This window comes from Anarhichas minor, unplaced genomic scaffold (genome assembly GCF_050575085.1).
Source record: "Anarhichas minor isolate MPS153535 unplaced genomic scaffold, ASM5057508v1 ptg000042l, whole genome shotgun sequence".
NCBI classification, from domain to species: Eukaryota; Metazoa; Chordata; class Actinopteri; order Perciformes; family Anarhichadidae; genus Anarhichas; species Anarhichas minor.
In genome coordinates this window covers 1,797,171-1,869,259 of record NW_027466488.1, presented here as the reverse complement: position 1 = coordinate 1,869,259, position 72,089 = coordinate 1,797,171, and the positions used below count along the sequence as shown (strand labels likewise).

At 40.3% G+C, this 72,089-nt stretch overlaps 3 protein-coding genes across 6 annotated transcripts in view; all 3 read left to right on the top strand.

The window, feature by feature from the left end:
- The window catches only part of tmem9b (TMEM9 domain family, member B), a 5,068-nt gene extending 2,313 nt beyond the window's left edge, over positions 1 to 2,755 (top strand). Inside the window, exon 5 of the mRNA XM_076109773.1 lies at positions 1,385 to 2,755. Coding sequence (XP_075965888.1) covers positions 1,385 to 1,540 — 156 coding nt within the window. The 3' untranslated portion in view covers positions 1,541 to 2,755. The remainder of the gene's footprint in view (positions 1 to 1,384) is intronic.
- A 13,708-nt stretch (positions 2,756 to 16,463) lies between these two features.
- Positions 16,464 to 46,183, top strand: dennd2b (DENN domain containing 2B). Of its 4 annotated transcripts, XM_076110270.1 has the most exons (20): positions 16,464 to 16,537; positions 21,570 to 22,838; positions 24,027 to 24,157; positions 28,046 to 28,167; positions 28,371 to 28,436; positions 29,462 to 29,680; positions 30,062 to 30,158; positions 30,333 to 30,377; positions 30,671 to 30,855; positions 31,755 to 31,864; positions 32,139 to 32,208; positions 33,908 to 33,985; positions 35,192 to 35,332; positions 35,445 to 35,593; positions 41,517 to 41,694; positions 43,102 to 43,143; positions 43,800 to 43,911; positions 44,283 to 44,522; positions 44,788 to 44,874; positions 45,569 to 46,183. In XM_076110270.1, the coding sequence occupies exons 1-20, from the start codon at positions 16,464 to 16,466 to the stop codon at positions 45,601 to 45,603; spliced, it is 3,450 nt and encodes a 1,149-aa protein (XP_075966385.1). In that variant the 3' UTR covers positions 45,604 to 46,183. The 4 variants fall into 4 exon arrangements, with proteins under 4 accessions (XP_075966385.1, XP_075966386.1, XP_075966387.1 ...); XM_076110271.1 differs by lacking the exon at positions 28,371 to 28,436; XM_076110272.1 differs by lacking the exons at positions 16,464 to 16,537; positions 28,371 to 28,436 and adding an exon at positions 27,260 to 27,268 and having other exon boundaries at positions 22,177 to 22,838.
- A 5,123-nt stretch (positions 46,184 to 51,306) lies between these two features.
- trim66 (tripartite motif containing 66) lies at positions 51,307 to 63,512 on the top strand. The gene is made up of 17 exons (XM_076110326.1): positions 51,307 to 51,315; positions 52,150 to 52,363; positions 54,150 to 54,279; positions 54,607 to 54,723; positions 54,904 to 55,018; positions 55,276 to 55,422; positions 56,100 to 56,217; positions 56,580 to 57,409; positions 59,007 to 59,213; positions 59,597 to 59,726; positions 59,810 to 59,891; positions 59,980 to 60,166; positions 60,929 to 61,842; positions 61,953 to 62,076; positions 62,190 to 62,264; positions 62,968 to 63,120; positions 63,276 to 63,512. The coding sequence occupies exons 1-17, from the start codon at positions 51,307 to 51,309 to the stop codon at positions 63,510 to 63,512; spliced, it is 3,789 nt and encodes a 1,262-aa protein (XP_075966441.1).
- Positions 63,513 to 72,089: the final 8,577 nt, after the last annotated feature.

The following is a 72,089-nucleotide window of genomic DNA, read 5'->3' as shown; positions in this document are numbered from 1 at the left end:
TCTTACAGTGGCAGGTCATGTTTAGGCATATATCAGAAACAAACAGATTTTCCACTCTGTTTCTAGAACTTGTCCAGACAGTAAAGACTGCTCTCCGAATTTTCTTGCAGTCTCAGGCAGCATGAAACGGGTTTCCTGGTAAACATTGAAATATAATGAGTGTAAAATATGCCGGTTCCCATTACCGCGTATAAGCGAGTAGAAAAGAAAACGAATCACTGGCTAGCTTTAGGTAAACTGAGGGTTTAGTGTAATCTCACTTTTGCACTGAGTTCAAAAACATAATCATAATTTTAGCCTCATGTTTCTCTCTGTAATCTAGTTGCTGGTATAGTTATCATTTACACTATTAACTATTTCAGGAAACCATTAAATATAAATGCTGAAAGTGCATTTAAAGAGCAGTAAATCAATGTGGCCTCCAGTACGACTCAGTTTTTATATTTTATATTTTAGATATGACAAAGGAAAACAGTGAAAGCCTTTGCCTGAGTGGAGGGAGGGAGGGGGGGGGGGGGGGGGGGCACTGCAGCTGACTTTGCAGCTGACTTGCTGAGTACATCGCTGTGGTTTCACCAAGAGTAAGAGTTTCATGAGAGGTTTCTCCTAACAAAGCTTTTGCTGTGAAAATGTGATTAAGCAATAGTAAGCACGGAAATGTTTTCCATGGTTAGTGTGAACATTTCGATAGATGCTGGTACACTGTCTAACTTCTGTTAAATTAAAAGTAGAGGTTACTAAGCTGTTTGTCAGGAAATAATGGAAGACATGCTATTAGCGTTTACTGTATTTGTTGCACTGCAACAGAATAGGAAAATTGCTGTTAAAACTGCCAGAGAAAGCTTTAAATGACTGAAGTACTCCAAATATCGAATTCACCCAAAGTTTAGACTATTTGTCGCTTGTCACTGGACCAAAACAAAGGAGAGAGATTAGAAAGCAAAACCAGTATGAGGGGCAAGTACTGCTGCTCCGTTAATTATAGAGGAAATGGTGGGCTTGTAATGTTTAGTCAGTCTTTGATACAGAGAGGCTGCCCAACTGATAATCTTGGTTTATTTTCCTCAACACATTTGTCAGTTGTGGCTGTGATCCTCCCAATCTAGTTCCTCCCTTTACTTTTATTATGTGCTCTTCTGAGAGTAGCAATAGTGACTTTATTTTATAGCACTCAAAACAAGTTACAAAATACTTTACAGAGAGAATAAAGAACACATGAGGACATGTAAGTCTAATTTGTTTTAAAAAGGAATTTAACGACGTAGTTTGTGCATTTCCTATTTCCCTAGTCTTACAAGATGAACCTATAAATGACCCACTGACCTATGTCACACCTTTTTAGGCTAATCATGTAGGTTTTTCTTTTTCCATTCTGTGTTTTCAGGACCAGCAGCCTTTTGCCAACGCTCACAATGTTCTGTCCCGTTCGCACTCTCGACCCAACGTGCTGAACAAAGTGGAGCATGCCCAGCAGCGCTGGAGGAGGCAGGTCCAGGAACAGAGGAAGTCTGTGTTCGACCGTCACGTTGTTCTCAGTTAAACTGCCCTGCGAGTGAGAGTTACTGGTCGAGCAAAAAACAAAAAAAAACAAAAAAAAATCACTGTGACAGAGCCCTCAATTTATATCACTTCCTTTCTCTCATTTGTGGTTTGTATCTCCTCCAGTGTGACACTTCCCAGGTGAACACGGTGAGGAGATGTGGATCTGTAGAGCAGAGGTCCCTGTTAAATGTACGATCAAAGCTGGGAACTCTTATTTAGTCTGCAGGCAGCACAAGAGATCACAGTGAATTCATTTCTGCACAATCTTGAATGAACAGTCTTAAATAGCATTTTTCCAAAAGGAGAATTTACTCTCTGCCTGCGGTCTGGTTTGAAGAAGCGCCAAGTCACCAGAAAATCTGCAGTGAAGAATTTGATGGGCGAGACTTAATAAATGTGAGATCAAAATAAATCTTTCAAGTGAATATTTTGTAACGTTCTCTAACTCTTTCTAGCCACAGTGTCAGGTGGAGTCCCGGCAGTCCAAAGCTGGCAAATCTTTCACATTTACAAGCATTTACTGGCTTTCAGAGTAAAACATCCAGACGTTGGTGAACTGGATAACTAGAGCAGCCTCCTGGCTGCAGTCATGATCTGAACATGTAGCTGGTGGGTACTTTCCACACCCAAAAAAACTAATATAACTTGAAACTATTGCTCTCACCACAGGAGAAAGGAAAAAGTGTACAATATAAATCTTTCAGCCTTCTTCAAAAACGCATGTTTTATAACAAATCTTTTATAAATGTGTTTTGAATCCTTCATTCCTACCATGATGTTTCATGTCTGATAACTGGTGTGAAATCCATCATTTAAAGCTTCACATTTAATTTGGTATCGCAAAGTAGTGTCACTGAACCTCGTTGCAGGAATCGATGCAATCTCTTGGTGATGTCATAGTAATCGTAGCTGTGCTATTGATCCTCGTCTGTTGAAGACCCTCCTGAAGTCAGTGCTCTCTTCAACTGCCTAAACAAATCGAATGAGTAGTCTTTATTTTGGCACTTCTATGTGCTCGGTCTAACATCAGTTCCACTGTGAAGGTCCTTGGTGTCTATCAGGCAGCATTAGTGTGGCAGTGGTTTAATTCTGAGTGCAAGGGAGTTGATTGTGTGTGTGTGTAGTTGGGCTGTGCACGGACTTATGGAAGTGTTCTTAACTATTGTATATGTTATACCTTTAACTTTGAAATAAATTGATGTAATATTTGTGATTCTTGCATTTGTTGAGATGTCTTTGTGCTTTACATTAGCTGCAGGCCTGACCAGCTAAACAATCTGCTTACCAGTTTCCACTACGCACGTCTGCATTGACATGAACACAATTTCTATAGTTTGATGAAATCAACATCGCTCACCACAACCAGGAGGAATATGCAGACGCACCTTGCAATAAATGACATAAATAAACACACTTTCTCCCATTTTGCCCAGTGTTATTTAAATCTACTTGTCTTGGGTTTGTCATAAATTTGTGATCATTTAAACGCAAAATTGCTTTAGGATGTGCACCAACTAAAATATTTAGGGCATTAAAACTGGATTTTGACACATGGTTTCTGTTCACTGTCTTGGCAACTTTTTTTACATTCAACTTGACACTGCCAATGGAAAACATAATCAGTATAATTCCCCTTAAAAAACTACAAGCATGTTGACATGATTCGACCTTCATTCACTCAAAAACGTCTAGAAATGGGCAGTTAAACTCTTCATTAACATCTGTTGAACTAAACTAAGGCAACTTTAATTTGCCTGCGAATGTTAGATAACCCTCAGCCTCTGCGATGTTATTAAGCAAAGTGATTTCCATACAGATGCGTCATCATTTCCTGTGCAGTCCACTTTTCCTTTTTTTCTTTCACATTTCATCCAGTTATACGGAGGAGACTATTTTCCGCAGAAAAAAAAAAAAGAAAAAAAAGAAATCAGTTTTCAGGCAGTTCAGACAGAAAGCGACTCGCACTCTCTGTTAAAGAAATGGATCATTGAGCAAACACTGCAACAGCACACACACAGACAGGTAAGCTGTTTGTTTCGCCTCATTAAATGTATGGAAATCCACCGACATTCTTTTGCCTTTTTAAGTAACTTACAGTATTTGTAGCATCTTCAGAGAGTTGTGTTGATGAGAAAAGAAACTTTCTTTGTATCTTGTAGTCTGTTGTATTGTTGACCTGATTAACATGACTGACATGAAGTTGTTCATACACGCTGACTTTGATCGATGTTGTTGCATTGTCTAATCCACTGTTTGACGTTTAGGGGGAAAAAGTAGTTCTTCTCAGCTTTCGTGCTGCATTTGCAGGTGTTGACCTACAGGGGGCGCCTCAGCCTTTGCATTTGATCCATCAAGATAACTAATGTCTGTTACACTCCTCATACAGTGTTGACACACTCACCTCACCTGTGTTTACCTTTTCCTTCATGTCCCAACAAGTTTGAGTTTAATTGAGACACTTTGCCAAACCCGCCTGACGCACACACGCACAAACTCCAGTGTGTGAAACATCACACCATTACGCTACATTTGCCTTCAAGGTTTCCGAGTCAGTAGTCAGACTGATGCTTTAGCTGCTGTGCGGGGAAAAGTTAACATGCCATGAGATAAAGGACTGTCCTTGTGCTAAACAATGGTGCACAGTGTGTTAGGAAAACTGCAGCTCTGCACTTATTCAAAGCATTTTAGACACAGTAACATGGTGTTACTTGTCATTGAGCGAACCATGAAACTTCTGCTTTTCAGACAAAATGTTCCATTTCAAGTTATTAATCCATGAATCGAAGAGATACCCGGTTTGTAACCGATTTTTGTTGATTAAAATCAAACTTTTCTAATCGAGTGTTTTTGTATCACTCAGGTTATGGTGCATACTGTATCCGAAAGATAGAGTTCCCAGTACCTACTAATAGCAGCACAAGTTGCCAACACATACACACAAGGTAGTAAGCGTCATTTTGTATCCTCTCCATTTGTTGTAGAAATGGTGACTCTATAATTAAGTAAAACAGGTTGGAAGTGTGCCTAAGGCGGCGAATATGAATAATCTAACAGTTTACATTCCTTGTTATTCTCCCTTGGGAAATAGAAAATGTTACGTGTTTGGCATTTAAGTATTAGAAAAAGTAGTTGTTAGATCATATTATTTTCAGCTGCTGTGCAGAAGACACTTGCAGCTTATCGAGGAGAGGGTATCTTTACTTGACAAGTCTTCTCTGACAGTGCTGTCAGAAGTGTTGACTAGACACGTCAGCCTCAACTTAATCCTGGAGTTTAAGAGCTGCCTCGGGTCTGTTTGTGAAACCCAATATGGTGTTTAATGCACCAAATATATCTTCAAATGGGTTCAATATTTCCTTAGCTCCTCTCGACCCCTCGAACCATGTGGACATGCAGAAGCTGGAAGAAAGAATCTGAGGTGTAGGTGGCAAAATCCCCATAGAGCTGTGAAATAATCCCCCTTGACTGTTTTAGGATTTGGGATTCACGGTGGATCCTTAACAAACACACATAAGGTTTAGGGATTTTATTTGAGAAAATAAACACTCATTCCCTTGTGGATGTGGCTTTAGCAGGTGTATAGTCGTGAGAGTGGGAAGACAGACCTAAGATTTACTGCATCAGAGCTCTGGTCACTCCTAAAACTTTCTGTTTATTACGTTTTTGGAGCCTGGCGTCTTACAGAGCGTCCTGTCAAAGACGTAACGACTTATGTGTGCAGATGAGCGCCATGCTATGTTTTGAACTTTGTTTGATGCTCCCATGTCATGCAAGAAGAGGATGTGGCTTTTAATGAGAAATGCAGATGGCGCCGCGATCAATGGAAACAATGAATTCCATGAGAGTACAAAGTTCTGGTAAAACATCCCACAAAAAGGAATCACTGCCTCTGTCTTTTGTGCTCAGACAGTGAGGATTTGCAGTGTTTTCAGGAAGGACATTCTTTTACGAGACCTTGAAAAGGTTTTAAGTGGGTCTCTGAGAAAAGCTGCACAGTGGCAGCGCTTGTAGGCCTCTTGCTGACTTAATGGGACGAACTGTGATGACGGATGTCTGAGTTTTGTGACTTCCTCTGTTCCCAAGTCCCAAGTCTGTGGGATGATAAGACACCCCAAGAGACTGAAAGGAGAGGTTTTATGGATGGGTCATGCTGCCACATTTGGTGTAAAGATGTTGCATGCAGCAGCATTAAAAAGTAAACTATGAATGGAATAGGATTTCATGTTTGAAAGCATGATGAATATATTGTGAGTGGGCACTTTCACAGTTAAATATATCGTAAAGCAGTTGAAAAAAAACAACAAAACGTTTTGGTGCCGAGCTCTAGAGTTCAAATTGTCCTCGACAAAACAATCTCCAATCAAGGTCCACTTACCTGCTTGTTCTGGAGCTTTTAACTGAATCACACAGTCCTCGTCAGCAGCGGGAACTGTAGATGTTCGAACTTTCTGTTATTTAAAAAAAAATTATCCCTGTCATGTAGTTCCTACAGAGCAGATATGTTTTGTTTTGTTTGTTCTGTGAGTATTTTGATCAGCTTTGATCAACACATTGGATTTCTTAAAGAAATGCATATGTTTATGTCATGCTTACTGTAAAGCACTGCTAAATGTATGTTCTCGAAAGGTGCTATGAAGGCCTACAGTAGATAAACATCCCAATGAACATGCACAGTATACAGTCTGAGATGTTTTACGTGGGATTACATTACAAAGCTGCTCTGTGTTATTCAGCGAATGCTCCAGAACCACAGCACAGAGAGAGTTAAGTGGTGTAATTTGGGTTGGAGTTAACTCAGACCTGGGGGGGGGATATTATATTATGGATGAATATTTTCATTTTTGTGGTCACCTCAAGTTTAGACCTGTGGTTCAGCTCTAAAGCACACCCAGCCACTTTAGATTTGTTTAGAATATGTTGAGCGATATGCAAAAGTGGAATGTAATATACGCACATTTGCTAAAGTACTTTACGTAAAGAGTAACTTAACACCAGGCTGCATCTGCTGACAGATTTGGGGTTGTGTTGCAACTGTAACCACACCCACAAGTGATGTCATGGGGTCCTGGAGTACACCTCTGCATCACTGCTGCAAGTAAAGATTTTCAGTGGGTGTAACTCTTTAAGTGGTATTTTGATGTATTTGATCTTAACTTAATTAACTAAATGAATTAAAATACAAGCACATTTTCAATAATATTCGTGTTATGTCACTTATATAAGATTCCAAATGCAGGACTTTTACTGGTAATGTAGTATTTTTACCTTGTGGTATCACTATTTTGACGTAAGGATCCCAATATTTCTTCCACCACTAAATATCTGCCTAATGTCTTTGATTCAAAACCTGGTCACTGTCGCTGCTCTCTAGCTGTGGAGAAATGTAAGTACAGTAAGGACATTTATTTAATAAGCACTGTACTTAAGTACAATTATGAGGTACTTGCACTTTACTTGAATATTTCCATTTTGTGCTACTTTATACTGCTACTTCAATACATTTCTGAAGAATGGACCCTTCTGCATAATGAGTACTTTTACTTCTGGTAGACTTCTAAGTGCATTTGAATGGGAATACTTATGTATTTTTTTCTAAAATATCTGAATGCTTCTTCCGCAACTGGTCCCTGGGCTGCTTGGTTACACAGTCATCTCTGACAAATGAAAGACATCTTTGTGTGGCGGTTGAAATATATTCCTATGGGCCAAGTAGTGTGGGGGATTTCAGCATGACAATGTGGTGCAATGCTGGCAACATGGGTTCCATCCCATCAGCAGCCAGCAGCCCCTTCAGCTCGTGAATATTCATCCACACTCCTTGGCCCCACCGTGACAATAAACAAGGGAGAGGGGCTGAATGGCTGTCTGAGGAGGGCACGAGGGCAGGGGGCCAAATCCAGAGAAAAGTGGGGGGCAAACAACCCGGCTCCATGGTAACAAGTCCTGCCTTCCACCCTGCAGCAGGCTGTGAGAGGGGAGGCACGAGCTTTTACCCGTTTTGTCGGTTTTGGTTGGAAAGACATAAATCGGAGTTTATTGAGAAGGGCAGGTTTCCGGCAAAAAAAAGTTTCTTAACGCGCAGACGGATGTATGCGTAAAGGGGAATTATCTCAAAATGTCAGCAGCCATGGATATGAGGAGAAACTCGGAGGTAACGTCAAACGTCTGCTTTTTTTTTTTAGCTGTTATTGACGAGGGTTAAACTTTTAGCTCGCGGTAGGAAAACGGTACAAACTACCAAAAACAAGGGTCCGAAAGAAAAACGTAAAATGTGTTGGGAAAAAAAGTTGCAAGGTGCGTTTAAATGTAGTCCTAATCTCCATGTGACCTTATTTGGTCATCTAACAGCTACATGTTTAAGCGATGAAGTGCAGTAAGCAGGCTATAACACCAGACTGTCTTTTTTTATTTTTTTACCCTTTGAATGAAGAAAAAGGTCCCAGCGGACACAGGCAGTGACTCTGTGGATTGTAATTAGACAAAGTTATCTCCTTAACATCCGAAAAACTCAAACCAGCTGATAAACAGAAACTGCACAGGACTCCAGATCAGATCACTGGACTCACTGTGTCCTTTTCCTGTTGTAGTTTGGATTTAGAGGGGACAGTCTTTTGTGTGTTCAGGGAGATAAAACACATGAAACAACATATGTGACCTCTAAATGCGTGCTGTGTGTTTTGTCCGACAGTGTGTTTATGGTCATAGTCTATACAGATTTCTCTACAAGGTTGTATATATGCAGTTTTCTTTGTAAATGCTGTATGTGCTGTAGACCTACACAGTACAGACGCATGCAGGCTACTGTGTATGACATCCTACATGTCATGAACAAAACAGTAAAGGTTTAATATAATAATCTTAAGACACAATTCATATCAGTATTGTAGTTTTTCCCCACAACATACTCCTGCCTTGTTGAGTTAGTTAGTTGGGGAGCTATCATTTTGACCAAAGCTTATTTTTTATTTAAATTTTAAATTTATAGGCGATTACAATACAATTTGGTTAGGGTTAGGGTTAAGCAAAAATGCACTTTGGTGCAGATATGGATCCGGGAATCTTTAAAATAATCTTGTTATCTCTTTAAAGAAAACAAAAAACATTTTCTCCACTTTCTTATGGCGACCTGCACTTACTTGGATAAAGATCCTGATGCAGATTTAAAGATTCTAAACACATCCAACTGTTAAAGTATTAACACATTGTCACGTTTAGAGCAGCTAAGGCATGCTCTCACTGAGTGGTTTGTTTAAATATGGGAAGCTTTGCTGCGTCTATCATGAATGTGAGTTTTCTTAACAGATTACAACTTAAATCCTGATGATCTTATCTTATACACTATAATACAAACCCTGGAGACATTACTGGCTTTGTTTAGCTGTCTTTATTCCCCTTAAACTCTTTCTATTGTGCAGATCAAACAATGACCTTCGCCTCTCACTGGACGGGACTGTCAACACAAAGCTATTGAGGAAATTCTTCTCTGTTCTCCTTTCAGATAAACAGTAGTGAGTCTGGCCTATCACCAGACGCTTATAAATGCACTGTTGTTCACTCAGCATCGCAACGAAAGGGATTTTACTCTCTCCTGGTGCTATCTATCCATCCAAATAGTTTTGGTGTGACTGGTGTGATTTGCTAAGGATTTTAAAAACGTAACAACAATGTCTCCGAGCTGCCAGTTTCAGGAATCCTGTTGTATTTTGTTGGTGTAACAGTGATTCACAAAAGTAGACAGAAATTCACAAATCTTTCCTCTTTTCATCACTTTATAAGTTTAACTGGACGTTCAGTGTTTTTTAATCTTTTATTAAAGTGATTCTTGGAGAATTCTTGCTGTTCATCAGTACTTTACTTTACACTCATACACTTAATACATGACTGATTGTTGCTCAGTGTTAAGAGTCTGATACGGTTTGCCATAGATCAGCGCTGTTTTGTTCAGGGTCACTGAAGGGAGCCAAAGTTAGCTGTTTAGAGTGGAGAGAATATTTCTATATCATTTCTTCTAGTCAAATTTCTCAGTTGAGTGTTGTTCAGGTCACAAGACCATCTCTCTGAACTTACCCCCAAGCTCAACTGAAGTTATCATCCACTGAGAAAAAAATGCTTCTTTAGATGAGAAAATCTACTTCCACTTTCCATTGCCCCTCATGACACATCCACCCTGATGGTCATTTATATTTGTAGCTTAAGTGCCTGGCTATAGGACGTGTAACTTGTATTACAGCACAGTTGGAAGTCAGACGCAGAGTCTATCAAACCTGTGACAGGTTGTCCATTTTCGTAATACAGAAATGACAGAAAAGCGATGTCTGTTGTGTTGCTGTTTTGTTCTTTTTTCTTTCTTTCTTGAAAGACATGTTTGTCCCTGTTTGCTGATTAGAATATGAGTGGCTGTCTCGTAGTTTTCCTTGTTGTCTGCCTGTGCTAGTTACTGTTGAACACTTCATCCATCTCTGATTCATCATCATTTACAGCCTCTGCCTTTGCTTTGATACTTGTTGCTTGAGATAATACTTTACACTTTCACTGGGTTTGCTCAATGCAGGTGGCTTTATTGTCTCTTATTTAGGTTTTCAGTTTTGTCATAACTCGCCTGCAGCCACAGTGCAATCTAACACATTATAACCAGTTCTCTTTCTGCACTATACACCCAGGGAGGTGCAATGAATCAGTGGGATCCGCATGATCCAAATGTCGACTTTAAGACGTAATGAGATGCCTTCATTGATTCAGGATGCTAATGTTAATCTAACATCGCCGGCTCCGATACAAGCAGTTCACGACTAGCTTTGATGTCTGAATGCAAACAGCGGCGGCTGTGTTTGTGGACCTTTTAGCTAAAGAAACACACCCGCCTCCTCTTAATAATGTAGACAGCCTGTAGCCTATAAGCTATAATAAAGTGCTTTTCTCTTGTAACATAATCGTCAGATTCCCAGATCATGTAATCGAAGGTATTTCATTATGTAACGTTGTCATCATGTACACTACTGTTTCCTTTATGAGATCATTTCTAGTTATCTTAATTAATTCACTTACTACTTTAGGCAAAAGTAGTAATGCAAATATGACCTTTGGAAGCCAGAGAACCATCTAAAGTAAGTCTCCAATCATTTGTTTTTTTTAGCGTTTTGAATTTGTGCTTTAGCAAGTCTGAATTACATAATCGGTCATTAGGTAAAGATCACCTTTATGGTCAAAAGAAACCAATGACGACTGCTGGGAAGATTTTATGACTTGCTTAGTTTGAAAGTGTATAAAGAGAGGTTCAGCAAATATAATGATCGAGCAGATTTATGAATAAGTGATGACATTGCAGGTCTTTGTCCCACTTCTTTATTTTCTTGCACCGTCAGTTATTTACAACAGTTGTTTATGGAAAAACACACTGGTTCGGCTTTTGGCTGATTTCTTTCAAAAAATGCTTGTGGATTGCAAATTAAAAGTGAAACATCCCATTTAAGGACAAAAATCAAGTCTTATCTTAATATTTAACATCTTGAAGCTGATTGACATATTTGCTCATAGTAGAGAAAATGAGCAACAACACAGGTGATGTACACATTATTATTGTTTTTGTTGGCTTGGCTGAACTCTGACTTTAAAACAGAAGCAAACAAGAATACACCTTATCTACTTCATGTCCTTAGAAAAGTCAAAGACTGTGTGTCAGAGGTCAGCTCTGTGACACAAACTCTAGCACCCCCGCTGCAGCTCAGATAGATTTAAGCCTGTTTTCCACATGCCTGCCTCTGCAGCTGTGCATGCTCATATCTAGGTTACACAGAAGGGTTTTTCCTCTTTTCCACAAAGAGAAAATATGCCATGGTCACTCAGGGGGAAAAAAAGAAGCTGAAGTGGCTTAAAAACAAGATAAAAAAAGATTCCAAGAATTGGTTCCACCTGGTCAATTGAGCTATACAGTGGCAGCATGGCGAGCTATGTGGTAGAGTATGGGGGTAATTATATAGGTACAGCTATGTGCACCAACCTTGGTGGTTTTCTTTTACATAGAGACATATTGAGGCTGCCAGAGCCTTACACTGCTATCCAGAGTCAGCTGGTTCTGTAAAGAATATACATCCTGAGTGTGATACATCAATCTTTTAGTTTCAGCTGAGAGGTTCTGTCTTTCCATTGTGTTTGTCCTGCAGTACAAGGTTGTTTGTTTGTGTGTACTTTTGTCATGTACAGCTCACAGTGTCTCGTGAATGCTTTCATGCAGACTGAATTATTGAGTATCGAAAGCTTCTTTCCTTTCGACCAGAACTCCCACAATGCTTTGTTCGACATACCAGCTCAAGTCTCTTTTTGTCTGTAGTGGACAAAACTGGTCTTTCTGCAGATATTGAAACAATGGCATGTATCATTGTGTGGGCTCAAGCCTGCCAGTGAGTTGTGACGTCTGGAAAGAGTTGAAAATTTATAGCAATTTTCGCTCTTCTTTTCTCCGTTGCTTCTTGGCTGACTGTAAGCTCGGTCGTGGGTTTTTAAAAACCTTGAAGTCAGGTTGCTGATCAGCAGAAAACGAGGACCAGGTCAGCCAGAAAAGCAGAGAGGCAGAAGAAGACAATATTACACTTGTGTCTGCTACTGCATATTTCAGGATAAACAAAGGTCTCAAACTGAACCCAGTCAGAGGTTAGTGAAAGTTATGACGTCATAAAATTGTGCTGTGCTCTCATAGTCTGAACATCAAGTGCCAGGTGCTGAGAGAGCACATATTTGAGTGTAGTCTTTGTTGAATGAAAAACAAGCTCTTGGCATCAGGTCCAGGTGTTTCTGCCCCTCTCCTCTGCTTTCTTTCACCCTCTGAAAACATTATTTAATATTTCGAATGCAGCCGCAGGTCTGATGGATGGGGAAAATATTAGTACATTCCTGCTTTTAGTTAAGAGAAAAGTGTATCAGATGATCTGTCATATTTGACAGGGCCAATGACGTGCAGAATCTCTTTTGAAAGATATTTTACCTGCTAATCTAATCTGTCTCTTTAACACACACACACACACACACACACACACACACACACACACACGCACACACACACACACACACACACACACACACACACACAGCTGATAAGAGACTTACTTTTTAACCACATCTCCCTCTCAAGGACATATTAAACACAAAGGGCTCTTTCATTGCAGCCCAGATAGTCTAATGGAGACCCATTCATTTCATGAATATGCTCTTGTTGCTGAGAAAGATATGCGTCATAGGTATGCCTCTCATGTAATGAATTAGTACTTCTGGTATATGAACATGACAAAACCAGGAAAAATCCAGCCATTAGGTCATTAAGATGATGGCATTGAATGTCTTAGAGGAAGTTAGCCTTTTGGGATTTGTTATGTCATAGCCAAAGACAGACAAACTCATGGATGTCTCATCTCTCTGGTTTGAGTTTGAAGTAATGGCAGTGACTGCTACATGAGGATACAGGGAAAGAAAGAACTTGTAACTTCTCCCCTAAATCTGCTCCAATGAAGATTTTTATATTAACAGTGGTGTAATGTAAACGGCGTTGCTCATTGTGATGTAGTCACCGAGAATTACCCATTATCATTTCAGTTCCCCTCAGATCTATGGAGAGTTTTGGTGTCTTTCAGATTATTGTTTAGGTTTTTACGGACCACAACTTTATTGTTTTGTTTCAGTCCCACCGTTCTCATCAGTGTTGTCTCCAGCTGTGGCATCTAGCTTTTTTTCAGCAAGAAAAGCACTAAAAACTCATTGTGCACTATACCTGCACAAAACAGCAGACAGACACAGTTAGTGACAAGCTGGTGAACATAGTTGAGCATTCAGCAGCAAAAGAGCCAGATATTTCCCTCAGGAGTTGGTGGAGACCGAATTTATATTTGGAATCAAAATCATCAGTTGGTCACAAACATTTTACCACCATTTAATGTCAAGGTTGTCATTAAGACACTCACGGGATTGGAGGAGTCGGCATGAAGCGGTTGACTTCTCACTATTGACCGTTGGCTCTGGCTTCTCAAGTGAAAATTTGTCTTGAATCTGGTTGAATGCACTTAAAAGGTACTCTAGAGCTTTCTTAGAAGTGGTTGTTTACAGCCTGTGATTTTGTGTAGGGAGATGGTATCAGACCTCAGGAAGTCAGTTGGCTAACGCCTTGGTGTTTACACTGCGAAGTCCGTCTTGGGCCTCTGTGAGCCATTTCTGTGATTGTAGCTTTCTCAGTCCCCCCCCCCCCCCCCCCAAAAAAATACAAGGATGAATTCTTACAAATAAACATTGCTTAATATAACTAAAGTGTGTGGAGCTGACACAATTTAAAATAATTTAGTTTCTTTAGCTCCTGGCAGCTGATTGCAGTTTTTCCTCTACTCTTTGCATGTTCCTTTAAGGTTTTACAAATTGAAGCTTCATGTTTTCAATCAAAGAGAGAATATTGAATTTCACTTCCAAAACATCCAACATTTTTCCAGCAGGTTGTAATCAGAAATAATATTTTACACAACTGCCAGTGTGTCTGAACTTTATGTAAGCAGATTCTTTTCATTTGGTTTAATTTAGAGTAATATGAAATATTGTATTTCTCAAGTTCTAAGTTATTTCGGTCTCAATTTCCTTTCCAAAATGATTTGTTTTGTTTTATTATGCAATCATGGATACATCATTTAGCCATTTTTTCCATTTGCCAATCCAGAGAGTCTGTTTTCACAGGACAATCCGCAATGCAACATTGCGTATTCTTTCTCCCAAATGTGTCAAAAGCTCTTTGATTAATAGAAACTATTTGAAAACTTGAGTCACTTGACACACTGGTTAATGTATGTCTGTACACATTTACGTTTAATTACGGAAGTACTGTCTGCATCACAGAATATAGAGGGGTCCTAGTGTTCATGTCCTATTTTGTTTTCTGTCAAAATACACTTTGAGTGTAGTGTTTTTCATGGAGAGTAGTAAGCAGGACAGGACAACATAATTCTTTGATGAAAATAATGATGCATGCCCCGTCCTCTTAGCACAATCCACAGTTACAGGAAATAGCTGACAGCAGGAATGCTCCCTCTCTCTCCTCATCTGTCTCTATACGACTCAACTCCACTACTGGTTGGCTGGCTTCTTCATACAACAACTTCCTGTAAACAAGCCATGCTGCCAAACACCCTCCCATCCTCCACCTCTAATCTCTAGGGATCTCCATTTGACCTTCTTATGCACCAGAACATTTGCTTTGAGCCTTTTTGAAAAGGTCATTGCTGCATTTCCGAAAGTGATTTTCAGGGGCAATAGTCAACAATTTGAACTAACTGCTGGTCTAATTTGAGATTAAGTCCAGGAAATGTTTATTTTAAGGAAGATGTCTTAACTGTTTTTCCTGCTGTTCTTGGACCTTTGATAGTGTTAAATAGAGCATGTTAAATGAAACTGATCCACAGTCCACAAGTAAAAACGACATGCATGTGTGAGAGCATATTGTTGAGCACTATCAACATATTTCCATTCACCTCCATTATATTGAGGTAGAGGCAGAAATCTTTGAGCAAATAAAGCCCAAACTATCTGCGCGGCTAGATATTAGAGCTACACCGCTAAATCTTCCGGGCTAATATATTGCAAAATATTAGCTTATATACATGTCGATCGATACGTAATCACAGTACAGAAATGCCAAAGATATGATTGCAGCAACTTAGCGCCAGTGTCTTCCTTACATAGTTTGTCCATCAGAGACATTTCTAACTATTTCTCAAGTGCCACAGTTAGTAAATATTGTGGACACGTTTGTTTGTGTTGTCTCTTTATGAAAAAAAAGACTATCGAGCGATATCTTGGTATCTGATGTTATGAACTCTTAAATATCAGTAATTGCCTCGAAAATTCGGCATCGTCAGGCTGTACTAAATATCAATAGCATTTGCTTCATTGACCCTTTAATGAGACTATTACTAACCTCTGGTAACCTCAGCTGCTTTTAGACTGTATAAAATCAGTTAATTATCGGCAGCCACCTGAAGGCAGCGGATCGACAGCCTCTAGAATTGAATGAAACAAAGTGCAGTGTCAGATAAACTGGGATCCATGGTGGTGGCCTTGATTTAAATCATGCACAACAAACATCAGGCACCTGCAATATAACTACTGTCCCTGCACACATCCAACTGGTCAATTTTGACTGCATTCTTCTCCAGGTTTATGCCATTATTCACCTGGCTGCTACCCAGAGAATAATGGAATTCTTTCCAAATTTCCTCTATGGCTATGATCCAAACCTTGTTTAAATATAATTTTTTTTTAAGTGGAGCAGAAGCTGTGCCCGAAGCATCAGAGTTTTCTGGCACAACATAGTCTACATGCTGTGTTGGTTATGACAATTCGTCTGCCATGTTAACACTGAAGATTGAACATGGCATCTGTGGTGTAGTGGAGTGCTTTGCAGGTTTTTTTATTAGCTTGCTTTTGCTTTTTTGTCAAGCTCAACAACTACCTTTCTCCCCTCTCATGTTAATTTGGGATTGAGAAAAGTCAACAATAGGGTTGAGAGTGTTAAAAGTTGTGTCAAGTCAAGCTAATATCTGTTATAGGGTTATAGTGGTCAAAATTGTTATTTTTGGAATCTGTGTTTATAGTTTGATGCCAAAGTTAAGCAGTTGTGGTCTTACAGGAATGTTGGCCATCTTGTATTTGATGTGGCACTACATTTAATTCCATGCTCAAGACAGGATTGGATCATTTTGTGTATCTACTAAGTTGAATTCCATTTAATATTTTGTGGTCTAAATTCCTAAAAACACTCATTGACAAACCTAAACGACCTTAGAGGTGTTTAGTCTACAGTACGAGTTCATGTTTATTTACTTGAATGCTGCAGCTTTTTAAAATGTTTCACATCTTTGTGTTTGTCCATCAGGTGAGTGGGCGGTTTGCAGACAAACATGACGGCCAACAAGGGTTCGAAGGCTGTGCCTCGAGCAGGAGGGGCTAAAGCTCCCCGGGACATCCCCGACAGGTCAGTGACATCTGGGACATCAGGGGTGGGCTAGTAGTTAATGTGCACGTCCATGTCACATGGTTTCAGAGCTTCCTGACTGAAGGAGAAACAAAGTTTTCTACATTCTACTCTTTTAGTTTTTCTGTTTTTTTTTTCACTCGTGGGAAAGTACGGCTGATGATTGTCTGTCATGATAAGACTTCCAAAGCTTTTGCAAGTACAATCCTGTATCCTGGACAAGGGCCCCATCCAACTCTGTGCTGTGAGTAGTGAGCCGAAGCTTGTGTTAGCATGTTGAGAGCTGACAGTGTCCTGCTGGGAGAGAAAAACAAACTTTGGGAATGATATGTGATATGTCGATTATTCGTTCTTACAATTTTTCATCCTGTCCATTTTCTTTAACCAGAAAGTGTTCTTAGGAACAGGCAGACTGTTATCATCTCACATACAGTAGTTACACATGATCATTGTACTTCACAGCGGTGAAATGTAGTCTGTGTTCACACTGTCGCACCACCTTGTGACAGTCTGATGGCTGATTTTGAGCAAGACGGTTGTTAGAAATGGTGCTGTTTATCCATATTCTAATATATAATAATGCTACTATTTGACTGGCAGTGTTTCTTATTCTTACTTAATTTTCTGTGCTGATGAGGCAGTGGTGGTAAACACACACAGAGCAATATTTCATACACCGCAAAACATAAAGTAACCTGTGGCAGCTTGGTTCTGTAATTGCTTGCGGTGTAAATCAGTCCTACTGGAAGTGGCAATTCGCACAAATGTTAATCATAATGTAAATATTAGGATTAAGATAAATGGCATTCATTTGCTGGTAAATGTTCACGTTCACCACTATTCCCAAGGTAAACTTGGAGAATGCAAATGTGTGGAAAACACTAATCACAGTAGCACAGTAGTAAACCAGTGTTTTTCAACCTTTTCTGAGCCGCGGTACTTTTTTTTTACATTAAACAGATCCCGCGGCACACTAACAACCAAAAAAGTTTAAGCTTGCTTGGGACCATGGCACTGTTGGATAGTGTGCAGTCGGATCCCCGGTGAAAGCAAATCCAAACGAAAGATAACTTTCGCTGTATTGCCTCTTTTGACCACCACTCACACGAGGCTTTTCATCTGGGTTAGAATTTTGTCCAGGGCCCAGTTCAGAGTCTGCATTTTTCCTTTTCAAATATTTCTCCATTGCTGTTCGTCTTGTCAACGCAACCTCTCCCTCACATCATTTAATTCTACTGTCTTTAAATTAACACGGTCATTATTGCACTACCTACTGCCACCCACTGGCATGGAAGACTATTTAATTACTTAGCAAGCCACTATATTGCAGGCTCAGACGCTCAACAATGGCAAATTATTTGCAGCAACTAAATAATATAAATTATTTATTTCTTAATATCGATAAAGGGAAATTGGACATTTTCCCACGGCACAGTGGTTGAAAATAACTGCGGCTTAAACTATGAGATCACTCAGGGAGGAGTTTCTAGGACAAGTTACTATTACAAACTGTGTAGCCTCAAGTGGTACACATGGCAACATGCAGCAACATGGTGGAAAGAAACTAATACAAAACAAGAATATGAGGGTGTGCTCTTCTTCTGTGATCTTCTGTGAGGGAATAATTTCAATTAATTCCCTGCACCTAAAATATTGAGGTAACTATAAAAGCCCAGAAAGGTGCTTTAGTGTCACAAACATGCTGACAAGGCGGTGAGAGAGACGACTCACTCTACTGTGACTAGTGTTTTATACACCCAGATATGCACATTCACTGAATCTATCTTATTTACTGATATGCAAGCAAATAAAACCCCCAAAACTCTGAATTAAATGTGTAACTATCACAGTTTTATCTGTGACAATGTATTAGTGAGTGCTGATTGATGAAAAAGTCAACATTTGTTGAATTATAATAGTAGAAGTGCTGTTTGTGTGAGCAGTTTCCTCACTTCATCCTGGTCAGTAACAGGAAGTGGCCTGTGGTTAGAATGCCTGAGTGAAAGCCAGAGGCCAGGTTGTGACTGGCATCTAGCCCTTTGTACTGTACTGTATGTGTGGCTGGACTTATTTCTGAGCATGATCAAGCATGATCCAGACCACCAGAACCCCTAAAAGTACCTAAGCCCTAAATAGACAAAAAGTTGTGCACATATTTTCTTTTTGCGTGTAATCAAAAAGTCTTCATTTTGCAGTCTACATTTAATTTCACCATAATATTATTTAATCTGTATTATTTGGTGGCTTTAATTTTGCGGTTGATTTAAATCTGCAGCGACGTAAACAGATAAACAATAACAAATTCAAGTGCAGTGATACGAAGTACACAAAAACTAAAAAATATATTATATATTATATATATTAATACATATATGCAATCTACCATATCTGAGGTCACAGTATATAATCTGTTTACAAGTTTGTAAAGATTCAGTTCAAAGTCACTATGTAGTGCACTTTGTGTGTCTGTGTGTATGTATGTGTGTATATATATATATATATATATATATATTAGGGGTGGGAATCACCAGAGGTCCCGCGATACGATATTATCACAATACTTAGGTCACGATACGATATTATCACAATACTTAGGTCACGATACGATATTATCACAATACTTAGGTCACGATACGATATTATCCCGATACTGCGATATTATCACGATACTCTGCGATATTCTGAGTATTGCGATACCATAGGCCTATATTGCGATTTATTACTTTTTTCAACTTCAAATTATGTCCCCAAAGGAAAACTGTGTCAACATGTTTTATCTAATAAGATAAAGTTTTCAGGCTGTTCATCTCACTTCAATCATTTTTATTGCAGCAAAATAGGATTTTTAAATTTTTTTTTTATAGTTTATATAATAAAAGATCGATACTTGGCGTCCGTGTATCGATACAATATCGCCACGCAAAATATCGCGATACGATGCTGTATCGATTTTTTCCCCCACCCCTAATATATATATATATATATATATATATATATATATATATATATATAAAATGAAACAGTCCCCTCGAAACCTTCACAAAGCACTACATCACAACACAGCCAGTCTGAATCTTTTCTCCGATATTATCTTTTTATTGCTTGTTTACTCTCACATTGGTGAAGTCATGTTTTGAGCGTGGCGACAGCGGGGGATCCTCCCCGTGTTTCAACCCTGGCGGCTATCAAACCAAAGAGCAAAAATTTAAATTGCTGTCATTAACTCAATAAATTGTACTGTTACTGGCATTAGAGTAGTATTACTGAGTGTTTGGTCTGGTTGCTACTAAAACATTCGCATTGATACTTAGCTTCAGAAACTGCGCTCCCTCCCTGGCCATACTCCTTGGCAGAAGTTGAGTTGGGAGTTTTAGCAGCGAACCAGTCGGATTTTTATGTGCCAGACAAATTCTAATAGCTCCCTCCTGAAGCACTGCAACATGTCTTATGTTTGACAGCTGATTAATATCAGAGTGGGCTCAAAAAGTATTTTCTTCATTAAAACATATACGGTCTGTTTGACTTATTGTGGGTTTTCTGATAGACATTTCACCTGAGATTTGAGTTGATCTTAAACTCTTTTCAAGCTCAAGTTAGTTTATAATTACATTAACAATTTGAGTAAGGTAATATAGAGATGTTTGAAACAAACCTAAATTACGAGCATACAGTATTGTCTTGTGAGACAAACACGGCAGGTTTAATGAAGAGAAAAGTCTTTTGTTTTAAGTCTCCCTGTTTAGGAGATGAGCAGTGTATAAACATACATACATAGTTTATAACACAATTGAATGCAGATATTTATTATTATTAGTGTAGTTGATAATAAGAAATACGAGTGGAGGCTGGTGTATAAACAGATAATGAATGACACACAGTTGTAATAAAATATAATATGTCTTTAAAGGACTTCTAAGTTATTATGTTTGACAAATACTGTGCATTGATAAACAATAAAAAAATGTCCTTAACCAAGCTGGTGGAAATCCTTTTTAGTGATATATTAGTTCAGTATCCAAAGTATTGCGTGTTTAAAAATCTAATTATTGGACTTCAGAATACTACAAACCAGCATTAAAATTGAAAGACATGAATCGTTGTCTCAAAATCTCCTATTTCTTCAGGGGAAATCAGATAAGATGCATCCATCATGCTTGCAGCTTGCCGGTTCCTAGCTGTTGTAAAAAGTCTGCCCTCCCTAGAGCCGGAGGAATGAAACCAGGGAAGGGCAGGTAGGTGAGAAGGGAGATCTGTCCTAACCTGCATTGTTGGATCACAGTCCGCAGCGCTCAGCTTCCTCCTCCCATAAGGCTTGTTATTCTAACCATGGCTGTGACATCAGATCTCCCAACGTTTCACTTTCGCAAGACTCAGCTAGCTTCCAAGTCATGACAAGGTTCCTGAAAGATTATGAGAAATAAGGTATCGGGCTTCGACTGGGAAACTTTCTCTCTTTGGAAATCTTAGAGGAAGTGAGCCGCTTGAGAAAGCACGTGTGTGTGTGTGTGTGTGTGTGTGTGTGTGTGTGGTACAGTCAGCAGTAAGCGTGGGACAACTGTAGCACCCAGTATCACTTCAGAAAAAAGGCTGCAAGGATCAGAGAGGAGTAGTGAGACTTTCACAGGTAAGACCGCTGTAATAAATCTCGCTTGGCACACTGCTCTCTGTGTTTTTTTATTTTAATTATGTGGAAAAATCCACAGTGACATTTTAATGTTGCCTGTATTTCCTTTGGCCTTCATTTTAATCTCATGCTGCCAAAGACAGAATACTTTCCTGTGGTTTTTCTTAATAAGTGGCTCAAGTTTTCATTCTGTCTTTGATCTTGCGAATGAATTCAGAATTTTCAACTGATTCCTGACAGTTTTCCCCCATCTGTTTACCATCGAGTTTCTGGTACTTTTCATGCTGCAGGGTTGAGTGGCTTTGTTGATTTGCTTCTTTTGGTTTCTTATCATTTTCCCCCCCCCCTCTCAAAGAATCCTTTCAATGTCTACAATGTTTGTTCACACCTTTCTCTGTCTCGTTAAAGGTGCCAGTCTACATCACCGGCTCCTGTTCTCGCTGCCAGTCAGGGGCAGAGCCAGCAGCCTCTCCTTAGTGACGGGGAAAACTCTGGGAAGCAGAGTAGGTACTTCAGGACTGACGGCAGGTTCCTGGCACGTGCTGGCTGGAACAGCAAGACCGCTACCTTGCGCAGTGGTGCATCTCTCACTGGTGAGACTGACTTTCAAGGCCGCCTCACCAAGTCAAAGAGCATCAGCTGTTTGGACAACAGGCTCTCCATCTATAAGCCTCAGGCTCAAACCAAGTCCTGCCAGGAAGGTCAAGGCTTCCAGGAGCAACAAGGGGAACCCTCTCTGGGAGATGGACTAAACGGTAGGCCCCTGAGTTGGAGCACACTCTCACTGGGACCTTCCTCTAACCAAAGCCACAGGCGCACTCTCTCTCTCACCCGCTCGGTAGCAGGTGTTACCCCCACCACCATCCGCAAAAAGATCTCAGAATGGGAGTGCCGAAGGGTGGCTCTGCCTAGGATGAGCTTGTGTCTAGATAAAAGAGGAGGAGAGCGTGTAGGGGGAAGTGAGGGCTGCCCCAGCCTGCTCTCTTCTCCTTGTAGCGAGAAAACGTTTGACTTTAAGGGGGTTCGCAGGATGAGCACAGCTTTCTCAGAATGCTCCTACACAGAGGAAGAGGAAGGGGTTTCTGACAAAGACGGCCTAGGCCGCTTCCAGAAAAGGATAGGGAAGACAGAGTCTTCAGGAACATATGTACGTTCCCTGTCTGCTCGGAAGGAGAAGTCAGCGGTTCTCAACAGGATACAAAAGATAGAGCAAGCCCTGAAGGAGAATCCCAGCCCATCCCCTCCACGATATCTGAGTAATTGCTACGCTCCAGACAAGACAAGACAAAAGTCTTTTGTGATAGGGGACGACTTGGACAGTACTTGCACCAGTAAGCGCAGCAGCATTTGCTCAGTGGCCACAGAACCAGATGCTGTTTTGGTGCCTGATAAGCTCTGTAAACTCAGACAAAGGTTTAGTGTGAGCTCAGCCAGGTCTGAGAGTCCAGAACCACCGGGCCAACAGACTTCTGTCGGCACACCAGTCAACCCCTTACCTAAACCCAAACGCACTTTTGAGTACGATGCCAAACGGGACCAGAAGAGCGTGTCGCCGGCCAATGGACTACCTCCAAACAGAGCCCATGAGTCTCCCCCGCCGCTGCCCTCGACCCCTGCACCCAGCGTGACTCGAATGGTAAAGACCGAGGGGAGCACCCCAGTGAGACCACAGGACAGGTGAGAATATCAGTGTGCCTATGTCTAAAGACAGTTTATCTGTGAGAGTCGATGTAAAATTCAATGTTTTATTATATGTATCCTTATTTTATTGGTTGCTATGGATTTCTTTAGATTCCTCCGAAATGTTAGAAGTGTGTTACATATCTCAGTCTTGTGAGGAATTTGGATCTCAGGCCAAATGTTTACTTTGTTGGTTAGTGAGTCTGATTGTGGTGTTGGAGCGATCAACTCTGGTTATCTTAAGTTGTTTTTAGTGAGGATTTGACGTGGAGATCAGTTGTTATGTTTCCCAGAAGACCATTGAATAGTAACAGTAGTTTTGTTTTGTTATAGCCTTGAGTTCTTGTCATCCCTGCTTTCCTAATCTAATCAAACTGAATATTGTCATCATAGGTTTATTATGAGGTAAATTCACTTTGGTCCCTAAAAAGATTTGGCAATTTAAACCCACTCCTAGCAAGTCCACAGTATATTCTTAATCAACAATATGTTTATTGTTAATCTGCCTGTAACTGAATATACTCTATAAATAACCCTATAGAAACCAGTGAAACTGGATTATTGCGCCCCTTTGTTGCTTGAATATTTGCTGTTTAAGTTAAAGTTCTCAGGCTCAGCTGACTCAGTTTGAGGGTGGGGCCTCTCCAGATTGTCCTTTTGTAAAATGAGGATGAAATCCTTAAATGTTCATTCCTTGGACTCTGTGTTTAACATTCCTGTGGCTCTAGCAATTTTCAGACTAAGCTTAAAAGCCACAAGCTGTCGATGGCGGACATGACCATACTGTAGGTCCCTGCACTAATGTAGCAAAGGTCCTCTGCAGTGCCTTGCGACATGTGATGTGAACCTTATACTGTGCAGCGAACGCTCAGAAATAGTAAGATATCTGCATGTTTACTTGTGACTTATCAGGAAGTTCCTTGTGATTAGAGGCACATGTTGATCCTGGTGTTTCTGTTTTTGTGTGTTTTATAATTAGAGGCTCATCATTTAAGTTTTTTAAGGGATAAGACAAAGCTCTAGACTTTCTCTGCTTTTAGTTGGCAAGTGGATTAAGGAGTACAAATGGCTATCTGGGCTATTTTTAACGCTATCTGGACTTTTTCTCTTTGCTCTTATCTGTCTCCACTTTCTTAACATCTTTCCCCATCATGGTCTCTTTTGACTTTCTTCATTTCTTCCCAGAGAGTCGTGTGAGTCGGAGGATGCTACGAGTAGTCTGCCGCCTAAAGAGAATGGCACACTAACCACAGGCACACGGAGTCGACCCAATTCCAAAAGCACTTTAGAGGAGAATACCTATGAGGACATAGTAGGTAAGCACACTGCTTTAAAATACTAGAGATGACCTTTATGTCACTTGGATCTCTCGTTGGTTTTCTGTCTGACCTGGGTCACTCTTGAATATAGTTTATAGCTGAAATGATATTTTGATTAGTCAATCAACAGAAAATGTATTCATTCATAACAACTTGTTTTGATAATTGATTCATAGTGTAAGTCACTTTTTTATGGAGAATGACTCTTTCAGGTGTTGGCTTCTCAAATGTGAATATTTGCTGGTTCTCTTAGTGTCATATGATAGTAAACTGAATATCTTTGTGTTTTGGACTTTTGCTTGGACAACTGGGCATTTGAATATATGAACTTCAGCTTTAGGACATTTTTCACTATTTTCTGATATTCTATGGACCAAACAATAATTTGATTAATCAAGAAAATAACCTTGAGATTAATCGATGATGAAAATAATTGCTAGTTGCAGCACTTATGCAGTTTAATGCAACTTATACTTATGAAATCATGTGATTTTAGACATTGGTTATAAGCGAGACAGTGACACTACATATGTAACTGACAGATGCTTTGCAAAAGTGTAGATGAAGCATTGAAAATGATCTCAGGCGAAACTGCAGCTTTTTTGCGGTAGGATGACAATTTACGAGTGTTCGTAGGTCGTAGGAGTCATGTGCAATTAGTTTGCTGTTATCTAAGTCTATGATTTTCACTAATGGGTTGTATATTTCATTACTTTGAATCAATTTGCTTTAGAAATCCTATTTATATTACATTAGATAATTATGTTGACATTATCCTGTTTGACTTGACTTGAGTTTAATATGCAAATTTGTAAATTTTGTTGCTAAGTTTTGATTGTAGTGCATCATCCTCTCACATTGCAACCTTGCAAGCGACATGTCGTGTATCTCACTGTACACAATATCCACTCAAATGTTTTCTGAGATAATGTGTGCATGACGTGCAACCACATTCCTTTCCACTAGCAAATGACCCCAAGCTTTCGGCCCATTCCAATTGCCACTTCCCACAGTGTGATGTGTGTCAGTGTGAGTAAAGTCTCATGATGAAAAGCTTGGATTTCAGATTCAATAAAAAGTTTTCAAACTCAAATATTTTTCTTGATAAATGCTCAGTGACCAAATAGAGGCTTAATATCACATTACTTACTTGGTATTTCTACAAGAAGCAGCATTGTTCTCAAATCAGTGATCAGTGTTTTTAATCTAAGGATGTGCAGTCGTCTCAGAAAGATTGTAAGGGCATGACTGCTTTTCATGTGAATCCTAACAAAGCCTTCCCTTGTTCAGTTCTGAATGTGGAGTTTTCAGTTTGGTGACGCAACCTTTGCCAATGTCGTTATGTTCCTGGCAAAGACATTGTCTCTGAGTAAGTTTGAAATTGCTCCAGCTATTTGCAACAACGCGTTCAAGCTGGAGTCCTAATGGAGGAGAACAGTGGTTTCCACTACCACTGTGCAGTGGATTTCAGGTCACATGATCTATGTGAGAAGCAGTCACAGCTGTAAATGAGCCATGTTTTGATCCCTCTGCGCCCCTATTTTAACTAGAATTTGATACAGAGAACCAGAAGTCCCCACACATTTTCCCCAGGACATCTTGGAGACACTTTGATAGGACATTCACTCACACCATTGTGCTTTTTGGCACCTGTGCTTGATGCCAGATGTTTACCTTAAGAGTGCAAGTCGTTTGTAACCCATGCTACAGTGTTAATACAATTGAATGATTGATTGCGATATTAGGGGACTGTTTTAAGTGCTTTTGACTAGTGGAGTTGACAAATGGAGTACCAATGAGTGATCTGTTACCAGGCAGATGAATCACACCCTGTGCTAACACTATGATTCAGCTGTCTGTATCATAGAGTCCCGGTGTCATTCAAAGTCCCATCGTTGTGTTACCTTCGCTGACGTAGTTTGCTCAAGTGGTGTCTGATCTTACTCTGGTGAATACATCTGGAAGACTGTCTGGTACAGGTTGTGAGTGATTCAGATTTGATTTAGGTTACACTTAGACAGACACACTTGGACCTGTGATTCTTTTATTCTTTGGTGTAAAAGAACAACATGTGCATTCTCCTACGCACTTTCTCCAGTGTGGTCACATGCAGACTCTCGTCATAATGGACGTGATGCATGGTTTGTGGTGCCGCCAAATGTTTTTACAAAACTGTAACTGTATGCACATTTCTGTTTACGGCTCAGTGGTTGAGCGCCGGTGCTACTACGCTGTAACTAGTCCACTTTATAGGGTGAGCTGATACTAAAGTTGTTGGGTATAGTTTGTTCTGTGCCTCGCCCTGCCCGGAGAGTGCATTGTGTACACAGAAATGTACAATCGCAGTGTAGCAGCCGAGGTGTGTCCACTCCCTGCATAATACTGTGTGTCTGGGGGTGTGCTACAGAGAGATCTGGATGTTTGTAATCAGAGGAGTAGATTAGTACCCTCCAGTACATAAGCAGCTATGCAGACATATCATTTTCCCAGCAGGCTCTCATTACAGTATTGCTTCAGTTTAATGGAGTTGCAGCACAGCGTGGGGTCACACTAAGCCCTCTTATTCTGCTCCTCAGCTTTAATGATGCACAGAAAATCACTCCAGTGCGCTAATGTACTGTGCAACACATCGTAACGCTCCTAAGATCCCTAGCAGTGTGCATTGTCTGCGTATGTGTGCTTGGGTGTGTGTATTTACCCCAGACAGGTTCAATAATTAACCTAAAAATAGGTAACTGAACAAAGCTCTGCCTGTAGGTTAACTTGGATGTTTTTAAAACACACATTCACTATTTGAGATGCTGAGTTCATCGGGTTTTCCACTAATGTACTCAGGAAGAAGGAACACAGCTACCAAATAGATGTTTTGTTTCTTTCCCTTTCTATTGACAGATAACACTGCTTTTCTTTCTTTTAAAAGTTCCCCTCATGCATTTCGACGCCATCTGGCTCTGTTTTTATTCTTCGCTGTGGTTTCTTCACTTTCTCACAACCTTTTTCAGACCCTGCCAAAAAGCTATTCTCAGAGCACATGTCTGAATAGACATGGACTGTGGTGTTACACAAGTTTTCTCTTTATTGAAGTTGGCCCTCTGCCAGGTGACATCAGTGAGAGCTGTGCAGGACTCTGTAATGTTCACTTTCTTTCCTTTTCTGCTGTCATTTATTCACTAAAGTACATCTACAGAGCAGTAGAAAAGTCTGTGCTTATTGTAACTCCTTGAGGTACAGTGATACATATATTTTCAATATTAAGTTCTTAAAAGCCATTAACATTCGAGACCTTACCCAGAGTATTAACTGGTATTTAAACCTTATTGTTTGTGCCTTATTTGAAATTCCACAATATGTTTAAACTCATGGCACACGGTTAAAGATGTTTTCCTTTTCCATATTCTTGATATTTTACAATTATATACATCAGTATTTCACAAGAGAAAAAAAACATGTATTGCATCAATTATTATTCTAATCATATATTTGAACAATAAAATGTAACTCTTCTAAGTGCAAGTCTAAGGAGAAGATGATGTCTCACATGCCTGGACAGTGACTCACCAGCAGTGTTGTTTCCAGAAGTTTCAGCTGGGCCCACTGGGGCCTGTGGGGCCCAGTGCCAACAGCAACTGTTTTGAAAAAAGGGAGTTCACTTGAGACAGCTTGGAGTGACCTTTGACTTACCTTTCATGACTCGTCTTTTTTTCAGACTAACCATAGAGAGGCCCTCTTATGCCCCTGACACCTTTTACTGTGCCCTGTTCACCTTTTTTACCCCACAGTCTGGTCTGTCTGTCCGTAACAAACACCCTTTGTCTACGGACAGTTGCCAGCTTTATTGCTGACATTGTAGTTGAGCTACACTGAATACTTACTTCATCCCGACAGAGAAGGAGAACCCGTATGAGGATGTTGACCTGAAGCGGAAGAGTTTGGGTCGGAAGTCATGTCTGCTGGAGAGCAACAGATCGTGGACCACCATGGATAGGAAGCTGAACTCTCCACCTCAGGTAAGTCATAAGCCTGTTGGGATCAACAGCACTGATGTGTTTTCCTGTAGTAAACATAACACACATGTTTTCCAGTGGTGACGTGAATCCCCCCCCCTCCCTCCCTGTCAGTGCCTGGACAAGATCTTTTAAAGAATCTCACACCTCATTTGTGGCGCTACAGGATACAGTTTGATATGTTTATACCTGGTGATTCTCCACAGAAAGGCCCGTCTGCACATTTTGCTTCCCCACTTAAACGCCGAAACACTTGTCACCCATGGTTACTGGTGGTAACAACAAGTGTGGTTTATATACTATATTTATTACTCCAGCAAATACTCCTTGAGCAGCTACTTTGTGAGGAATATAACAGAAGAACAAATGCTGTATCTGTTTGCAGTGCAGCCAAACAAACAAATTGTTTTACTAAATAATTGGATTTTTTCCATCATACCATGAGAAACTGCAATCTAATTTCAAGCTGAAATAAGATTGTTTACCACACAACAGCCGGGCACAGCAAGGTTTGTTACTTTTCTGCGGAGGTTGAGGTGTAGCCTGTCACCTGCAGCTCTTCATCTAACAGCTCACTGTGGCTGCTTCTTCTTGTTCCATTGCTTCTTGCAATTTTTTAAAACTCATCAGTTTAAAGTGACCATGTCTTGTTTTGGAGGCACATTTTTTAAGAGTTGGTGCTCTCAGTGCATTTCCTGTGACTGCTTCACAATAAAAGCCATCCCGTGCTCCCTTGGTTGAATGCTTTTAATGCTTTTCATGCTTTTAATGCTCGGTTTGCTTCGGCAGTAGCTTAATGCAGCTCTGATACAGCGTGAATAGAGTGAGCAGTAAACGGTAAAGAAAGAATCCGTCCTGTAAATCCTTTGTGCTCTAGAAGACAAATTGAATCCAGCGCATGAATGGTGGACCCTGCTACTAACACTATTTCATTTGAAACCTTAATTAATATCTTCATGCACATTTTAAAGGGACAATTCATCCCAAGATCAAAAATACATCTTTTTTTAGATATGGGCTATAGAGTTGTCTGTCCTCACTCGAATATGATGGGACTACATGGCACTCGACTTGTGGTGCTCAAAGCAAAAGAATAGCGAAAGTATGTATTTTTGATTTTGAGGTAAACTGTCCCTTTAAGGATTATAAAAAAGGGAAACTATATTAAAGGAAACTATCTTCAATGAATGCACTGGGATAACTATTTATAACAACTGTACGCATGAATAAATAAATAAATAAATGAATGAATGAATGGATTATAATAACCCTCGCCTTTTCTTTCCTCTCTGACTAGTTGCCTTCCAAACCCAGTAGCCAGTCTCTTCGCCTCCCTGGTCCGAGTGACAGGAAGAGCCACCGCATGTCACAGTTGTCCAAACGCTACAGCCATGATGAAATGCTGCTTCTCTCACAGCGGGGTGTATCTACGTTACCTTGTGGCCTGCTGACGGATGATAGCCTCTGTAGCACTAGTGATACCCTGGCCTCACACCGGCACTGGAGAATCCCCAAGGTACACACTACCAGATCCTACACAAACACCTGCACTAAGTCCCTGCAGAGCTTTGACTGTGTTCTCTTTCCTTTACTGCTTCACAGACCAGTTTAGGTTTCTGTAGGGACCAAGTCAGAGCAGCTCTGGATCACTTGCAATTCCTCTGTTTGGAAAAGACTATAAAATAATATAGTGCCTCGATGCGCGTTATTACTGCTTGGGTGTCCCTTGTGGAACTTTTTCTCAAGAACTGGCATTGAAGATTTTCAATAACCCTTAAAGCACAGTAAAGTATTACCTTTGGCCAGGAACACCCCTCTACTTCTTCTATACTTAGGATCAAAAGAAACAACACTTCAGATCCCCCAACAGAGAATCTCCCCTTTCCTCTGTTTACAGCTGGTCCAGAGGATCAACTCCATTTACTGCACTAAACGTGGGAAGAAGAGGCTGAAGAAGCTGTCCATGTCCAATGTTGAGACTGCATCTCTGAGAGGTAAGGGCTCTCTTTATTCCCTTTATCCACTGGCCAGATAAGTGAGTAAATATTTGCGTCTCAGCCTCCCACATGGAGTTCTTGCTGTGTCCCTCTCGTAACATAAACACAGGTTTGTGAAATTGCCCTCTGACCCGTAGAAAACCTTCTTGTCTGTCTCATGTCTGCCTCCAGATGACAACAGTGAGAGTGAGAGTGACTCTGATGACAGGTTCAAAGGTGAGTGACCACAGCATTTATTTGCAACAGTTTATATTTAACGAGTGACCCTGTGTGACCGGACAGACCACAGAATTTTAACTGAAACATTTGCCATATGCATGGATTATCAGAAAACAATAAAACATTCATGATATGTTTAGATATTCAATGTTAGGAATCTTTCCGTAGAAGTGAATTACACCCATAAGTACAACATTTAATTTCCTGGCTGGCTGAAGGTTAATACCCGGTGAGCCTTAGATTTGTTTGCACAGAGAATTTTCTGTATTGACGTTTGCTTCCCTCCTTAGCTCACACCCAGAGGTTGTTGAAACTGCAGTCCATCCTTCGACGGGCCCCCAGCTACCGCACGCTGGAGCTGCAGCTCATTGAGTGGCAGGAGAGAGAACTCTTTGAGTATTTTGTGGTTGTTTCTCTGAAAAAGAAACCCAGCAAAAACTCCTACTCCCCAGAGGTCACCTACCAGTTCCCCAAGGTGAAAGCCTGACAGTCCCTTACTTACTCCAGGGACCGGTTTTAAATACACTTGCTGTTGTTCGTTAGTCTGTTCAGGTGACTTCGGAGGACGGAAAAAACGAATGTAACATTTTATTAGCTTAAAATCTATGGCATGGTCTGGGAAAAAGTTAGCCTCAAGCTGGATAACAGCAGAGCGTAGACACCACATCTAATATGTGTCAGCAGCACAGGCAGCAACATTCAAAACTGTCTTGACAGAGACCATAACAGTTAATATTGTCTTGACAATTGGAGACAATGATGGAGAGGAACTGTTGATTTTCACAAGCAAACGTAATCCAGTTAAGTCATATTTAGACAGTCTGGAAGATATAAATGTTAATGCCACGGATAAAGTGGGCCAGTGTCATCCAGAAATAGTGTTAGAACAAGAGTTGATTACGTACTGTAAGCTTTCCAGAGTTTTCCCACTCTAAGCTTTTAGTCATAGTCACTACAAAAGTGTGAATGCTGAAAATTTGACGATTATGTTTGGACAGTAACCCATGCAATTGTTTTTTTAATTTAAATTGAAGTTAAAAACAATATTTCTGTGAGCTTTTCACACTTAATTGTGCAGGTTGTTGACAATTTAAAGCTGTACTGGTAATTAAGATTTACAACATACAGCCTGTGGAGTCTTGAGAGCCTGTTTACATTTAAAAATAACCAGGATCAGTGGCAGGGATGTGTTTTTAGTTAGTCAAAGATACATTTTAAAGTTATTTAAGATTTGGGAGAAGTATATCTCTGCCAGCCAGGCGATACGCTCGCTCTGATACGCTCGCTCGTATAAATATGTAGTACAAAGTTATCTAAAGGAGAATTAAATAACTGAAACTCCTGTCCTCTCTCTCTTCTCCTCTCCCCTTACAGCTAGAGAGACCCACCAAGCAGATGAGGGAGGCCGAGCAGAGACTCAAAGCCATTCCTCAGTTCTGTTTTCCAGATGCAAAGGACTGGAGTCCCGTGTCTGAGTACACCAGGTATGGCTGAATTGTGTTGTACTAGCTGGTCTATTAAAGGGTACTCCTGCCATGTAGAATTGCACTTGCATAAAGTTGTGGGGCTTGTGAGAGAACGATGGGAAAAAAAGATTATTCAAAATCCTGACTCTTAGCCCCTGGAATTAATTAAATAACATTGGATTTCTCCAACATGTCCTCTAAAGCAACTCTGTGGCGTCTTTCGTACAATTGTCTACATGTTAATGTGTCTTTGTGTCAATTCTGCTGTGTATACATTTGTCTTTTGCTACAGTGAGACCTTCTCCTTTATGTTGACTGGAGAGGACGGCAGCAGGAGGTTTGGGTACTGCAGACGCCTGCTGGTAAGCCACCGTCCCCCCTCATCCTCTGCTCCCTGTTCACACCCTGCTGAGCCCTGTTTGTTGTGACAGACCTTTTTTATGTGAACACGTGAAAGGGTGGTCCTGTGGGGCCATTGATGTGTTACACCACCATCCACTGTGGCAGCAAGAGGTAGAACATATAAAGCAAAAAAGACAACCCAAACAGAGAGAAAAAGAAAAACTGTGCTCATGACAGAATTGGTTGAAAAAAGACAAGTTGCTACAAAAATGCAGGAAAGTGGTTTAATAATAAAAATGTAAATCTGTTATTACAAAGTATTTATTTAAATAATCACATATCTATCTTAAAATGAACATAAAGAAATACAGTAGCTGCATTCAATTCTACTATTATTATTATAACTCTAACTATAATTGCAAACATTCAGTCATAGTCATAAAGTGCATAAAAATATAATCATTTATGATAAAAAGCTAGTTGGGATTGACTCATTTAATTTAATGAGAGTTTCTCAGGAAATGCAAAACAAAGACAAACCATGACACATCTTAACTTTGTCATTGTGGAGCATTTCTCCTTCATAATGAGGCCGCAGAGCGCTTTGATGTTTTTTTTTCTGTTAAGCTTCCCATGTAGCGTGCGGGTAGAGGGTATGATTGTGTGGGATTCTGTGAATGTGGTGGTGATTTTGTTTGCCATTTGGTATTTCTGAGTACGACAGTGTGTATGTTTTCATAAGTTTACTGGGAGTGTCTTTACCCTTGTGTATGTGTATGTGCTGAATGACAGACGGACGTTTCGTGAATAGTTTGACCAGACAAAAATGTTTTAAAACTGGATCTGCTCTGTTGATCTGAGATTCATCTTGATGGAAGCGGATTTTAATGAAGCTAGAGGAAGAGATGAGCTGCTCTCCTCCAGCAACTTTGTTTCTTTCCTGCTGTCTGACCAGCCGTTGGCAGTGAGCGAGCATTCCTGAGGACTTGAATCAAGCTCCACATAGTTGATTTAATCATCCATTTGGAAAAGCGGAGGAGAAACGAAGAGAAAATTGTATACCTAATATGGACAAGTGGATTGGCGGTTGTTGAGTGCTTGTGTTCATTTGTGTCTGTGTGTTTGAGTGTCTGAGGTCTCGAAGCACATAATGGTCTATGAGTGTACAGAGGAAGGTAGATACCATCAGCAGGAGCAGATAAACCACCTGTGTTTAGGAAGTTGGTATCCACATAAAAGACTTTCACAGCCTAGATTTAAAGACTTCAGCTACAGTATTTAAACAACTTATCTACATATGATATTATCATGTTCTAGAGGTCATGGTTATATTATCATGGTCTGACCCTTTATTCATGCAAAATAAATAATAATAATTCCACACATTTGATTAAAAAAAACAACCCTTTCTAACTTTTCTGCCCTGGTTCTTTTAGCAATCTTTAAAATTCCACAGATCAAATTCAAATTCTGTTTACTCGTCACAGGGAGAATTATTCAGCTTGTGAAAGGAGACTCATAATGTCTTGTGTGGCTCTGGAGGAGCTTTCTAAAGCCGGAAAAATAACCCTAAAAGAGACCTTAATCTGTCTCTTCAGTCATGCAAGTTGACTACCCCTTTAAAGTGTTTGTAGACAGTTTACAGAACATCTGTGATTGTGTCTCTTCATCAAGTCTATTATCACCAATGTTCAATGAGTCTATTGCCTTCTCTTGCAGCCGACTGGGAAAGGATCTCGCCTTCCAGAGGTGTACTGTGTCATCAGCAGACTGGGCTGTTTTGACTTGTTCTCCACGGTGAGTTCATCCTTTCCTGTGCATGTGACACACACACACACACACACAACCATACACACTTACTGTACTGATATACAGGCAGCTACAGTACGCTGGCTGTGTGTGGTGTTGTAGCTGTGGTTAACCCATCTCACAGCTGAAATAAATGACTTTCAGCAGACCTTCTGCTGAGCGCCTGTTCATTGGTAAACCTTATTTCAGTCTTTCTTTTTTTTTTTACTTCCTGATTTCCCAAAGTAATTGTTTCCTTCACTTTTGTCTCAGTGGTGCTAACACAGAGCAGAGCTGTCACTCTGTTTGACTTTTCCAGGCTTATCTGATTACTTATTAATTCACAGTGAGTAGGTCCAGACTGTTGAAAGAAAGTGGCGGCTATATAACATGAAAATAAGATACCATGGTATATTTCAAAGACGGAGTGCAAATATGCTCTGTTTTCATTGTTTGATAATAATCATACCCAGGCTGTGAAGGCTGGGTATGCAAACATGACAAAGGCCTGGCAAACATGACAAATATGAAATCTGTATTTAGTAGTTGAGTTAAGCAGATACGTGTGCAAAGTAGATGGATTTTAGCATTTAATTTGTGAAGTGTTTAGAATTACCAGAATTTGTCTAGTTTTGCATCATGTGATATTTTAGGGCATTTAACAGATATGAGAGTGGAAGAGAATTCTGTTCATTTTGAGAACAGTGCAGCTGCAAATGAAAGGAATCTTAATGTTTTCATGGTAAATGGGAAAGAAGACCAGTGTTTGTCTCTTTCACACACACAACTCCCTCTGATATCAGACAGACAGACAGACAGACAGACAGACAGACAGATGTAAGGAGGACCTTGATTCTCCAATCAACTTTCCAGACAGCTGGCAGCTTGGACCAATGGGCACACTGGATGGAAATTTCCAGTCACACAGACATGGAAAGAAATTCACTTTTTTTTTTTTTTTTTCAAAGCAGAAAATAATTACTGAGTTCCACACAATTGCTAGTGCTCAAACGCATAACAATACGTTTCCATTAATTGTCGCCATGGTCAATAATCTTGATGACTGTGCACTTTTTTTGCCATGCTTGGCTATTCATTCAATATGGATAAAAGCCTCGGCTCCTTTTCATATTAACAGATTTCCAGAAAGTGTGTGTATTGATGAAACTGGTTGAAATATGTTGAGGAAACTGTGCTTTGTGTTCCCATGTTCAGATCCTGGATGAGGTGGAACGGCGGCGAGGCGTCTCAGCAGCCCTGGTCTACCCCTTCATGAGGAGTCTGATGGAGTCCCCCTTCCCTGCACCAGGGAAGATTATCAAAGTGAAGACCTTTCTGCCCGGTGCAGGAAATGAGGTCAGAGCTACTACTTTCACTACTTTCATTATGCAGTTGTGTGAAATCTTCTTAGTTAATTAGATTCACAAACTGTGATAACTTAAATTTCACATATTTTGTGATCGTTCAGGTCATCGAGCTGAGGCGGCCCACAGACTCCAGACTTGAGCATGTGGACTTTGATAGCCTTTTCAGTTGCCTCAGTGTACGGCAGGTGATACGAGTCTTTGCCTCGCTGCTGCTGGAGCGTCGAGTCATCTTTGTGGCTGATAAACTCAGGTGAGGCTCCGAGCTTGTCTAAGTCCCTCTGCAGTGAGCCTATCATCTCCTCGACATTATTTAAATGAAAGAAAGCTTATCCAAAACTAAGAAATCTATCTTCCAGGAACATTTCACAGACTGCCAGCTTGTGTCCATTTAGACTAATCCTGACTGACGATGACGACAGAATTACAATAACGTTTCTACACACACAGACACACAATAGTAGCATAACACTGTGGTTTTGACAGCTTGGGCTGAACAGATACATCATGTGTTGAACGGTTTGATTTCAGGCAACAGGCCAGTCAGTCAGCCAGTTAGGATAACAGAAGTAAAGTGGGTCACACAATGAGTCACTGCCAGAGGAAAAGAGGGTGGGGCTGATAAGATGCGATGGGTCTCTTAGGACTCGGTGTCCCAGTCTGTCCTCTTGTTACAGAGAAGAGATGGGTACTTTTAGAGCATTGGAGGTGAGAGTGGAGTGGGAGAAGAATTGAGTGGAGAAGTAATCTGTCCCTGTATCAAAGCCCAGTTTAAACAAACATCAGTGGGGGCAGTGACTGTGAGGAGAAGGAATGCACTTCCTGTGTGTGCGACTCTGCCCTCTGTGATCTGTGGCTGGACTGTCACCGTTTGACTTGTGATGCCACGTTTACTCCCTACATAAGAGCTACGGCACTTTCTGTGTCCCCGGACAAAATCAGTCTAAATTGCTCATTACTAGAGGTGATAACATCAAGGAGTCATTGGGTGGGAATCAGGTACTAGCTCACGACATATATTGCCCAAAACAGTGATTGTAAACTTTTACAGGCAGTTCTGTGATTTTGTGACATGCAATGCAATATCTGTGTACCTGAGGACATTAACATTGTTCTAGAGGGGTGAAATAACTATTTAAAATAACATGGTTCAGCCATAAAGTACGTCGCTCACTGCATTATGAAACTTGCATTTGAAACAAAGTGCATTCTTTCATGGTTTCCAGGCGATGAATCCTAATGACTTTGGTGATCCCCTGACTTTTCTTCAGCACCATGAGGTTGATGTTTATGGTTATGAATGAAATGTCTCAACCACTATTGGATATATTGTAATGAAAAAATGGCACACACATTTGTGTTCCCCTAATAACTAAAAATAATAAAATAAAAGTAATAACTTTGGCAATTTCTTAACTTTTCTCTAGCAACACCATCATCAGGTCGGAATTTCAATTTATAAGCAAATACCTGGTAAACTAAGGACACTCCCACCATCCAAAGCTGTACTTTTTGTTTAGTGCTAATTTGCAAATGTTAGCATGCTAACACGCTAAGCTAAATAAACAAATATAATTATTATAATTTTGTATATAGTTGTCGTGAATGTGCAGTCATACCTACTGTATATACCGTGTGTTTGTGTATGTGAGTATGTGGATTTGAATGTCCAAGTATACATGCAGAGCTCCTGTGTTTTGGTTTCTTTTGGAAACTGTGACGGGGCCTCTCTGCAGCATTAATGACTTGGATGATAAAGGGCTGCTCCCTCTGGGGCTCCGGTACATAATCCATTCCCAAAATAGCTCGCCAGCAGAACATGATGTATGTTTCTTTCCCTTGAAATGTACATCCACTACAAGCAGGAAGCGAGAGGAAAAGCCATGTTTGGCAACAGTTTTCTGTGGGTTCTTCTATCCATCGTTTCTTTGGTGTGTTACATTCCCTTAACTCTTGTAATATTACAATGAAACCTTTTGTTGTTTTTTTCCAGATAGGTTGTTGCCTCGGCATGAAAGTCTGCACAGACAATTTATTTTCCGCCCAATGCCTGTAATAACAAGTCGGATGCCTAATCAGATAAATTCATCATCAGCTATGTCACTCTGTAATTTCTTAACTCGATTGACCTGCAGATGCTAAAAGAGTTTTGTCAGTGCTGCAGACTTATGTAAACAGTCTCTGTCAGTCCTCAGGCTAGAGTTGAGGACAGTTACCAAATTGTATGTGCATGTCTGGATTTATCTCTTGGCATTGCAGCAAATACTTCTACAGTAAAAGTATTGGATTTAAATGACTTTCCCAGATAGGACTCCAATGTTAAAGTGATTGCATCCCACCTATTTTGCTGCATGATAAATTATTATTGTTTTTACCCTCAAATCTTAAGTATGAAATATTTCATTGCATATATGTCCTGGTGCAGTGGGTAGGTGTCTCACATATTGGTTAGGGTAGCATAGAAGAAGAGAAATAAATATCATGAAAGATGAGAAGTCTATGTTTGAGGATGAGTGAGGGGAAGAGTAAAAATGGATGAACAGAAGGGTGCTTGGCTTTCTGCATAGACACTGTCTCTCTCTCTCTTTTTTAATTTTTGGAATAGAGACAGCAGTCTGAAAGTGAGTTGGAGGTCTGGAAAACAGCAACATGTTTTGCAGCTGCGGTATGATCAACGGTGTCTGCAATTCTCAGACAAGTAGAATTATTGCCACTGCTGCTGGCATTTTTCTAATCAACGAGTTGGTAACATACTCATTTAAGTTAGTGCTCAGTTATTCTCACACTTTCTGTAACACGCTCTGCAGAACTGGCACGAATCCAAAACCGCTTTTAACAACTTAACCGGTTTCCCATGTGGTATTTAACTCTGAGGTAGAGTGAAATCCACAGACTGTAAACATGTGAAATGTTTCTGTTTTTCAAAGAGTCCAGAAACACTTGGACACTGCCAGCGCCTGACCAGCTGATTTTTGCATCAGTGTCGTTCTCTTGTGAATGTTTACACCCACACGTAGATGCTTACATACACATGTAGACACTCATATACACAAACACCTGCACACATTTATCTGCACTCTAGACAGAGCCGATCAAACTCAGACGTTGCTGTGGTTTAAATACGAACATGTATCGACTTTCCCACCGGGAGGCCATTTCTCATTGTTAAATGACTTCTGCTGTTGCCTTTTGTGGAGCTGGAGAGCCGAGACCGAGAGCTGGTGGCTGGAGATCCTTAAAGACAGGAAGTGAGGGAAAACCATTTGGGGACTAAGGGAGCAGAGAACATTCTGCTAGCAGATAAAAATACACCCTGTGCAGCTTGTCATAGGAATCCTTTAGGTCCATATACCCCTGCTGCTTCTCTATATGATTTCTAGGTGTTACTTTGAGCTTGGGAAAAGCTTGAACATCGAAGAATGGTTTTGCGGAGCTTTGCCGAACAGCTGGTGTCTGACAGCTGTGGTTCAGTCTAGTTCTCTTTGTCAGTCTTAGCCATGCAGGACTGGTAGACACAGTGCAGTGCTTTAGTAGGGCCGTGAAGCATGTGGTGATACAGGCTTTTGACTTCCTCCCTCTCTCTTTCTGTCTCGGACACTGAAATTTTCCCTTCTCCTCTGGGCTTCACAGACTAAGCCTCTGGATCCCCTGTTTCCTGGACTATCTGCCAGTTCAGCCTCACACGCACTAAACCAGGCCTGGCAGACCTATGAGAGCTAATACGTCAGGATTAGCTCCCAAACCTCAACACACAACAGCTCTGCACAGACCTCACCTCTGAGGAACTGATTCTTCTCTCTTTTCCTGAGGGTGGAATCATGAATTGATATGACTTTTAAGTGTCTAATCAAATCAATATGAATCAAATTTTTTCTTTATGTTTGCGTGGGCTTATTTTCCAGCAATCCACATATGCTGATGCTTAAGAATACATCAAACTCAGCTATGCTCTTTCAGAAGTTTTTGCACTCTGCAAAGTGAATAAAAATGCCATACAAGGCAGACAGGGAATTACTTTTTCCTTCCTATTATTTGTATATGAAGGCACGAAAATAACAAGAGTGTCTAACTCCATGCAGCTGTGTGTGGCTGTACTTAGGCATAGTGGTGCTTTGAGCTAAATGCTAACATCAGCATGCTAACATGCACACAATGACAATGCCATCTTAGTTTCACATTGAAGCATGCTTACATTAGCTACGCAGAGTACAGCTGAGGCTGATGGGAATGTCAGGTATTTGGTCAAAAACCAAAGTATTGGACAACGTTTGATGGCCATCCATCCAATAGTTGCCAAAATATTTCAATCTGGACCAAAGTAATGACCGGGCTGACCAACTGACAGACCAACATGGCTAAAAGCCACCATACAACATAGTCCAATCTGATGTCTAATTAAAATCTTTCATTCAGGATGTTTAATTTTTTTGTTACTTATTTATTATCCTCACCTATCAAGTAGACCATAGAACATTTTCTCCTTTTGTTACGACCCATGTGTGGTCTCTGAGGGTCTGACATCTTGGTCTGAATGGGAATGTCCCTCTCTCTTTCCAGAGTTGAGTGGCAACCTCTGGTGTAGTGCAGAGTGTTTTCATTGCAAGTTCATCTTCTCCCTAGGGTGTGTGGTTGGGGAATAAGTGTAATTGATCCTTTGTGGTATCAGTGGTGTGTATGGCCGCGTGTAGCCTGTGGCGAAGGTTTTCAGAGATCTGTGCCCCATCACTCCCTGTTGGAACTCGTCAAAGCCAGGAGACGAGATCTGTTAGGAATTATCAAGCCCCCCTCAAGCAGATGGAAATCAGACAAAGTAAAGCTGCAAGTGCTTTAATGGTATGAGTGATCTGGAAAAGGCCTAAAAAGACTGAACGCTGTGGTTACTTGTAGCCTTTGGGTTTTTGTTGGTGTAATTCTATTTAACCCTGTCAAGAAAACACATTTTAACCTTGGCGATTTGACTCATGGGAAGTTAAGATGAAAAGGCCTTTTGTAGACATGTAGCCTGAATGATTGGAGTGGAAAAGTTTGTGGGAGTTTTGTCATTTATCTCAGCACATTGATTAGGGTACTGATCTCTGTATGTTCTCTGTACGCTGAAACTCAGTGTGAATGAGGTCACATAAAAGGGAGTAACCTCTGTTTACTTGGATGTTCTGTCGGCTATTGATGACGGCAACCACGGAAAACAGTCCTCATTAAAAGTGTATATATCTCAAGTGGGGTGTGTGTGCATACCACGTTTGATCCCTGGTCTTGTTCTTGATCCATACTGATTTAGTGCTCCACTATATGTGTGTGTCTGTGTGTGTTTGTGTGTATGATTGGACCCACAGTTTATTTTCACTCCCTTTGTGTACATGGACTGGACAGTATGTAGAGGACAGAGGGGAGGAGGGTCAGCCAGTGTCAACAAGCGACGGATCGTGAGAAAGACGGGCTGCTATTTGTGATCTCCATTTTATACCACAGCTGTCGGAGTTAAACCGAAGTGGCGCTTTTTGGTATTACGTCAACAAGCCTCGAGTTTAACTATAGCAACATGTCAGAGTCACGCCAGCCCTGCAGACAGTATAGTAATGTCACAGTAATGCGATTTATTGGGCTCACCATTCTTCATTGTGGTTTGTAGTAGATGGTGTTAAACTCTGAGAGGGAGGAGTACAATAGATAAATGCAGTAATTTGTCCAGAAACCTGTGAAAGTGTAAGAACTTTGACAATGATGGATTCGTCTGTCCTTCAGATGAGCTGCAGGAAGAACAAAGTGTCAAAGTCAGAGTACATACACTGTGCTGTTTGGCCTCATTTAAAGTAACTCTTCCAAGGAAAAGAGGATCAAGTCATGTAACCAGAGAGATTAGTAATGGGAATACACCATTTCTGCTCTGATAGTTCAGTGGTTTGAACATTTTGAGTGATACTATTTATTTTTTTAACAACTACAGAAGTTCATGACCTCAGTAGGCAGTATTTTTAGGAAAATGTTGTTACCATATAAACCACCACTCCCCTTTCAGTCTGGAAAAAAAGTTTTTCATTATCTAGTGAAACATCTGCTCCATTTTGACCGTGTTCAGTTGAAACTGGTGTGGCCTCTGCAGGGTGTTGTTATTGTGAGTGTGAAGGTGATTGATGGTGTGTACCTTTTTTTTTTTTTTTTTTGTCTCCCATCATCAGTACTCTGTCCAGCTGCATGCATGCAGTGGTGGCGCTGCTCTACCCCTTCTCCTGGCAACACACCTTCATCCCCGTGCTGCCGGGCTCCATGTTGGATATTGTTTGCTGTCCCACTCCCTTCCTGGTGGGGCTGCTGTCCAGCTCTATGCCTAAGCTCAAGGAGTTGCCTGTGGAAGAGGCGAGTACATTATCTGCATTTTCTCTGCCTGTCTACCTCTGTGTAGTTTCTTTCCCAGACTTATACATTTCAGGCCAATGTCTCCAAAATTCTTCAGATGTCCCTGATTGATGTTCTGTCTCTATCGCTCTGTTCTCTGGTTGAAGCCTGTTCCTTGGAATAGTGGATATTATTGTCTGGGCTGATAAATTACAACAATACAGATTCCGAACAACTTCATTATAAATTGGCTGACTGTTGCTGCGTCTGTTTGACCTCCTCTGCCTCTAGTCTTATTATATCAGGGAACCAGCCAGGTAACGTCCAACCAGAGGAAAGGATTCAAAACTGTGGTTACATTTTCGACAGCACCATTCAGACCAGAGAAACTGCAAGGTGTATTTAGTGTTGTTGTTGCCACTTGAGGGCAAGTGGAACAAGCTGTAAATATAACTGACATGTTCTCACCTTATGCAGTTGATTTGGAAATGCTCTGTGGAGCTGAGGAGATCTGCAGAGTGGGTGATAATTTTCTGTTAATTTATCTATTTCAGTCAATACATAGTAATGTGATCAGTTAGTCACATAAAGATATTGATTTGTGACGCGTTAATAACCAAAATATGTAGTTCAGCCTAAATTCTAAGATGTGATTCTGTTTTTTAATCTCTATTGGGACCATAAACTAAATATATTTGGGTTTTGGACTGTTGGATCAGGCAATACAAGTCAACAAGGGTTATGGGAATCAACATTTTACAGAACAAACGAGAGTAATTGATGAATGAAAATATTGGTTAGTTGCAGCCCTAATGACACAAATTACCTGTGAAAGAATCTGCTGTATTTATGTTCACCAATCTACTTGTTTACCTGAACTTGATCTATATCAAAAGTCAAGCCATGACTCAGAAGTGACGCATGAAGTGTTGCTGACCAACACTTCATGCATAGCAAGTGCCCTCAAGTAGTTCTGGTATGGGCAGCCGGTACAGAGCCAGTGTGCCAGTGCAGCACCAGTCAAAGATCTCTGGCCTCCTTCTCTTTCTAGTCTAGATACAGGTATTAGGTATGCACCTGGTTTGCTGCTGAAATTGTTGAAGTTTAGTTTTGTTTATCTCAGCATACACTTCTACATATACCTCTTAGAGAGAGGTGGTTTGTGTGAAAAGTACCTGTTAACAACCTCTGCTGTCTGTTGACGTCACTTTTCCTGTGGCTGATTGACTCATGACATAACTTCTAAAAAAAAAAACCTCTTTAAGAAATGTGTTTTACTATTTATTTATTTGTTATTTATTTTACACATTCTATTTTCCAGAGAGCAAATGTACATTTCCACTGCAGGTGGAATATACAGTTATTGTCGGAGATACAACTTTTAAATGAGTTCTAAAGAATGATATGCTCTTCTTTTCCTTTTCTCAGGCTTTAATGGTCGACCTGGGAACTGACCGATTCATTCGACAGGTTAGTCTATTGAAATAAAAAACTGTACTTAAAGTGAGACTATATACATTTTGCTAAACAGTGGCCACTGTGGCAACATAATGCTGATTTCCCTTCATTTCTTGAGTCATTTTGGCAATACCCTCAGTTTGAGGCCTGGGGACCTTTCATGTAATAAGGGCAAAATGCAGGAAAAATAAATAAGACAAGATCCCCTTAAGCACAATTGTAATGTGCCCACAAGCTTAAAAAAACATCTCCTGGTGAAATATGTGTGTTTAATTCTCAATTTATTTTTGTGATTAAACACTTAAATGTTAATCTGTACATGTGTAACAGTAGCAAAGAGTCTGCAAACTGTCTGTCTCAGTAAAGTATGTTACACAGCATCGATATGTATCTCACGTCTTTAGCTAAAGCCGGCAAACATTAAGCATGTAAGTTACTGGTCATATAAGACCATGTAAGGCTGATGCCGCAAAAACCCTGAATGCGAGTGTGATTTATGTTTGTCATCGAATCCACTTTTGTGTTTTTTCTTCTTTCAAACGTCACATGGTCTCGCTTTCATCAGGGTTGTAAAACATGCGGTTCTCTGTTGTAAGTCTGAGCCTTTGAAACGTAGTCTCCAAACATTGTTGTTTATCACTGACTGCAGTGTTTTTGGTTGTTTATAGATGGACGACGAGGCCTCGCTGTTGCCACGGAAACTTCAGGCGGCTCTTGAGCAAGCGCTGGAGCAGAGGAATGACATCATCAGCCAGGACTCTGACAGCGAGTCAGATGAAGGTGAATGAGTGACAAATCATCATTTCTTACCGAGACAGGTTCCTTGTTAATTAGCGCAACAGTTTCTGTGGCAGAACACGTTCGGTCCAAGTCTCTGTGAAACTCTGACGTCTTCTGCACCGACTCCTCATCACAGTGAGTCACGAAGGCTCACCTTAGAGATGAGAAAATATGTTTTTTTCTGATTATGAGAGGTACGTGTCAAGCTGACTGGTGCCAAATTACGCTTACTTTTTTATGTGTCATTCAGAGGGTTAATTTTTCTATAAGTAATATGGTGGCAAAACAACATTAAAACATCCATGAGTTGTACAATAGTGAGAAGGAAAAAAAATCTTTCTGGATTAATCCCTTTTCCTTTGTGTCTACAGAGTATAACTCCTTGAACAGCCTGGTGTCGGAGGCCTTCATCCGCTTCTTCCTGGAGACCATCGGCCATTACTCCCTGTTTATCACGCAGAATGAGCGCGGAGAGCGCATTTTCCAAAGAGAGGCCTTCCGCAAGTCCGTGGCATCTAAAAGCATCCGTCGTTTCCTGGGTGTCTTCATGGAGTCTCAGATGTTTGCTGGGTTCATTCAGGATCGGGAGCTGAGGAAGACCCGGGCTAAAGGTAGACTGTCCGTTCCCTGAGTGTCAGTTGTTTCCAGGTCTGTACACATCTCTCTAAGGATTTCCAACCTTGTACTATCTAAAATACTAACTGTGCAGGAGAGGGCACCGCAGTAACACTGATCTCTAGTGGCTGAAAGGTATCATCAGCATGTTTTCTCACCACACCACTCTGCTCCTTGGCAGACAAAATAATTGTAACTTCCTGCAATATGAGATGTTTCATTCTTTTTCTTTTTTTCTTTCTTTTCTTGTCCCATTGGCAGGTTTGTTTGAGCAAAGGGTGGATCAGTATCTGGAGGAGCTGCCAGACACAGAGCAAAGTGGAGTCAACAAGTTTCTGAAAGGCCTTGGTGAGTCCTGCAGCAGACACACAAGACTAGACTCGATGTTTTCTCCAACAGTTTTAAATCAGGCTGCTCTTGTATTTTCTCTTTAGCTTTGTTGAAAACCCTCACACTGCAAGATTAGATCACACTTTTCCATATTTCCATTGCTGCTACTCATTTGCTCTGTCCAGATTTGAACTCATCAGTGTTTAATTAACATTATGTAATAATCAAGGAAAGTCTGTCAAAGGTTCATAATAAGGTTACAAATGTGTTTTTCTTAGTGTGACATCACCTGGATGTTTGAGCCTTGCTGTGCAGAATGATGCATGTGCAGAGTTTGACACCAGAAGGCTGTTTTAACATTCATCTGCTGAAGGGAGAAAGTTTACCTTTGCCAACCTGAAATTTCCGTTTCAGGCCTGTAATACTTCATATAAGCAGGATGTTGTGTGTTTATCCAGAGTATTTTTCATGTCTTTAAACATGTCTGGAGGGGATATTTAAACATTTTTATCTGGAATCCACACACTTGAGCAGATATTCAGATTTCTACTTGGATTGTAGACAGATGCCTCGTGGTTAAATCAGACCAAACCTCACGTAATCTCAGCCTGGTTTAATCCCCATATACAGTTTAATAACCTGAATAAAATTGAACCTCTTAGATGTTGATGTATTTGACATATTTTAATATAATTGTCTTAACTATTTTCAGGAAGTAAAATGAAGTTTCTCCACAAAAAGAACTGAGGGGAAGTCATCCTCCTGTTTTCAGTCGTACAACAAACTGAAGACCTGATGTCTCAAGTCTCTGCATTATGATGATTCTCACCTTTTTATAACGTTTTAAAAAAAATAAACATGTACATATTATTTCACTGTAAGCTGGCTGTGATACTCTTCAGTGTATGTTTATAGTACCTTATGAGATAGCGCTAGTAGCACGGTACTCAGCGAGTGAGCCGTAGAGTAACCACTGATGTCCAGGTGTGCGTGTGAAGAGTGTTATCAGGACGTGTGAGTGTATGTGACCTGACATGGGCATAGATGTACAGTTCATATGTTTTCATTTTGCATTATTTCACCACAGTGTTGTCCTCTGTTTAAGGAGTGTAGAACCTATTCGAAAACTGTACATGCATCAAGACAATGAAGAAAATGATTGTAACTCTTCTTAGAGTCTTTTGCAATCTTTTATTAAAAACATGTTCAAATGCTTCAAAGTGCACAGTATTGACTTTACTAAAAATATTCATGTTAAATATTTGTGTTGTTAACTATTGCTTAAAGACCAAACTAGGATTTTGACCCATCATACATCTGTTTGTATTTTTCTCACACACACTTGTCAGCCAAGTCATATCAGCCAAAAAGCCCACTTATCAATAACAACATTACAGATGTACTCAACAGCCTTAATTACTCACAAAACAAGACCCAAAGCACATAGACATCCCTTTTATAAACAGAAATATGTAATTCACAGTTTGTCAGATGATATAAAAATCATCTCTTTTTATATCCGACATCTCAATGACAGCTTCCCCCAAAGCTATGCATTAGGAGAAGCTGGTAAGATCCCAAATGGCACAGTTAGTCTAGCACCAGCTACCACATGCTGCCGGTAACCTTATTACGTCTCTGCACATCACTCTGGTGGCTGTCACTGACGTGCTGTTATTAGCTCTCCTAACTGAGAGGCTCGCTGTTGATTCCAGCCGCCATATTACTTTTTCTCTGCTTGTGTCCTTTATAGCAATTAAGGGTGACATTTGACGTGAAATAACTGTGTTCTCTGTTTAGTATTAAACTGAACACCTACTCTATATCCCTTTTCTTAGCTTACATTATTTATGTCACATTTCAAGGTAGTAGTACTTTATTTTTATTTTGTAAAACCATAATTTCACCTCCTCTGCATTTCAAAAGGAGATTTTGTACTTTTACTCCACTACATTTATCTGATGGCTGTTGCTTTACATATTAATATTACATATTAATGCATCAATGGTTTAACACCTTTAAAATGACTTGTACTCGGAGTGATACTGTGACTTGAGTATATTTTGTTACTAAGGCTTTGATAAACCTAAAGAAATGTTTAAATGCTGTAGTTTATGAGAATAAGTTTATGAGAATAAGTTTACATGGTGATATTTGGTTCTTTAAGGACAATTGTTAACTTCTTCCACCAGACTAACTGATTTGATGATCCTTTGATTTGATATTGCTATAAAATTCATAGACTTTGTTTTTCATCATATTTGTTTTAAGGCAATATTGTAATATGACAGATATAAATTATATCATTCATATATGAAGACTTTGTTAAGCGTCAGCTTTAGTTTACGTATGTTTCTAATTTGAGCCGCAGCAATGGAAGGTAACTAAGTACATTTACTCAGATATTGTACCCAAGAACAATGTTTAGGTACTTCACTTGATTACTTTAAACTACCTAACAGTATATTCAGTTGATCTTCCATCTTTAAATGCTGATTTAATGTTAATGCAGCAATAATTTAATATACAGGGACCATTGTGCTGCATGAATACTTTTACTTTTGACGATTTAAGTGCAAATATTACTTGTGCATGATTACTCAGATACAATTTCTAATGCACGGTTTTTAATTAGTTTAAACATGTTCTATAAACATCCTATTACAAGTAAAAATCCTGAATAAAAAGGACACTTGTGTAAAAGTACAGAGGTACTATAAGCAAAATGTTCTTAATGTATCAAAAGTAGGTACTCACTATGCAGACTGGCTTCTTTCACAGTGTTATATTATTACACAGAATGCACTAACAATACATGCAACTACTGAATAAGTGTCAAATAAATGTAGTGGCGTAAAATGGAAGTAGCTTATGTCAAATTGTGTACTTGGTTGCATTCCACCACTGCTAATGGATACTATTCACATTGTGGTACTGTTACTTTACATATATAATATGTGAATAGGATGTGAATACTTCTTCCCTCACGTTGCAGCAGTGATGTTTCCATAATGCCTTTCTTACAAACTTTCCAAAAATAATCCAGTCTCCTCACCAAGTGTTACAGCTTTGAGAAACGTCAGAAGTATTGCATGAGAGAACGAATGTAAAATCTCACGATTAACTGCGAGACTTGGATATCTCCAAAATTTTGGCCGGTCTGAAGAGCGACATCCGATGAGGGGGACTTGCACTCGGAGATGCACGGGTCAAGGTAAAATAAAAATAAAAAACACTCTCGCACTTAGGACAGAGACACAGCAGCACAGCTGACATCACTGACATGCCGACAGAAGTGCAGTTGCTCGGCAGACAGTCTCGCTCACACTCTGACATCCTCACACGCGCTCACTCTGATGTTTACCTGACATGATGCTTTTGCACGAGCTACGCACTTCACGAGCGGATTTTGTTCACAGACGCAGTTTGTGGATGCTCTGTGCACCAAACTATCCGTGTACTGACTTTCTGTTTGTGGGCTGTCCTCTTGTTTTGTTGTGGATTGCACCATGATGCCATGATAGGGGCGTAATCTCATGCGCACTTTCTGAAAAATAATATCACGCTCAGTGATGCGCTGGAGGTGATGTTGCTAATGCAGAGGCAGGCTGAGGATGCGGGGGCAGACACTCTGCAGTTTGACTGACAAGCTGGTTGTTATTCGCGTTCATAAAGTGCTGTCACGGTGACACGTTCATGAACAGATAGAACAGGCAGCCAAACGTGTAACAAGCCATAAGGAAAATCCCAAATTCCCACAGCTTTATATACAGCGAGTAATACATCACAACACTACAGTGGTCTGCCCATACTGATTCATTGTTTTATATTGCTATATTTCAGACAGAATAATACCATATCACAAACTGGATAGTTGCAACAAATCTGTAGTTTTTTCAAGACAAGTTAAAGCTCCCATTCAATTTCACGACATGGAAATAAAATAATGTATTAGGCATTATGGGGGCAAATCCGATTTCATTTTTTCTCAAAGTTTTGGGGTAGTCTTTCCTTTTCTAAATGAAGGGGACTTGGAGTCACAATTTGTGATGTTATGCTATATAGATAAAACTGGCTTTTCCCGGGCCATAGCAACGATTTTAGAAATATTTGTCGAATTCATCTCAGTGCAACCTCACTGATGAAATGCTTGAGTAGTCTTTAAAAAAGCCTCTAAATGTTTGTTCCCCCCCTTATTTTATTCAGGAATTTACCTGTAATATATTCTGTAAATTCTGTCTCTCTCTGACATATGCTTCAAGTCCTTAATTCGATTTAATTTAAAGTAATATTTTTGCTTAAACTGTCAAATAATAACAATGAGAATCATCCTTCAAATCCCACCATAATTGAGAGAATGTAATTGATCAATATAATATAATCAATCAATCAATAAACAGGTTTATATTGATATTGAATTAAGTGACTACATGTAGGCTAATTTAATCACTCACAGCGGAGGACTAACTTTACAGCTTTCTGGATCTTTTTGACCATTTTGGTCTCGCATCATACAACAGCTATAACTCTCTGTGTTTGTAAAAGCCAATTTTTGCAACAGAGTTAGCAACAACAACAAACACAACAACAACAACAACTTAACAAAGCAATAATATGTTAGCTTGTTTGTTCTTCCTCTGTCCCCTGGTGGCTAAACATGTATTATAGACCAGGGTTGTTTTTAAGGGAGCTTTAAAACAAGAGATAACTCCATGGATAAGAACAATGGTGTGACTGCTGTGCATTGTCTTTAACTGTTTGACTTGAGGCTCATGGTGAGATCCCATTAGCTGAAGCAGTTCAAGCACCTCATGATGAGAAGATCAACATAATGGATCAAATATCTCTTAACAATCTTGTGTGAAGTAGCAGCAGCTAAGCTTTATAAGAAGAACTCCTACCGTGGGGTTTTGTTATTTCTTGTTGTAATTTCTTAAGAATTTATTTGCATTTCATAATCATGAGGCAAGTGAAGATTTTTACTCTCCAGTTGATGGATTTCTTTGCTGCACAGTAAGTAACCTATTTGAGAACAGAAGTAGTTAAATAACATAACAACTTTAGAGTTGTTGAAGATAATCCTGCTTTCTCTGTGATCTCATCACTTCAGTGTTAATAGATGTTACATAGGGGGTGCTTTCAAGGGAGAGATCACTGTGCAGGTTTCTATTATTGAGACATCCCTTGAGATGGCATGCGTATCTAGTGCCAGCTTCACTTAACAGGGCAGGGAGAGTTGGCGGGAGGTTTCAGTTTAAATGCACTGAAGGTTCAGAGAAAGAAAGTGCACAGTTTGAAAATGCTACAGAGCTGAGTGAACGAGAGGCAAGGTGTAATGCGACAGACTAATTGTGTTTCAAATTGGGTCTTTGAGTGCAGAATGGGTGATGGGATTGTTCTGAGCTCCCCACTGAAGCACCCAAGGATGAGAAAGTTGTCAGATTTGTAGGTCAGGCTGCAGGGGCTGTTGTTAGGCAGACTTGCTCACAGCTTGAGATGTCTCAGTGGTTTGACACTGGTTATATGGCGAGTGTTTGTTTTAAGTTTGGATTGGTTTCAGCAGTACTCTGGTCCCTGGTTCCCCTTTTTCAACTTTCATATTGTCTTGTTTTTTTTTGCAAATGCAGGGTCAAAATATAATCAGTTCTGTGTCTAAAAAACCTTCATCTTTGTCTACAGTTGGCTCCTTTTCTTTCTTCTTATAGTGTGCTCTGTTCATTTTCTCTGATATGTTGAGTTAAAATCTTAATTGATTTCACAGTGTTGGAGGGAATTGCAGGAGGGTACCCTGGTCCCATCTGGAGCTTATCAGAGCCTGACCCGGTTTCGGTATGCTACGTTAGCGTGTAGCTCCGTTGGGACCTGTTCCCTCCTCGTTGCTGACAAAGAGAAGAAGGCCACAGCCGTCCTATCTTAGCTCAGCCCCACATACCCCGACTCGACCTGAGCCGAACATCGCCCGATCCTGCCTCACGCTGCCCTCTCCAAAAAACTAAAAGTTGCTTACAGTACACTTTCTCCCTCCCTCTCTCATTGTAGGTCACTTGGTCTTCCTTCCTCCATTTTGGAAAGGGCTTCCGGGGATATTTTGCCCTACAAAAAAATAATTATCTTATCTCCCTAATTCCCAATTATTATGCACAGGCTTATTTAAGAAAAAGGATTAGATTTTCTCTCTTTTTCGGTGGCTGCAACAGCATGCAGGGGGATGAATTTGACTGTGACACTCTCCTCCGCAGCGGTGAGGGGGTCCTACACTTGGATGAACTGGGGGAGGAGAGAGCACAGTGAGGCTGTCATGTAAGCTGTCTCCTCTGGGGCCACCTCTCTGTGCGTGCTGCTTCCTGCCTCAGGTAGAAGCCTCAGTGCTTCTGCTGCCGAGGTGTCAGGCTGCTCGCTCTCCTCTCCCTCCCGCTGAGAAGGCAACAGCTCCACTCTCAAAGCACTGAAATGGAGAAGGTAAGATGTTTGTTTCAGCATTGTTTCCTATCTTGATCTTGACACAGCTGGAGGTTGTTTATTTTTGTGCATTAGTTTCTGAGTTTGCACTGTTGATCAAGTGATTGAACCCCTTTAGGGCACTGTGGGCCTTTCTGTGTACAGTTGACATGCTTCCTATGTTTGTGGTGCTCTCTCTTCACCCTAAGAGGCATGTTAGATATTAGGGATACCCCTGCCGTTACATTTGGACAAGTGTTCAGGTTTTAAAACTGGATTTGTTCCAGAGGTGCTTTTCACCGATCCTGAATTGGTAAGAAGGTTCAACTGCAGAGGATGAATCTCCCCACAGGGAATAATAAGTCATAACCTAGCAGGCTGCACTGTGCATCATCTTACTCGGTTTCCTTAGACATCTTGCATCCTCTTTTAGTTATATCTGAAACAAAATCAGATGGAAACACAAGGGACTAAGAGGAGTTTTATAATATATCCTATTTTAACAGATTTTATGTCGTTCCTTTTTAAAGTTTACTTGCATCATTATGCGCATGGTTGGAAAATGAAATCAATGTTTAAATGTACTCAAACGTTGCTCTAGAACAGGTTCAATTCCACTTACAGTCTCTAAGACATTTGCTAGCATGAGAACAGATAACAACTCTTGGAGGTGTGATTTAGCCCAAAGCAAAGCAGCACCAGAAATGTTTCTGACATATGCCACCTTGTCGTTTTATCACATGGGCATCTGTGTGTGTGTCTGTGTGTGTGTGTGTGGGTGTGTGGGAGGGGGTGTGTACTGTCCACTGTATATTTAATACACAAGGAAGGTTTTTCTTTGTGTGTGTCTTTCAGAGCTGCTCAGAGTGCTCAGTGCCCACACTTGCACAGAGCCTGTGTACGCTCTGCAACAAGTGGATGTGTTACCAGTGCACAGATGTGCATCAGCATCAGAGAGCCCCTACCACTTCCCAGTACACAGACATGCACCAGCAACAGAGGCCCAGTGCCGCCCAGTGTCCTGACCGGCTCCAGAGAGGCTCCAGCTCCCTGCTTCTGACTGGACAAGGTAAGATATTTACATTTTTTAAGACTTTGTTACCTCCATTTCCACGCCTGTATGACAGACTATCATTGTGGCTGTGCAGTCTGCCTCTCTTTCTGTCACCACAAAGTCTGTTCTGGCTTCTTTGTTTTCCCTCTGGTGCTCTGTTTGTTTCTTAATCATGTCTCTGCAGGAACCATTGCAATGAATAATGCATGTTAGTGGCGATGGCTGATAATAGTTGCTGGAGATCCTTGTGTTTTATTACACCTCTTTTTAACAAGTGGCCCAGATTCCTTCTTTTTTTGCTAATTTTAGTGTGTTGCTATTTAAAGACCCTCAAATATGCCTGGCAGCTTTGTTGCCAGCTGCTTGTGCAGGTCTGCATCACACAAGTTGTCAAATCATAAAGAATAAGTCCTGGACCCCCTTATTGTGATGTGGGACTGTTACTGTTTGGTTTGTGTACTTGTGAGAAAACGCTGTGTCTCTGCGCTGAAAGACAGGATGTGGTCAGTCAGATCAGGTTGCACACATGGTGATGCTCGGCTCTTTACCACAGAGAGGTGTGATAATCTGCAGGCAGGAGGGGGTTGGCTGAGGTGAGCCGGCCAGCAGAGAGCAGTAGGGCTGCGTTCACTAGCCGTATCCTGCTATTGTTAGGTAGACGTTCTGTGCGCCAACAGTTTCTACGGTGACCTATTTAGAAATGTGTGAGAGATAGAGAGTGTGCATTAGTATGTGTGCATGTGTGTGTGTGTGGTTGGTTCATCAAAGGCAGATTGGACAGCTCTGAAATATTGTTCACCTACATTTCAATACTCAACTTGCAACCTATTTCCCGCAATTGTATTATTATTTCCGTATCGTAGTGCAGAGGTAGGCCGGTTTTAATGATGCATATCAATATAACTCATCGCAGTTTACTTTTAACCCACCGTCCTACTTGTAGCACCATGTACACATTTAACAGACTGCTTATACTATGAAAAGCTACATGAATACAAAGAGATAATGAGTGTATTGAATGATTAGGCTTTCATATTTAGCTCATTATGGACATTTTTAGGAAGAAAGCCATGTTAAAAAAATATATTTATGAAATATAATATATATATAAAAATATAGTGTCTCCCCGTCTTCAAAACAGCCAGGCTGTCTAAAAATATAATACATGCTGGAAAACTTTATTGCCAAATTCATTGCCTGGGTCTAATAAAAAATGTCAAATTGTTTCAATTTAGGCAAACTACACCCAAAATTGGGGTGGTTGTTAAAATTAATAGATTATTTACACTAGACATTCTGGAAAATATGCCTACTCCCTTTCCAGATGAGTGTTAGATAAGAAACCACTCTCACATTTATACGGAAGAAGCTACTGATTTTAAACCATGTTAAGATGTCTCTGTCTCGATATTTTACCTTCATTTGCCCTACTTCTAATTACTCAAAAAACACAACATTTTAAACTTGGCAAGTTCTGAAGTGCAATTGATGCATGAGATGATGCATGCCTTTCAGGCATCAAGATAACTAAAATACAAATTAATATCCAAACCAATTGTCCTGTTTATGAAACAAATTTCAACCCTAATCAAATTTAATTTAGTTCCTCTAATAAATCAATTTGATATTTTTATTTGACTTATAAGAACTCTCCGTGAGTCAGTCAGTCAGCCAGTCAGTCAGTAGTTAGTTAGTTGGTTTTTATTCTCTTTAAATACTACGTGTACACACTAATGGTCCTCCTCTAGCTGTTCGTGTGAATTGCTAATTCTCCTCCTCCCTCCCTCCGTATGTCTTTTAGGCCCGGGGTCGTATCCTTGTTCCCTTCTGATGTGCAATTCTCACAGACAGGAGCCCTTGGAGCTGTTTTGTGAGTCATGTGACCTTCTGTGCTGTAGCAGCTGTCACCTGTCCTCCCACAAAAACCACAGGTCAGTCCTCAGATACACAGCACAAGGACACTGCAGAGAAGTGCTAACCGCAGGTTAAAAACTTCCTCTGAGCAACAACTCTCTTGAACTGCCTTGTCACTTTTATCATCTGTATCTGCATACACTACCCTTGGCTCGCCTAATACCTATTAAGTATTCATATGCTTTTGTTTTCTGTGATGTTACAGTACAGTAGCTGCCTCTAAGGTCACCTGCATAATGTCTTGTCCTCAGGGGAAACAATTTTAATTGTGGTGTTCTTCGTGCCCGAAGAATAAATTAGTGAACTTTCTGTGTGGTGGATGCTATGATCTCTCGTGTGTTCAGGGTGGTGCAGATTGGCAAGGCTCTACAGGATCAGCAGTGGCTGTTTGACAGCCTGATGGTTCAGGTGGATGAGAGGAGGTCTGCAGTGGAGAACAATGCTAAGCAGATAGAGGACAGGTGGGTGAAGAGTTATAATCATAGTCCCAAGTCTGAGCAACCTCTGCCACAAATGCTCAATAATTTAACAGGGTGAATTACAGCAAGCCAATGCATAAATTAATGTCTGAAATGCTGCACTGTTCTTCTGCATTTGGGATTTTTCTCACACAATTTATTTTCTCCTTTCTGTCTTCGAAGACTTCATGGAGTAAAGATTGCACACAGGAAGGCAGAGAACCAGATTAAAATGGCAAAGATGATTATGATGAACGAGCTTAACAAACGAGCCAACCTATTAATAGAGCAACTGGAGGTAATTACTTTCTTTTTCTTTCCTTCTTATCGTTCAGCCAGCTGTGAATCTATATGCAAAGAATCAGTAACCGTCGTGATGTAATCAGTCCTGAAAGCAACCAAACAAGGACCCCTAATAATCTATCAAAACTGCTTAAGCAAACATCTCAGGAACTACGTCTGTCACAAAAAGAGCCATTGAGTCAGCCCACAGTCCAGCCGTGACTCTCTGTGTATCGGTAATTACTTGATGCATTTTTATGGGTTTCTTTGCAGAAAATCTCAGAGGACTTCCAGCAGCGTCTGGAGGACCAGCTGCAGGGGGCAATCGAGATATGTGGCCAGCTGGACCATGTTCAGAAGTTCATCACCTGGGCCACGACACACCACTGCAGAGGCCCGGTACTCTTCAGCAGGGCTCTGGTACGACGAGAGGGCAGGCAACAGACGTCCACTATCTTATTGTAACACACACAGCCCTATGAGGAAGGAGTAATTAATTGCCGATGCTTCTTTGTATTTTAAGGGGAATTTCAACTATTATCCGCTTAAAGTTTATTAGTCACCCTACTACTGGAAGCAGTTGTACAATGTCTCCTGGGTTTCTAGAGCTTTGTAACAGTAAGCCTGAGTAAATTACTCAAGTTGCATCACTGGGGTATTTCGGCTCCAGCTTGGAAACTACAAATTAGACAAAGAGAAAGCCTGTGTTATAAACTGGGAGAGTGGAGTTTGAAAGATGCAGGCATTTACCAGACAGGGAGGGTTAAACAGAAGACAATTTTTGACAATTTTTTTGCACACCTCTTGTGATGCCTGTAACTTTAGGGGAGTGCAATACAAAATTACTTGCATACTCTTTTGATGTTATATTCATGGCTGGTGCTTTTTTCAGTGTAGGATGTAACTCTAGTCTTCTAAAGCTAAGAGTGGGATATCTGTGTTATTGCAGCCTGGTCTTGGTGTTTGATTTCCAGCAGCTTTTCTTTCAGCATTAGGTGTCAACTTTATTTTTTATAATTTTACTATAGAAATCAGTGACAGCAGCGGGGTTTGTGGAATGCGTCCTGTTTTCTGTTAATAGAATATATGTTCTTCAGATTTCTCTTCAGATGCAGCAGCTGCTTGAGTCGTCACTCCACTCAGACTCTTGGAGTCCTGTCAGGATCAAATTCAATTGGGACGCAAGTTACTGGACGAAGCAGATTTCCTCTTTAGGTATAATTATTGTTATTGAAGTGAGATAGTTGTATTACAGGTAAATTCTCATTGTTCAGAAAGAGATTGAAACTGAAAATGAGCCCACATGAAAAATGTTAATGTATTAGAATAAAATCTAATTTTTGCAAAACAGGATTCAATGAATTTGCTAAAGTTTTTTATGGCATTTAAGCATAATTGTTATTGCTGTGTGAATAGTGTTCAATGCATCACTATCAAAATGTTTGCCAAAGTGAGATACCTTCTCAATCCAAAAAAAATTCTGCTGCATAGCTGAAGCAAACAATTGTTAATGTTTGCTCGACCTATTGCATCATTTGGTTGGACAGAGCTCTTAATGTAACTCTGTGTCTCTGCAGGCCAGCTGACTGTTGAAGGGGGAAACAGCATTTACCCTCAGGGCTTGGCCTGCTCCAGTATTCTCAGGCCTCAGCCAATCACCCGCTTGGCTCTGCCGTCCGTGTGTCACAGAGGACGAGAACCAGGCTGTGGGTACCAGAAATGCTGCGAGCTCCAAATGTGCTGCGTCCATGGCATTCCCTCTCAACCAGATATCTCCAGTCTGGATAAAGGCCGTCTGGAAGCCGCCCTTTATAACTCCAGCTGTGTTCAGCCTGCCCTTTTCTCTGCCTCCTTGCACCAGAGCCAGCAGCTCCAGAGGTGCTGGGACCCAGACAGCTCGTCGCAATGTCCTCCCACTTCATCACCTGTCCCGATCATGGGACCCATCCAGCTCAGCTGCAGTCGAGGATCTACATCCCAGCCACAAGCTGCTGCCTCTCAGCCCCAGTCTCAAACTAAATCTTATCTCTATCGCCAACATCAGAGAGAAGTTCTTCCAGACAGCCAGTCTCAGCCAAGTGCAGACCATTGCAGGCCAGGCCAACGTCAGAGGAAGCTGTCGACCAGCACGGCTCTGCAGCAGCAAGTCAGCCACACAGTCGTGGACAGAGATGTAATGACTGAAGAGAACTGGGCGGAGAGGTGCAGAGTGGAGGAGGCTCGAGGACAAATGGCAGCGGTTGAAAGCAGAGCGCTGCTGGATGTGGAACTGCAGCAGGACAGGAGGGAGCAGAGTCCTGTCCAACAGCAGCAGCAGCAGCTCCATGTTCCTCCTGCAGCAGAGCTGAGAAAAGAGCTGCAGAGAAATAGACCTGCACTGATGCTCAGAGACCACAGAGATGGCAGGGTGAGAGATTAAGTTAACAATAACCCTAGACTAATACTGAATATTGCAATATGTAAAAAAAAGGAACCCTAAAATAGTTTGTTTGTATATTTGTTTGTGATCAACATCAGTTGTGAGATATCAGCGAGGCATGCGGTTGGATTTTGTGCACCTCAGTCTTCGTTTTTTTGTTTCACACGTGGTTCTGCAAAGTTTCTCTGCCGTCAAACAAAACCACACCACTCTGTTTATACACACCTCTCAAAGCCCACAATGTATCTGTCAGAGTCAGTCTATTTCCTACTAAACACAGATGTTCAAATACTCACTCAGACAAACGCAAAGAACAAAAAACAAAGGCAACAAAGCCTAATTTAAAAAAAAAATGCATCATGCAGTGACATTTAAATCACATCAAAAGCCAGTAGGACAATGTTTTACATATGGGAAGTGGTTATTGTATATTTCTGAAATGTTGAAGTTTAAGGTAGTGTTGAATTTGAGGCGGTACTCGGTTTTAATTATCTCTTAATGACTGAAACTAAAGGACAGCTTTATTTGAATGCCAGAATGGTCGCTTCCCACAGTTGACAGCTAGCCTGAAAACAGATGGTGCAACAGAAATGTGTTCCTGCTTTTATGAAGAAAGGATGATTGGAAACCAAAGACCTGGTCTGACAATTACAGCTGAGCTGTTCTTAGCAATGCATCCCAAAACCAGGAGAACACTGTTCATCATAATCACACTTGATGCCGGAGGTTTGAGCAGCCACATAATCACCTCGCTCAAAAAGTCTCAGGGTGCACGTTTACGAACACAAGATGCATTATTTAGCATTTTCAAGTCCCCCAGCATCGGAAAACTACATAAAACCACTTTGGCGTCATTTATGTACTTAACCTGTCATTAATAAGTCGCTGAGGGAATAGAGGGAGCTGCCAGTTTAATTTCAGCTCTAGTTTGCTCTCTGAGATAAATTCGTACACCCCTCCATCGTTCCAGAGAGAAGGATTATAGTCTATTTTCCTCCACATTCTAAATCCTGCATACGCCTCCCAAGGGGCAAGGATCAGGTAAGTGTTTTAATCGCACGATACTTAAGAGTACATGCTCGGTGTCTACGTGGCCTGAATATGTATGATGATACACTAGAAAAAGAAAAAAAGAGGAAAGCGAGATGTGTTAAAAAATAACCTAAATGATTTGTCAGCTCTCCGGCTTTCATTAGCTGAGGTGTTTAAAGGAGCTTTTTGAGACACTTGCATTAGTTGAATTGTAATAGAAGAGAGAAGGAGAGAGTGTTAGTAAATGATTTGCTGTCCTGGTTTAATCAAATGGCCAAACTGCACCCCTGAACTTATATGTTAGCATTGTAACCAAACCTTTTCATTGTCCGTACTATAACATATGCAGTTGTGTGGGCCGTTCTCCATGTTTGTAGGGATTGAGTTAAGTGTCTGTCTGTGTGTGCGCTTATGTGACACTCAAGGTGGTTTCCACTGCACACATCCCACCCCTTTTCTCTCCTGTCTGTTGTTAATGGCATGAACAGGGGCATCTGTGCATGTGATACAGCTCGAAAGCCTGCTCAGTTTTGCCTGTTTGTGTTTCTGACAGAGATCCACATCCCTGGAGGTGGCGGTGACAGCCCACGGGTGTGTATCTGATGTGCAGAGCAGCAGGCTCAGCCCTAGTTTAGTGTGCACGAGGAGGGAAAGACGCTCCCAGAGCATCCCGGCAGAACTGGCAACCCCTTCCACCAGCCCTTATACTGAAAGGCCCACAGGATGCACTCACAGCCTCCAGGCAGGAGCTGCAACTAAGGTAACCCTGCATCAGGATATAATCACACAAGTGCAGCTCAGCTGTCAGATAGAATAGAGGTGATCCGTTTGTCCGTTTGTGTGTCAGTTCTGGTATTGCAAAGCAGTAGCCTACCTCATACACAGTCAAGCACAGTTCCACAGAAAAAGGAAGATATTACTCTGATTAAGGCCTCCAAATAACTATTATTTTCATCATTGATTAATCTGCCTATTCTCTTCTTGATTGTTCGTTTAATCATTTTGTCTATAAAATGTCAGAAAATAGTGGAACGGTTTTCATTGGAGCTTTCCAGAGGTCATGTCCTCAGATTGCTTTTTTCAAGTTACTATATAACGTTGCATATACTAATACGTGTTACATAATGCTTGTTTTGTTCTCAGTATGTCAGTATGGATCCCAAACAGAGGAGAGCCTCAGATGGGGTACTTTGTGTTGTCAAGGAAACTTTGTCTGACACAGCGCCCTCCAGAGGACACCAGTCTCCTCTACTGTCCTATAAGACGGAGCCAGGTGCTGCAAAATACTACTTGCGTAACTTTCTTACCATGCGATTGTTTCTCATATCCTCAACTAAACAAAATGTTTCTCTTTAGATCATTCTTTTCCTTGTGTAAATGAAGAGCTTGGTTATGAGACCAAGGGGAAATGCAGTGCGTCAAGAAACAGCCACAGCAGGTGTGTAATAGCTGTCCAGTCAAACATCTGTCCATGCACAAATCATGAAAGTATGGTTTCCTCATTCTTTCTCTACTTGCCTCTAAAGTAACAGAGATGTTCAGAAGGACTCAGGAAGGCCAAGGGTTCCAGTGGTTTGCTTAGAGCGTCTCAAAATACTTGTGTCTCAACTCCCCCCACATGGACGACGACAGAGCGACCCTTTGCCTGCCAGCGGGACGGAGAAGAGCGGAACACTGCCGCAGCAGAGGGCCAGGCATGATGCAACTCCTGAAGTATGTCTCATTTCTTTGCATACAGTAGAGGAAAGGTGATCCTATAAACACACCAGAGGGAGTCGGATTGCAGAAAACCTTTGATAATGATAAATAATGCTTATGATAATAGATGGCTATATATACATAGTATACAAGTGTATTTTCTAATAAATAGAACATATTTTCATCCATGCCAAAATGTTTTTTAATCAATATGACATCGTATAATTGTATCACCATGTCATTTATATGGTGGAATTTCAAACATCTGTACTTTTTGGATACCAACCAAAATGTGTCAGAGAAAATATCAAAAAGTGTCAAGTGAAGTTATTGTTTTCCGACTCAAAAGCCTAACAGTGTTTTGTTCAGGAAGACTTCTTGTATGGCTGCTTGTGTTTAGACAACTATTTGAGAAGTTTTGGTTTCAGTAAAGTATTGTGTTAATTGTTAGTATTGTAACAACGCTGTGATGTGTCAAAGAAGGCAGACTAGACCATGAACACTGTGAAAATGCTTACCATAGGGTTTCATGCCCTATACTGTACATGATCTACAGAATGTTGAAGTAGTTTTGGAATGATAGATACTAATTTATTTAATACATCTTAGAAATCACTAGAGCTTCTAGTCAACATGCTTTTAAAATAGTTTAATTCAGCTAGATGCTATAATTCAGCAAATATGTAAAATAAAATATGATAAAAACACACATGACAACATTTGTTCTCTTCTCTTCTATTCTCCTCCCTTCCCTTCTCCAATGTGCTGTAAACATAGGGGATAGCTGGAGGCTCTGAGACCACGAGGACCACCCGCTCACTCACAGCTCCACCATATGCAGAGCGACAGAACCATAATCAGTTCACCGCACACTCGACCACCAGAGAGTTTGACAGCCGAGAGACAATCAGCTCCCCTAAAGCACCCACGCCTCCGTCCGCTGACCCTAAATATGTACCACAGAGTTACTCGGCACTGGATCTGGACTCTGACTCTGATCCCAGATCAGTCTCAGAGGACGCAGTTGTTTCTCAGGCTGATCCAGACCCACAGCTATACTCAGATGCATCACTGGATTCTCACCCGAATGCAGAGTCTTTATCTGAGGCTGAACTTGAATGTCTGGCTGAGGAGGAATCACTGGCTGCAGGAGAGATGCGGCTCTGTGGTGAAACTGATATCACGGGGGATTCAGAACCAAGTCTTGAATATGAGGCAGACCCAGAATCAGATGCAGGAGCGGGATCAGAGGATGGCCAAGGGCTGGACACTGATGCAGAATCAGGCGATGCTGAAACCGAATCAGACGTCCAGCCTGACAATGATCCCAGTTTACAGGCAGAGACAGACTCTGACGTTGTGTCCGATCAGCCTCCAGACTCTCAGGGCTCTGTGGAGTCTGAGCTCGACGTAGAATCTGAACCTGAACTCACAACCGACGACCCACAACCACTTCGCTCTGACTTGGAAGAGGAGTCCCACAATGGTGGTGCTCAGACGCTGCTTTTGATTTCAAACCCTGTCGCTCAAAGAGCCACGGAGGAAGTCCAGCCTGACCAGGACAGTGCAGAGATGGAGAGTGAGGACTTCTGTGCCGTGTGTCTAATTGGAGGGGACCTGCTGTGCTGTGACCGCTGTCCAAAAGTTTTTCATTTGTCTTGCCACATCCCGTCTCTGCTAAGCTTCCCCTCGTAAGCTTCTTATACTGAAACATGAAATGTATCCAGTACATTTAATATTACTCTCTGACCTCCTATGGAGCCGACAGTGTTAACCTGATGCTGTTTCTTATTCTGTTCAGAGGTGACTGGGTGTGCAGCCTGTGCAGAGACGTCATGCAGCCAGAGGTTGAGTATGACTGTGAGAATGAGAGAACATCTGGAGAACACACATCGGCACATGGACTGCCCGCCTGTGACCAGAGAGTAGGCCATTTTATTAGCTGCATTCATAATAATCATGGCTGGTGGGTTTTCTGTGACTTTGTTCCCTTCCTGCATTCATAACAATTTTCTTTCTGGTTTGGTCATGTTTGTAGAAATGTGAGCGGCTGACTCTACTGATCCTAAGTAACGTCCTGAGTGCTCCCTTCCATGAGCCCGTCAGTCCACTTGTGAGTGATCACCCTTTTACTTTTATAGACCAGTTACAGAAAAGGCCAACTCATTTTCGTAATCTCATTTATTTTTCATTATAATTACAGGAACACAGTAGCACCATGAAGATGTTTCTTCGTTGTTTCGGCATACCTAAACACACTTAACTTGTTGCTATATCCTTCAGGGTTTGGTGGCTTAACGGTACCCTGTGGAGTTTTTCTGTAACAAACAAAGTTATGTTCATGTTCAGTTTTTCTCACCAAACCACATTGAGTGTTCCCTTAAGGCCTGAAAAATGTGTTAAACATTTGCAAAGCTGATTTAAAAAATGTAATGTTAAGGGTAAATTCCACAGGCCATTCATATAGATACTTAAGGTTATCTCCTCTTGTGTCCAGTGCAGTAAAAATATCACAACTGAATTTAATCAAACACCCTATAAAGACTCTACGGTTTATATATGCGTCGCTGGACCATCTCCATGGTGCATATTTCATCCAAGGCAGGAATAAGGATTCCTCAAGCAAGCAGCCTACAAATAGGTGGTGCCCTATTTGTCATAATGATCCATAATGCAATCTATGGAACATGTATTTGATGCATTTTGAGTGCAGAAAGACTTATGAGGTAATTACATTGGAATGAGTTACAGGGAGCTAAAGTTTCCGGGTGGATTATATCCAAATCGGTGTTAAATGCCTCTGCTTTGTCATGCAGGCTCGTCATTACTACCAGATCATTAAGAGGCCCATGGACCTGTCCGTGATCAGGGCCAAACTCAACAAGAGGAAAACTCAACATTATAACTCGGCAGAACAGTTTGTTGCTGATGTCTATCTCATGTTCTGCAACTGTGCAAAGTTCAATTATGTAAGTTAAAAATGTGTATCCTGTATGTGTGTATTCAATGTGCAATTTGTCTCATAATCACAATGAATCCTTTACATTCTAAAAATTTAAATCATCAGTCAGTACTTCACCAGCACTGATTTGATGGTAATAGCTCTTTCCCTCTCTGAACACAGCCTGACTCCGAGATGGCTCAAGCAGGCCGCAACCTCGAGGATTTCTTCACCTCCAATCTGAAAGAGGTTTTCCCACACAGAGTTTTCCTTGCAGCGGAGGTGGACTCTGACAGCGATGAGTACGACGAGGCCTACAGGACTGCTGAGAGTGGTTTCCACTGGCCAGAGAGGAGAGAGCAGTGCCACAGGAAGAGGAAGAGGAGACACTCTCTCAAGTCGAGAAGACAACACTTCTAACCATGGAGTGCAACAATGGACAAAAAAAATTGCTGTTTTTGTGAGTAATTATGCTGTTTTTATTTAGCAGCCTGTGGGGCTGTGGCAGTGTTTCCATTCTGTAATCTATTTAGTGGTTTGCAATAATATCACAGTGCTGCCATCCGATGGCAGCTGAACATACTGAACTGTACTTCAAATATTTGAAGCACGAACGAATGCTGGAGTATTTATTATCTCTGCGAGCTTTAACCGATCAAAGAAGTAGAAAGTGCAAAACTCGACTAGGTTTCGCTTCATATTATATTCTACTCATTTGGAACCACATCTCATTGGAGATAAACAAATCAAACAGAGTTTGTAGGGTGGCTTCTGCGGCTTTAAAAGATCATATTGCAGTGAGACGAGGCTGTAATTGTGACTGTATCATATCATATTATGCCACTGATGCCCTGGAAATTACATTCATTATTTACATTCAGACCTCCTAAAATCACATACCCAATGTTGTATGCTGTATTGTACAAAGAGGATACAGTTGGATGTTTATTAATCTCACTTTACATTTTAATTAAGTGGATTTCTGTACTTTTTTTAGGTGAACATAGCTCTGATTATACACAGCACTTTGAAACTTTGATATGGGTAAATACTGTATTTATCGTACTCGTAAGCACTCAACATATTTATACATGTGTAACTGTATAGAACTTTATTTTATTATATTTCGCATTTTAATTAATAAATGATTGCAGGCAATTATCATAGGTTTGATTATTGGTATTATTATGTGTCTCAGTAGCTTTTTTCTGGAAAGCAGCAGTGAATCCTTTTGACTTTGTCTTTTGACCAGAGTGATACAGAATGTGAGTGATTGAGGGCGCTATAGCCAGTGTTAGAGCGCAACAGGACACATGTATTTTCATGTTTGTTAGAGGATTTATTATCCAAATAAAACAATCCAAGAAAATTTCAATTTTACATTTAATCATAAATTAGGTTTGTGTATACATTATGTAAGCTTTTTGTTCCACCCGTGTTTCAACAAAACACTGTACTCCTCTATTATCTAAATATCTCAGGCTTAATAAGAGTGTTAGGTATTGATATCCTCCAGTATTGATGATTATTTGTAGAGCCACACTGTTGAGAGAAAATTACATTTTGTAATTGCCGCATTTCTTGTTTTTACATATTCTTTACGAGCTTCCTGTATCTTAAGATAGATTTTACTTGACAATAGGAGTAATTACTGCACAAATGAAAGTCTGTGCACTCCTTGGTCGTTGTCAAGAGTAGTGAATATACAGTATATGAGATGTTACTTCCTTTGAAATCAGTACATGTAATCATATTTCCTATTGTACGAGGGAAGACTGATAAACTATAGTTGCTGTCACTGTTTCAGGAGTCTGGCTTATTTATTTCTTTTTACTGTAACAGTCAACAATAAATGCACATATATTAGTATCAATAAAATGCATTCAAGAGAAATTGTATTTTCTTATTGTTTACCATCTGACATTTATTATCATAAGTTACAGGAAACAAACAAATGGAAAAAAATAAACTTGTATCACTTACAGAACCACAGTGTACTGCAGAAGTTTTTCTACAGTACACAACCAGCACTCAATACGAATTGCAGCCATTTCTAGTTGGATTGGTATTGTTTTTTTTCATCTCCAGTAATTCAAATATAATGATAAAATAAGACTGCAGAACTTTATTTCTAAATGGATTTCAACACTATAGGATGCATTAAAATCTTTTGATTTGGATGTAATTTTCCATTATTTCAAAGGGTCCAGGCAGGTTTAGGGGATAGTGAATACAACTTGATTTTGTCTCCCTTGAAAATATCTTCTAAATTTCATCCTCTAATCTAATTTCATTGTGCTTCTCTGAAGTACAGTGATAATAAATCCAGTGTGTTTGAGTTGGATCTCTGATCGGTAAGTGAAGCAACAGAAGCCATACTTGTTATTGTGCAGAGCTGCAGAAGATAATTTGTGCAGATTTTGTAGCAAACTGTCCAACACAGGGCATGGATAACATGCAGAAGCTCTTTTTAAAAGCTGGTAAGTAAAATTAAGTATAGTGAATTGTAACACAATTAACAATTCAATTTCCCTGCAGTTCTTCTAGATAAAGCACTATAAGATGCAAGGATCAGCTTTAAGAGGATGATGAGCACATGAGCAGATACAGCTATAAAACAGGTGGTAGATGAATCAAGCGCACTGTAAAAATGAAAGTAAGGAAGTAATGCTAGCATCTTCATGTTAATTACACAAATAAGTCTGTACAAATGTATGTTACAGTTTGAGGATTAGTTAATGCAGTTTGTTTAAGTTGACTTGTTTTTTTTATTTAGCTTGAACAAAACGCTCATCGCTTCTGAAACCATTATGACAACAGCAATTGGTTATCCTGAATCTTCTCACACATCCTGTGGTCTAACACTAATTATTAAAGACAGAGGCTTTACTCTAACTTTTAACATTACTGTTACTGTCGTACACTATTGAAGAGTCAAAGCTTTTTAACAACAATTTGTTTGATTGTAAAGCCATATAAGTAACTATCCAGTGAGGATTCACATGTAGCTCCATGTTTCCATGTGTGTTACAAACCTTAGATGTTTTAATGCACTTCCTTCACAGACTGATGTCATAGCAGTAAGAGGGGGAGCTGGAGGTGGGAGGAGGAGAGTTGGCGGACTTTTTGTCCCAAGTATGGCCTTCAAGGTAGGCATTCCCATCAGAGTGATACAATGATTGTAACTCAGACCACAACCATTTATCAAACTGCCATGAGTGGCAGAGCTTTGATGGGGAATCAACCAGCCTGGGGGGTAGCCCCTCCTAGAAGACTGCTCTCAGGGCAAAAAAATAAATTAGAAATGCTTTTGGCGAGTTTACTAAGCCACCAGCAGCAATCCATATCTTATATCTTCAATCTTTTTGACACTTGCCTCTCCTTGTTTTCCGTCTGCTCTGAATTTCTCAACCTTAGAAACGTCTGTATACAGCTCAAAATGTTCAAACCATTTTGCGCGACCGTATAGATTTGATTAAACATCCAGTTAAAGCAGTTGAATTCGATTTTTCTGGAATACATGACAGAAAGTGAGATGCAGCTCACAGGAGTCTGTCTTCAGAGTAGACATGATGTCAAGCCGCTGCCTGGCTCTGATGCTTTTTACTTAGGATACACTGCTGGCTCCTGTCTCTATCACATATAAAAAGGTTTTGTGGAAAATGTTTCATTGTAAAACAATATCTATTTCTCAAATTTAAGGGGAATAGTTCATAAGTGCTCTTAATGGCCCAAAATTCCTTTCTGCCGGATTTCAGTATCTGACAGTCTGTTTTAGATTTAGTCACACAATGGAAGGGGGGATGTATCTTATTAGATACATTGATGTCTGGAGAAAGGAAAGCTTTATTGGAGTTTTATTGTTGTTAAACTGAAATATGAGTACAGTACAGAAACTGTCCAAGTTGCAGTTTGACATCGGTTGTAAATTGCTGTAAAAATGTTAATTGTTTATTTAGGGATAGGAGGGATAAAATGGCATCTTTTCAAATATTGCACTGCTAAACTGTCCTTCATGTATTTGTCTGTGTTTCTCTTTGAAAGAACACATACAAAAATAAGTCAAAGGTGTAATATGTACACTGTTTTGGTCAGCGGGCATCTTGCTTTGTTATTTCTCGAGTAAAGTTTGTGACCTTTCATTCTGCAAACTACTAAAACATTACAGGATTATAATGAGATACCTCTGTGACCTTTGATGATCAAAGAAAAGGGCAGACAGACAAGCATTGAGATAAAATCAGAGCTGACCAGTGAAGCACTATGTGTATTTTTGTTTTGGAGTGACTTTTTTTCTTGAGGGGACCTTCAAATTCAGCGCTCATATCTATTTGGAAAGTCGTGTTTGATCAATGTGTTTTGCTGGACACTTAGCCCCGATGCCACTTGTGTTTAGAAAGACTTATCCTGTAATATTATCTATTTTTTATTTATTTATTTATTAAAGGTTCATACAATGAAAACCGGACTCAATTTAGATATATTTTGTAAAAAGTCCATGAAGCAGTGGAGACAGAAGTGATGCTTTTGAATTTTCCTCATGACACACGTGACACACACCTATACTGTTTTGCAAAATAACACATAGGAAAGATGTGGCTTGTCATTCTCAACACCTATGTCCTGAAACCTGTCTGTATCATCTGTGTGTTGGTCGACCTTTTCATCACCCTGCTTGCAAAACTTGTCTTGTTGGCTGAGAAGGGGCAGAGACTCTGAATGTTTTCAGTTGTCTCAGGGGGACGTGTGGTGGTGAAGCAGCTCTTCCAAACACTCGTCTGTGCAGAGAGAGTAGAGAAGAGAGAGAACAGGAGGGGGAGTTTTATTAACAGCTCATTTCCCACTTTTACCATCATGAATGAAATGAAGTTGGCTCTGCTGGGAGCGAGTGCTGGTAAAACAGGTGAGCACAGCAGACAGTCTTTTTGTGTGTAAATTATGCATGGTAGAGAGTAAAATGTAGACGATATGGAAGTGTGATAACTTTGTATAAGTGTGTGTTTATTTCATTTATCTGATATACGTCTCATTATAAAATAAATGTAATGTTACACGTTGACATTATGTTAAATCAAGGCAGATGCTAATGGTAGTATGATATTTGTCGAGTAATGTAGCTCCCAAACACCACACTGAGAGCATAGATGGAAATGTATCGTATTGACTTAACTCAGCCATTCAGATTTCCTTGGAAAGAAGTGACTTTGATGATTTCCAACCTTTAGCTGAGAGGAAATTTCTGTGATCTCGTGTGGATCTACTGGGCATTGTTATGTTGTAAAATAATAAGCACTCAACTAATGTTAAGACTTTTAGTTTTTAGTCTTTACTTTTACCCAAGCAACAAAGTGTCATTGCAAAACTATTTTTGAAATTTAAAGTGACATGCTGTATATTGACAAATATAATGTAATATATTCAACATCATTCAATACAGGGAAGGATTCCATAATATATTTTGTGATGCATGCGAGTATTGTGCTATCTTCAAAAACATTTAACAAAATGCAATGACAATAAAATAAAATAATGCAAAACTGTAAATTAATTTTATACTCAGATATATAATGTATGGACAAATATGATACTTTTATGAAAAGTTGCATTATTTGTTATGTTCAGCAATATATTACAAATACTATGTTTGATATATTCCACAATCCTATTGACATATGTTGTATTATTAAAAGTACATCAATATATGAAATGTACTTTTTCATCTGCATTTTGGCATAGAGGTGAGCAACATAAGGATCCATGCACACTGTTGCAAGTCTTTTTAAACAAATGCCAAATTTCTAAAATCTGTTTCGTTGTTACTCTCAGATTCTCCCCAGCTGTTCCGGTGAGATTCCTGACTAAACATTATGGAGTAATCCCTCCAGTGCCAGTATGTAGATTTATTCATGAAACCACTATTTTTTTATATCAAAGAAAGGCACTTCATTACTGCTCTCATGCGTTTCCCAATGTGTTTCTGTTGGCCTCACCTATTATGTTCATCGATCTAAGGTGAGTCAACAAAACCTTGTTTTCAGTCTGTGGCATATGTGTTTGAAATCAGCGATGTGCACATTTTACCATCACAAAGTGTTTGTCTTGCAGGCTGGATGATTGCAATAGAATTATAGTTTGCAGAGGGGGTTTTATGTTTAGAACCTCTTCACTTCTGCTCTAAATGAATTGGTTTGTTTTCCCCCTATGTGTAATCATGCACCACTGTGATTAAAGTAATAATTGTCCCATAGTTTGACTAAACTGGCATCATGCTGTGATCATTGCCTCTCATAAGAAAGCTTTGCGCATTTGCATTCAATGTGTTTAACTCTCCACTTGTATTAATGTTCATCGGTTAAGACTTGATTAATAGCATATCCTACTTATTATAGAAAACATATTTTGACTTGTTTCTTTGCAGATTCATTATACCATGAAGGATGTCCATTGATGGCAGAGAGTTCAACTTGGTTATATTTGATCCATGTTCACAGGCAAAAATAACATGTTTTAATCATAAAAGGATGTGTTATATTAGTTTAGGTGATGAATTGTGGTTATTGTCTTCTGTACCATACAAAATATACCAAATGTTACCGAGGTATTCATAATAGTAGCCTGCAGCTGTAGTAATCACTCAGCCTTTAAAGGTTTTTGTTGCAACTATTGCGACAGCAGAATCGGTTTACTGGGGGCACACATGGTTTTCTTTACCACCAAAGTTTTTACTTTTATTGGCTGCAAAACTCCAGAGTCTCACATAAAAGTATCTCAGTGACACTGTTGCCATACTGTGGCGTAGCTAATTTACTCTCTTTTGGCAGCCTTCTTGTTTATCTTAGCAAATGTTTTACCAGGTTTTTCGCAGCTTTCTGCAGTAGGTTGAAGAAGAAGCATCTTATGATGAAATCTTTTCATGGCTTCTGTAGTCAGATCAGTTAATAAATGTGCTGCGTTTGATCTCCGCATCCACCTTTGCTGTGTCAGAGTGGAAGCAGCAGGTGTATCCTGTGGGAGCATGTGAACCGGCCAGATGGATTTGTGGTGGTGCACACCATCACTGACCGACTGTCCTTCCTCCACGCCACAAGCATCCTGCCGCAGATCAAAGAGAGTTGTAAGGGGTGAGTGACCGTATAGTCTGCTGGGAATGAAGCCGAGCTGAGGGATTTACTTTGATGAGCTAATGAGTCCCATTCCTGACATGAATGTGTGTGGACCTATCAGGGTGAGGATCAACACGGTATGCTGCGAGTTAAGGACTGCATTCCAACACGCTGTACTGGGATGAGCAGAAGTTTCCCTGTATGAAGCACAGTTTGACTTTGTAGACAAACAGAATCAATATGAACCCAAGCACACTGGGCTAAGGACATTTTGATTTTGGATTCATACTAGTAGTGGAACCTCAGAGCTCCTCCAAGTTAATTAACTGGGTAAATAATCCCTTTAATTTAAAACAGTTAAGGAGATCTGTGCCTTTTTCTGCACGACATTAGCTGTGCTTCGCAGAAACCATTTCATGACATGAGTTGATCTCCAGCTGATGCTAATTGAAAACCAACAGCAATCATTCAATATCTACAATATAGCTGACACGACGCACTGTCTCGTCAAGGCAAGTGCACACAGTATACTTTCCAGGGGCCGATCCTTGGCTCAGGATGACTGTGCCAAGCTCTCAGAGGAGAGCTACTTTGAAATCTAACTTCTTTACTAAACTGATTTGTCATGTGATGGAGAACCTTAAGCACCTTGCAGACCGCAGACGATACAGTGGCTCCAAACCCATAGACACACTCATCAATAACGTCTCTGGTAAAGGCGGAAGTCTGTCTAATGGTGGAAATCAGTGGTCATAATGTCTGTAACTAAACATACGTATTGTCTGGATACTCCAGGCATTTTCTTTAGCTCAACAAATATATAAACATATTCTACATTTGCATGTCAAAATACCAGTGACCAATGATGCATCATTTCAACTTTCAACTTTATTTTTGTCCCCTCAGGGCAATTGATTTTACAGCAAGGCATGTTACAATATATGAATGAACATAGACATACAGTACAGTAAGGGGGAGGAACATAGACATACAGTACAGTAAGGGGGAGGAACATAGACATACAGTACAGTAAGGGTGAGGGGAGGCGTCCTGAATGAAGTGGACTTGAAGTCCAGCAAATTATTGAATCAAACAGTGGACACTGTAGGTGGGGGTCAAAGGTCAATGATTTCACAGCATGTAAAATATCTCTGTTGTAATTTAATTTCTCAAAAGTCAGCATTTGAGAAAAAATGACTTTATGGTAAATTTTATTTTTCTGCTGATTTTGTTTGATGATATAAAATAGGTGGCAGGTGGTCTGCTCCTATTAATAATTTTGCTAGTAAGCAACATTGTTTTTGCTATGGTTATGTCTCACAACTTTCATCAGAAGCGGTCTCACAAATACATAATTTTGCAGTTGGTAGCTGAATTACAGTATGCAACATGCTTTGTGTCTTAATGTAGAGAAAATCTGAAAGCTGCATCCAGCAGACCTCCTGAAAAGCAGACGTTAGTCTAGTAGACCTAATTAAAATATGTTTTTCTAGGGTGCAGTTAAATGTCATGCAAAGATAACAATTCAGGCAGCCCAAATAGGATTTAATGTTAAGATTTACAGAGCCCACCTTCCACTAATCTCTTTAAATTGCATGCAAACAGCTCAATTGTAACCTAAACAGAGCTGAACTAACTCAGTTAAACTGTTTTCAGTAGGTTAATCAAGAACATTAAAGCAGCATTAAATAAATAAAATGTAGCTGCCGTTCTGAGTTTGGATAAGGAATTGTTTACAAAGACATTTCAATTGTGCGTATAAACAGTGCAGTAGGTCTGATGTTACAATAAATGTGAGTCTATATTTTCTTGGAAGTGCAGAAAAAATGATCTTGGACCATGATTGTAGATAAGGTCATCAAAGAAAGCTTTTGTATCCCAATAAGGGACATTT

What these genes read in the sequence shown, in the direction of transcription:
- dennd2b (XM_076110270.1), top strand. Translation starts at nt 16,464, where the DNA reads ATGACGGCCAACAAGGGTTCGAAGGCTGTGCCTCGAGCAGGAGGGGCT. An exon ending in CCAGTGAGACCACAGGACAG is followed by an intron (nt 22,839 to 24,026) that starts GTGAGAATATCA and finishes ATTTCTTCCCAG; the next exon opens with AGAGTCGTGTGAGTCGGAGG. An exon ending in TTTGTGGCTGATAAACTCAG is followed by an intron (nt 35,594 to 41,516) that starts GTGAGGCTCCGA and finishes TCCCATCATCAG; the next exon opens with TACTCTGTCCAGCTGCATGC.
- trim66 (XM_076110326.1), top strand. An exon ending in CCTGCTTCTGACTGGACAAG is followed by an intron (nt 52,364 to 54,149) that starts GTAAGATATTTA and finishes TATGTCTTTTAG; the next exon opens with GCCCGGGGTCGTATCCTTGT. An exon ending in GTCCTATAAGACGGAGCCAG is followed by an intron (nt 59,727 to 59,809) that starts GTGCTGCAAAAT and finishes GTTTCTCTTTAG; the next exon opens with ATCATTCTTTTCCTTGTGTA.